At 41.8% G+C, this 72089-nt stretch overlaps 1 protein-coding gene across 2 annotated transcripts; it reads right to left on the minus strand.

The window, feature by feature from the left end:
- Nucleotides 1-6227: 6227 nt before the first annotated feature.
- SLC5A7 (solute carrier family 5 member 7) lies at nt 6228-51021 on the minus strand. 2 transcript variants are annotated; one of them, XM_066592599.1, is made up of 9 exons: nt 50948-51021; nt 49275-49527; nt 48360-48473; nt 46619-46774; nt 27556-27704; nt 25243-25386; nt 11228-11381; nt 7988-8205; nt 6228-6936 (listed from the first exon to the last, which is right to left on the minus strand). In XM_066592599.1, exons 2-9 carry the CDS (start codon nt 49450-49452, stop codon nt 6307-6309), a joined length of 1743 nt encoding a protein of 580 aa, XP_066448696.1. In that variant the 5' UTR covers nt 49453-49527; nt 50948-51021; the 3' UTR covers nt 6228-6306. The 2 variants fall into 2 exon arrangements, with proteins under 2 accessions (XP_066448696.1, XP_066448705.1); XM_066592608.1 differs by lacking the exon at nt 50948-51021 and adding an exon at nt 50356-50377.
- Nucleotides 51022-72089: the final 21068 nt, after the last annotated feature.

The raw sequence follows: 72089 nt of genomic DNA on the forward strand, positions 1-72089 counted from the left end.
TTTTAATCCCCTTTTCATCAGTTAGGTCTGTAGTTATGAAAACAAAAAATAAATGAGCAAAGCCTGCAGCCCTACTGGCTTTGCTAATTTCTTTTTTTTTGTTTTCATCTTCATTTTCTTGGAAGGCAGAGCTATTGAACACTTTACCTCTCAATCTTAGCGAACTTTATTAAGTAATAGGGACACATGAGAGTACCTCTGGGCCTTCTAGGGGCATTGAACTCCTGACTACAGCTTTAGGGATCAGTTATCGGCTTTGACCTGCTCTGTACTCTGGATAACTTTGAGGGTGAACCTAATTGTCCTAACCTAACCCAGTATTCAGAAAAGTGGTTAATTAGCTAGAGCTTTAGTAATCTTTATCTAGTAAACTAGACTACCTACTGGGGATATGTGAGAGCACCCTGGGAAAAGGTTATTTTAATCCTACTTAGAACTTAAGGGATGCGTTAACAGCTCAGAATTGCTCTGTATTACAGATAGTCTCAATGTGGGATTTGGTTGTCTTAACCTATTTCAGTATCTAGGACAATGTTCACTGAATGTGAGCTCTTGTACTCCTTACTTAGCTAGCTAGATGGATCCTTGGTGCCTACAAATCACTTAATACATAGGATTGCATTATCCATCCATTTCGTATATAAAATAGGTTCTCATAACATCAACTAAGTACTTCTATCTAGGTTGAACCTTCCATTTGTACAATAGTTGGGTTCTCACATATTGAGTCGGTATTTCTAATATGAAAGTGTTCTGAAGGTTTCTCATGAACTGCTATTCACAGGGAAACGTGTTGAACCTAGAACCAATTGAATGTATTAGGAATTTATTTGAAAAATCATCAAATCCATAGATGGTATTAAGACTATATTATTGTAGTCAGAATTAAGAACCAACTGAATTATTAGATAGAATCCATTGATAGTATTGAGACCACAGTAGCTAGATCAATCAGAAGTAGAAACCTAACTGACGAATAGGGGATTAGAAGAGGGTTGACCTATTGTATAGATCGAACTTGGAGATTCCGAGGTCACCCAGGGGTCTAATAACAGCCCTGCAATCCCCTCTCTATCACTCCAGGATACATAATTGTCATACAGGTCTTCTCTCTACTCTCATATTAATGATAACCCCATACCCAGACCTATACCTTTTGTCATCCTAATATTGAATAACCAAGTGGGCTTATAACGTTGAGCCAGTCATCCTTCTGGGAACCAATATTGGTGAATTCTGTTTGGGATCATCTAGACCTACTGTGGTATCTCAGAAACGTTTGTGATATATCTGTGTCCATGTATCCACGTTTCTTCTTGGTTGATAACCATATGAGTTGTGGCCCCTTACCAGTAGGATTAACGTGGTATCCATGTTTGTCTTCAGCCCTAATCTTTTAATTTGCTCTAATAAAAGTTGAGTTTTAATACAGTGTTTACACTCTGAAGGGCTATAATTTAAAAAATAGACCCCTATTTCTGCCCCAGTGAAAATTGTACACATTAAAAAGCTGCTAAAAAAATATCGCTGAAAAATGAATATACCAAATAAAAAATTGCCAGCCTTTTGTTAACATGTATGTTTTTAAGGGGCAAAAACACTACAAAAAGTATATATGAAAGAAGACTATTCCGGATTAGGACAATACTATTAAATTATTTTTATAACAATTTGTCAAACGATAAATAGAATTAGTCGGCACAATGTCACAGCAGAAGCATGTAAACATTTGCATATCTTATGTGAAATATATGACAACCCACTTAACTTACACAGCATAGACTTTATGTGTACTGTAAGGCACTAGTTACTTTTCAGCATCTAAAAGGTAAGCATGTTATGTGTTTTCCAGTCGGAGGGGCTTGCAGTTTTGCTAGCTGCATGTATTCAGTGAAGTATCCCATTGGTTTCAATAGCGGGATTTTGGATCTAACTACTGCGTATTAACAGTAACATTCACTGAATACAGGTGCACATTTAATGAGTAATAATTTGTGGCTAATCAGAACATTCTGAGAGCAGAATAGCCCAAATACGCTTGCAGGAAAAAAGCAAGTGAACCCTTCTGAATTACCTGGCTTTCTACATTGGCTACTAATAAAATGTGGTTGGATTGTTATGTAAATAAAAAAAAGACAAAGCATTGTCAACATATCCCTGCTCCAGTTTTATTAAATATCCAAGGAATACAAATTTTACATTGTTTTGGCCACGACTAGCCTTTATCAGGAACACTATCTTTTTTCCTTATGGAGAGTATCTAGAAGGTGAGTGAGTGAGGAGACTTATAAGGTCATTCATGCTCCTTTGGGTAATATGCAAATAAGGGAGATGGAACAATACCTCTGCAGCGCCACCTATTGCAAGGCAGCATTCCTGCAAGTCAATGTTAGACTCTTTATACAAGTCTTGTAACAATGACTGGGAAGTGAAAGCCAAGCCTGAATCCATAAGCAGACAGCTGACTTGCAGGAATGCTGCCTTCCAATAGGTGGCGCTGCAGAGGTATTCTTTCATCTCCCTTATTAGCCTTTATCAAGCATAACGAATGTGGAGTTTCTCCCCTACAATTGTTTATGTGTTTGTATTTTAGTTGGATTGTGGCCCTATAGAGGTTCTTCTACATGGAACATTTATTGTGCAAACTGCTCATTAGATTTAGCGGTTTGCGCGATAATTGCGCAGTGTAAATACATGCAGTGAAAGAATGATCAGCGATAAATTGCTCATCAGATCTTTCATGCAGGCCATAAAATCATGGTTGGTTTGCTGCTACAGTGTGAATGACTATCTGTTTACTGTGAAAGGAGGAGGCTGCTGGAGCAATCTCTGACCTGCTCCACCTCCATTCACTGAGCAATGAGCATTGCTGGGCTGACTGTCGGGTACCGAAAGACGGGCTTAAACGTTATGCTGATAACAATCAGGCCACATTTTATAAGTAATCAATGCAGGAATTTTTCTTCCTACTGTATGCTATGTAATGTAACAGAGCATAGCCATAAATGGGTAGTGGAGGTATGATTGAACTTTCAAAGATTTCAGCTGCTTAGGGGGTAGGTAATGGATTACATCTCAAAAACCTATGGCCCCTGGCGAGCCTCAGTCGAAATGAACATTTTAGAAAAGAGCAATCAGGGACAAATTTTACTAAGCAAACTAAATAATACAATATGCATTGCTGATGTTCATTCTATCAAGGGCTAGTCTGTTTTACAAGAATACATAGTCAATACATATTGCCAACAACTTACAAAATTTACTACTTAGGCCACTCTCAGACATGCGTTCAAAAATGCCGCTTGAAAAAGCTGAATTTTTACCACGATTTTGAGCGCTGTCTGTTCTATTTTCATGTGTTTTAGTGCTTTTTAACGCATCACGTCATTGTGATGGTTGAAGAGGTGCGTTAAAAATCGCTAAAACACATGAAAATAGAACAGACAAAGCTCAAAAAGCATGGCGTTAGTAACTCTGCATTTGAGCACAGGTTTCAGAAGCCCATTTAAATCAATAGGAGCATTTTACCGCGGTTAGTGTGGTGTTTGGGACGGAACTATAATCGCAATAAACAGTGGTATATGTGAGAGTGGCCTTAGGCTCTGTATATACTGCATTTGAACCATACAGTATTTTTAACACCTACACTGAGAAAAATTTTTTATATTAAACCTATTGATAGGTCTTCATTTACCCGAAAGTGGTCCTTTTTAAACAAAATAAATGGTAACCATAGTTATAGGGAATCTGTCAGCTACTTTGAGCCCATAAGCTAAGCTGAAAGTTTTAGACCTACCTCCCCCACCGTTCCCTCGGTGTCATCTGCCAAACCTGCCAATGAACACTTCTGCTGGACTACATGGCATTCGCCTAGAATGAGAAGACTGCATAGCATGTGCCTATGTAATTAGGCCGGAAGCATTTAGCGGCAGGTTTGAGAGCTGACAGCGCGGGAATGGCAGGGAAGGCCAGTATGAAACATTCCCAGACTCTGCTTGTCAGCTACTTTGAACCCATAAGCTATGCTTATTGGGCTCAAAGTAGTTGACAGAGTCTATTTTACTTAGTTGTGTATTATTAGTCTCCAGTCAAAAACAGAAAACCAGTTTAGGCTGGATAGTAGGCTAGACAACTCTGAGACTCCCTTTGTCTTCCTTAACAAGTTCTATAATTTCCAAGATAAGCTTACGAATATATACTGGTAGTTTGTCTGGTCCATTTACTGTACGAGTGCTTTGTATAGTACGCAGCCATTCAACCCTGTGTAGTAACTCCTGCAGTGGTAGTTAAAGGGGACCTGTCACCACCATCACACCTTTAAAACTTCACTGGCTGGCAGGGGAAAAATATTCAATCACTTTTAATTTCCTCTTGTTTCCTAATCACAGCCCCTTTCTCTAGATAGACAAGATTTCCTGTGCAACAGGGGATGCAACAAGTTGTCTATCAAGAGAAAGAGATTTCAAGGAATTAAGAACAACAGCACACCAATACTTTATGTTTGCAACGTTTCAGGTGTATAGCATCCATTTCAGGCATATACTAGTTTCAGAATCTATAGTAGTTTGCATACTGATTCAGGTTCATAAGTCAGTCAGTATGAAGACCTGTAAAGGTTTTGAATTGCGAGTATAGCAGGATGGCACCAAACCGGCTTCTGAGACTAACATATGCCTGAAAAAGGGCGGTACACCCAAAATGTTGCATGGAATTTAAAAAACCCCCCAAAAAACAGCAGTGCAATTATGAATATTAGTAGGTACCCTACAAGCATGAAGCATATTTGGTGTCCTGTTCTATCGTTTTTCTTAGATATTTTGTTTTTGAATAAGTGTCAGCATTCCTTAGTATGTGCAATCGTACATGTGGTATTGATAAGTTGTGCTGTCTGAAACCCCTACATTCTAGTCTCAAGAGAAAGACATGATTAGCTTGGCAGCTCATGAATCTTTGTGACTCTTCTCCGTTGATTTACATGTAGCGCAGGATAACTTTAAAATTAGAGATGAGCGAGTATACTCGCTAAGGCACATTACTCGAGTGAGTAGTGCCTTAGCCGAGTATTTCCCCGCTCATCTCTAAAGATTCGGGGGCCGGCACGGGTGACAGGTGAGTTGCGGGGGAGAGAGAGGGAGCGAGATATCTCCCCTCCGTTCCTCCCCGCTCTCCCCCGCTGCTCCCCGCCACCCCGCCGACCCCCGAATCTTTAGAGACGGGCGGGGAGATACTCGGCTAAGGTACTTCTCGCTCGAGTAATGTGCCTTAGTGAGTATACTCGCTCATCTCTATTTAAAATCTAATTGCTAAGCTACATTTGGAATAATGAGGAGAGTAAAGGTGATTGACTTGTCATTCCCTGTTGTCCAGTGAAGTTAGTTAGGATTGAAATGGTAGTGACAGGTTCCCTTTAATATATATGGACCGTAAACTCCTACTCAATGTCAGAAAACAGATAACCGTGTTCAGAAAGTTTTACTGACTGGAAAGGAGAAAGGTGTTTGCTAGTCGGATCACTTGTGAAAATTAATTGAATTTAGGTGTGCTGTCTACAAGCAACTAGAGAGTTTATTAAATAGTTTCTGTAAAACTAATAATCCTCCATAAATATACTAATAAATATGCCTCTTTTTCATATTCTACACCCATTCCTTGTCGATATAAAAATATCCCATTTTATTTAAACAAGGTGTATGTATATTCACTTAAATAAGTGATTAAACAAAACAATATGTCAGTTATTCTTGGTTACATAAGTAAAAACAGTGCAGAACCGCTGGTGTTATTAAACCATATCATAAAAATAAAATTCTATGTAATATGAAATGTTCTGCAATGTACTCACATCTAATGAATAACATGACAGCCATTGTTATAATATTACCAGATTGTCTATTAGTATTGTCTAATCATTTAGCTTAGAAATAGGACTTCTCAATGAAAAAAACAAAGGCTACAGAAACACACAATAGGCATTTTCGGTGCAATGATTTCATTGAGTTTTGGCAAACTAATTGTATGTGTATGTCATTTTACATGTTTCTTATTGCTGGGTGCTTAAAACAAAATCGACACCAAAAAGTATTACTTCATCATAACATTTTAGTAAAGTTTGACTGAAGAACAAAAATGGATTTATAATATATGTCCCTTCATACAGGGAGGGTGGTATGATGTGTATGTTTAGTTGTGCGATGACATACATATTAAAAACCATAACTGTAGTAAAACACTGCTTACCATCTTTATTTTAGTTTCAAGAGTTTTCATTGCTAATTATGTTGAAACAGCATTCTTATTATGGCTATATCAAAGGTCCTTGTGTTCATGTTCTGGAGACTCCGGGCTTGAGTCCAAGTCACTAATGGCCTCCTTATTTACAAATGTGCTCCCCAATGTTATGCTGTGCCTTGGCTTCACTGGAGCTAACTCAGATAAGTTGATATTATCATCCTTCACAAGAGTTGTCTTGTCCATGTTCTCTTCACTGTATTTAGCCACCACAGCATTTAGGAAGTCAAACTTTGGTGACAATATGCCTTTTTCAAATAGATACTTGACCAAGTAAGAGATGGAAATATTGGCAAAAAATGAAACCAGCATAGAGAGCATTTTAAATGGGAATCTTTGTAAATATATATTATTCTTGTCTACATAGCAGTCCCCATAACAGAAGAGAGCCTGCAGATGTAGATATGGTTCTCCTCCACTTATCCGTAGAAAAAGCCCAAAGACGTAACCTACGATAGAGCCATAAGTGTTGGTTCCTTTGATAAACAAGACACAGAGAAGCTGAGGGAAAATAACGATGTAGACCAAGTCAGAACTCAAATACCAAAGTCCATATACTGACTTTGCCAGTAATGCCATGGCTGTTGCACCCGCTCCAAATATAAAGACAGTGATCTTCATAACCAAGGAAATCTCCCGCTCTGATGCCTGGACAATAAATGATAGATTTGGTTAAAAATGTAATTTTAGACATGTCTACAAGAAACAGCATTTTTCAGTCCTTTGCTATATCATTTGTTTCATTAATTTCATTTCTTTTTTTGTAATGCTGCATTGTTGGAAAAGGTAGCAGGTTGATCTTGCATGGAATATCTTGCTTACCTGTTAGAAATTTCCTTGTTAGAAAAAACTCCCTGAAAATAAGCTAATTATAGAGGGTCCTGCTGGTGGTCCCCAGAAATTACCTGCAACCTGTTGGGAAACCTGTCCGACAATGTTTAATTCTCCTGTGGTAGCTCAGCAGGAGTAAAGGAGCATTAAACAATGTCCATTGAATCAATGGGCTGTCTATGTGATACATTGACATTCCAGGCTCTCTATAGTGAGATACACTCTTTGTCGTAACTGTCTGCTCCGGTATCATGAAGGTCTAAAACTGTTCTCTTCTTAGAATATACAAATGTGCTGTTTTTAAAATACACGGACTGCACACAGATGCAAAATATGCACATGTGAATGCGCCCTAAGGTGTATGCTGAAGTTTGAAGCCCATACCCCTTGTGAACCTGCATTTTTTGAACCATTGAAGACTATTGTTATCTCACAATTTACATATCTGGACTATCTTTACTAACCAAGAAAACTTTAATATGACATTTGAAAATAAGTTTTCCAAACCAAATAACCTCTTTAAGTTACTCTCTATTTTATTTTTAAGTAACTTATAAGCCTTCTTTTGTAGCAGAGGGAATATATCTGACATTCAAAGCACAAGCAATTAATTCAACCTCCTTTTATTCTCATCTGTAACTCTCAGTAATATAAAAAAAATCAAATAATGATTAAATATTGTGCTTAATAGCTACCAAGACTGGAAAAGAAAAAGTCATTGAAATTCAACCTCTTCTAAATGTGACCCATTTCCTTTAATTATAAATTAGCAGTAATGATATCATAGATGTTTAATTATGGTAATTCTTGTCTTATAAATTTGTGACAATACTTGTTTATTAACTGGAATTACTCAAGACTAACTTACATTTTGCCGAAATGAAAGTTGATAGATATTCCTGGCAAACATGGAGCTAGCAGATAAGATTGAAGAGTCTGCAGATGACATCACAGCAGCAGATACCGCACCAAGTCCAAAGAATGAGATATAAGGAGGACATAGATACTGAAGAACAATGGGCAGGATCATATCGGTTTCATTTCTGGTCTGTGGATCAGGTAAACCATAGGCAGTTTGATTCCACTCTGAAAAAGTTTAGAAGCAGAAACTTTGTGTTAGAAGACTACTAATTCTAAATACTACAATAAAAATGTCATGTATCTTACGTTAATAGGTACAATAATAGGTTGTGTGCATTTAAGGACAAGTATCAGTAAGTTGCAGCTTTAACACATTGGTAATATTTTTTTTATTTAGTCTTACAGACAGAATTATTGTCTTACAAGGATGAATATTATATTAGATAACTCAAACACAGTATGTTGAAAAAGTATTTGCCCCTCACCCTAGTTCTTCAATTTTTGTTAATCTGTCACATATAAATGTTCCAGATCATCCAAATAATTTTTATATAAAATAAAGATAACACAAGTAAACACAAAATGCAGCTTTTAAAAGGTTCATTCAATACCTGTATCATCCATGTGAAAAAGTAATTGCTCCTATAAACCTACTAACTGATTGAGCCACTCTTGGCAGTAAGAACTGCAATCAAATATTTGTGATAACTTGTGATGAGTCTTTATATCACTGTTGAAGAATTCTGTTCCACTCTTCTTTGCAGAATTCTTTTGATTTGGGAACGTTGGAGTGTTTTTGAGCACTAACTGGTCATTTAAAGGGGTTGTCCCGCGGCAGCAAGTGGGGTTAAGCACTTCTGTATGGCCATATTAATGCACTTTGTAATATACATCGTGCATTAAATATTGGCCATACAGAAGTTTTACACTTACCCCCTCCGGTGCTGGTGTCCCCGTCTCCATGGAGACGATCAAACTTCTTCTCTGGTTGCACGAACAGTCGGGCTTGCACAGACAGGAATCCCCTTCTGGAAGGTCCTTGCTCACGAGCTGCGTCCCGGCTCCTCCCCCTTCTCGGCGTCATCATGTAGCTCCGCCCCGTCACATTGTGCCGATCAGCCAATGGAGAAGAACATCCACAGTGCACCATGGGAGAAGACCCGCAGTGTACCATGGGAGAAGACCAGCGGTGCACCTTGGGAAATGACGGTGGCCATCTTGGAAGAAGAATTTTTATAACTTCATGAAACGATCTAACTGTGAGTAGAAACTCTCTTTAAAATCGCTTTCCACGGGTAGATTATCATGTTTGCTTTAGGAGGGGGACTGGGCAGAGAAAAAAATTTACAATTTTGCCGCAGGACAACCCCTTTAAGGTCTTACCACGGCATCTCAATGGAATTCAAGTTGGTGCTTTGACTCAGCCATTCCGAAACCTTAATTTTGTTTCTTTTGAACTATTCAGAGGTTGACTTGCTTGTCTGCTTCAGATCATTGTCTTGTCCAAAACCAAACTGAGCTTGAGCTTTATGCAAGGAACTGATGGGCGGACATTCTCTTTCAAGATTTTCTGATAGAGAGCAGAATTCATGGTTCCATCAATTATGGCAAGTTTTCCTGTCTCTGCAAAAGCAAAGCAGCCCCAGACCATCACGCTGCCATCACAAACTTTGACTGCTGGTATGATGTTCTTATTGTGGAAATCAGTATTAGCTTTTTGCCAGATGCAATGGGACTCCAAAAATTTCTACAGAATATTATCCTCAATTTATTGGCGGTCATCTGAATGTTTTTTGTGTGATTTTTGGTCAGCACTGATTTGCACATTGCTCTCTCCCACGGATGCCATTTTTGTCAACGTGTTTCCTATTGTGGAATCATTTACATTGACATTAACTGGGGCAAGTGAAGCCTGCAGTTTTTCAGATGGCTTTTATTACCTCTTGGATGAGTCATTGATGCGCTCTTGGTGAAATTTTGGTAGGCCAGCCACTCTTGGGAAGGTTTACTACTGTTTCAAGCTTTCTCTATTTGTCGTTAATGGCTCTCACTGTGGTTTACTGGAGTGCCATATCCTAAGCAATGACTTTGTAATCCTTTCCAAACTGATAGATTTCAGTTACTTTGTTCTGCATCTGGATCTTTAGGTTATGGCAACAGGTGCTGCATTTAAGATCTTCTCTTCTGCTATATATAACCAGACAGCTTTTATTTAAGTGATGCTTATATTCAACAGAACTGGTATGGCTAGGTGAGGTGACTGAAATTTAACCCAACTGTCAATTGAATTTGGTTATACGGTTGATTAAATTGCTAAGAGGCAACTAATTTTTCACATATGGCCAGGTACCTCTAAACAGCATCTTTCCTTCAATATATGAAATCATCATTTAAAACACCATTTTGTGTTAACTTGCATTTTCTTTGTTTCATATTAAAAATGGTTTGATGATCTGATACATTCAAGTGTAACACATATGTAAGTAAGTAAGGGAAGAGGGTAAATAGATTTTCACAGCACTGTATGTCTGCACACTGTGAGACGGTGACCGGCAAGGTGCTGGAGGGCAGGTATGTGTCGCCTAGGATGCTCTCCTATGCTGCCTTGGGGAGCGCTTGGGCAGATACGTGCCACCGAGCAGCCTGGGCTCGGTGGAGGAAGCCGGCAGTATGGTGTCAGTAACATTAAGTTACTGACACGTTGTAGCAAGTAGGTGGCTCCAAGCCGCATAATCCGGGCCGGCTTTTCCTGGAGTGACCAAAGCGAAGGGTGGGATGGTCACTCCCACGTACCAGGTGGGGCTGGTACCAGGCCATATAAAGCCTGGGCCTACAGGGCCAGGGGGAGAGCTGAGACCTCTGCAGGTCTGAGAGGCCTGGCTGGCTGGGTGCAGGAGCCATTTGTGTTACCAGAGTGTAGACAGGGACGCTACCTGTTTAGTAAGTGCTCGGACGAGCAGGATTTACTTTATGTTTGCCTGATGTTAAGGCCTGTATTTTTGCGTTGTTTGCTTGGAAATAAACCCAGGCAAAGCCTGGACTAAAGACTTTATCACAAGTGTCACTGTCTCTGACTGCTTATGCCCAGGTTGCTACCGATCCTAAACGCTAATCCCTCACAACACATATATATTATGCAAGCTAATGCTTACCATATGAACCAGTTTATCAATTGTACAGATTAAGTAACTGTAAAAATACTGTATGGTCATAATGTAAAAAATGTAAATATTGGTACTTTACATACCTGTAGAAGCTCCTATAGCTCCAATGAGAATTGAGGGAATTGCCATCACTAAACAGCCAAAGGCTGCTAAAATAGAGAGTACTTGAGCATAGGTTGCCGAGGATGCTGATAAGACCCTTTGAAAATATGCCTGCCAAGGGATCCCTCCTAGAATCTGCAAAATTAAAAATTAGAAACTTTTATCAATATTACTTTTACTTGACCAGCAATGTATCATATCTAGAGATGAGCGAGCACCAAAATGCTCGGGTGCTCGTTACTCGGGACGAAAATTTCGCGATGCTCGAGGGTTCGTTTTGAATAACGAACCCCATTGAAGTCAATGGGCGACCCGAGCATTTTTGTATATCGCCGATGCTCGCTAAGCTTTCCATTTGTGAAAATCTGGGCAATTCAAGAAAGTGATGGGAACGACACAGCAACGGATAGGGCAGGCGAGGGGCTACATGTTGGGCTGCATCTCAAGTTCCCAGGTCCCGCTATTAAGCCACAATAGCGGCAAGAGTGGGCCCCCCCCTCCCCACAATTTTTACTTCTGAAAAGCCCTCATTAGCAATGCATACCTTAGCTAAGCACCACACTACCTCCAACAAAGCACAATCACTGCCTGCATGACACTCCGCTGCCACTTCTCCTGGGTTACATGCTGCCCAACCCCCCCCCCCCCCGCGCGACCCAGTGTCCGCAGCACACACCAAAGTGTCCCTGCGCAGCCTTCAGCTGCACTCATACCACGCCACACTCATGTCTATTTATAAGTGCGTCTGCCATGAGGAGGAACCGCAGGCACACACTGCAGAGGGGTTGGCACGGCTAGGCAGCGACCCTCTTTAAAAGGGGCAGGACGATAGCCCACAATGCTGTACAGAAGCAATGAGAAATATAATCCTGTGCCACCGCCATCAGGAGCTGCACACGTGGGCATAGCAATGGGGAACCTATGTGCCACACACTATTCATTCTGTCAAGGTGTCTGCATGCCCCAGTCAGACTGCGTTTTTTTATAAATAGTCACAGGCAGGTACAACTCCGCAATGGGAATTCCGTATGCACCCACAGCATGGGTGCCTCTCTGGAACCCACCCGCTGTACATAAATGTATCCCATTGCAGTGCCCTGGACAGCAGAGCTAACGTCAGATTAAATGCAGGTGGGCTTCGGCCCAAACTGCATGCCCCAGTCAGGCTCGAGTTTTTTATAAGTATACACAGGCACGAACATCTCCCTAATGGGAAGTCCATGTGGACCGACAGCATGGGTGGGTCCCAGGAAGCCACTGGCGGTACATAAATATAAAATAAAATAAATTAATAAATCTTGGTATTTGTATAGCGCCAACTTATTCCGCAGCGCTTTCAGGTAATAATTACTTATTACCCCCCACCAAGCTGGGTTCTCATTTTACCGACCTCGGAAGGATGGAAGGCTGAGTCAACCTTGAGCCGCCTACCTGAATCATGCGGGGATCGAACTTGCAGCCTTCAGGTCGTAGGCGAGAGCTTACACTCTGCGCCACACGTTGCAGTGCCCAGCACATCTGATGTAACGTCAGCTGTAATGCAGGTGGGCTAAAAATTAATTGGATTGCACTGTAGGCGAGGGTCCAAAAAAATTGGTGTACCAACAGTACTAATGTACCTCAGAAAAATTGACCATGCCCAACCAAGAGGGCAAGTGAAACCCATTAATCGCTTTGGTTAATGTGGCTTAATTGGTAACTAGGCCTGGAGGCAGCCCAGTTAAAATAAAAATTGGTTGAGGTGCAAGTTTCAACGCTTTAATGAGCATTGAAACGTATAAAAATTGTTTACAAAAATTATATGACTGAGCCTTGTGGGCCTAAGAAAAATTCCCCATTTGGCGTGATTACGTCAGGTTTCAGGAGGAGGAGCAGGAGGAGGAGGATGAATATTATACACAGATTGATGAAGCTAAAAGGTCCACGTTTTTGATGGTGATAGAGAACAATGCTTCCATCCGCGGTTGCAGCCTACGTATTGCTTAGGTATCGCTGCTGTCCGCTGGTGGAGAAGAGAAGTCTGGGGAAATCCAGGCTTTGTTCATCTTGATGAGTGTAAGCCTGTCGGCACTGTCAGTTGACAGGCGGGTACGCTTATCTGTGACGATTCCCCCAGCCGCACTAAACACCCTCTCTGACAAGACGCTAGCCGCAGGACAAGCAATAACCTCCAGGGCATACAGCGCGAGTTCAGGCCACGTGTCCAGCTTCGACACCCAGTAGTTGTAGGGGGCAGAGGCGTCACGGAGGACAGTCGTGCGATCGGCTACGTACTCCCTCACCATCCTTTTACAGTGCTCCTGCCGACTCAGCCTTGACTGGGGAGCGGTGACACAGTCTTGCTGGGGAGCCAGAAAGCTGTCAAAGGCCTTAGAGAGTGTTCCCCTGCCTGTGCTGTACATGCTGCCTGATTTCTGCGCCTCCCCTGCTACCTGGCCCTCGGAACTGAGCCTTCGGCCACTAGCGCTGTCGGATGGGAATTTTACCATCAGTTTGTCTGCCAGGGTCCTGTGGTATAGCATCACTCTCGAACCCCTTTCCTCTTCGGGTATCAGAGTGGAAAGGTTCTCCTTATACCGTGGGTCGAGCAGTGTGTACACCCAGTAATCCGTAGTGGCCAGAATGCGTGTAACGCGAGGGTCACGAGAAAGGCATCCTAACATGAAGTCAGCCATGTGTGCCAGGGTACCTGTACGCAACACATGGCTGTCCTCACTAGGAAGATCACTTTCAGGATCCTCCTCCTCCTCCTCCTCAGGCCATACACGCTGAAAGGATGACAGGCAAGCAGTATGGGTACCCTCAGCAGTGGGCCAAGCTGTCTCTTCCCTCTCCTCCTCATCCTCCTCATGCTCCTCCTCCTCCTCCTCAACGCGCTGAGATATAGACAGGAGGGTGCTCTGACTATCCAGCGACATACTGTCTTCCCCCGCCTCTGTTTCCGAGCGCAAAGCGTCTGCCTTTATGCTTCGCAGGGAACTTCTCAAGAGGCATAGCAGAGGAATGGTGACGCTAATGATTGCAGCATCGCCGCTCACCATCTGGGTAGACTCCTCAAAGTTTCCAAGGACCTGGCAGATGTCTGCCAACCAGGCCCACTCATCTGTAAAGAATTGAGTAGGCTGACTCCCACTGCACTGCCCATGTTGGAGTTGGTATTCCACTATAGCTCTACGCTGCTCATAGAGCCTGGTCAACATGTGGAGCGTAGAGTTCCACCGTGTGGGCACGTCGCACAGCAGTCGGTGCACTGGCAGATGAAACCGATGTTGCAGGGTGGCAGCGTCCGTGTGGGACTTGCGTAAATGTGCGCAGAGACGGCGCACCTTTCCGAGCAGGTCTGACAAGCGTGGGTAGCTTTTCAGAAAGCGCTGAACCACGAAATTAAAGATGTGGGCCAGGCATGGCACGTGCGTGAGGCTGCCGAGCTGCAGAGCCGCCACCACGTTACAGCCGTTGTCACACGTGACCATGCCCGGTTGGAGGCTCAGCGGCGCAAGCCAGCGGTCGGTCTGCTCTGTCAGACCCTGCAGCAGTTCGTGGGCCGTGTGCCTCTTCTCTCCTAAGCTGAGTAGTTTCAGCACGGTCTGCTGACACTTGCCCACCGCTGTGCTGCCGTGCCGCGCGACACCGACTGCTGGCGACGTGCTGCTACTGACACATCTTGATTGCGAGACAGAGGTTGCGTAGGAGGAGGGGAAGGAGGGTGGTTTAGTGGAGGAAGCATACACCGCCGCAGATACCACCACCGAGCTGGGGCCCGCAATTCTGGGGGTGGGTAGGACGTGAGCGGTCCCAGGCTCTGACTCTGTCCCAGCCTCCACTAAATTCACCCAATGTGCCGTCAGGGAGATATAGTGGCCCTGTCCACGTGTCCGTTGTTAAGTGGACCTTGGCAGTAACCGCGTTGGTGAGGGCGCATACAATGTTGCGGGAGACGTAGTCGTGCAGGGCTGGGACGGCACATCGGGAAAAGTAGTGGCGACTGGGAACTGAGTAGCGCGGGGCCGCCGCCGCCATCATACCTTTGAAAGCCTCCGTTTCCACAACCCTATACGGCAGCATCTCCAGGCTGATAAATTTGGCTTTTTGCACGTTTAACCCTTGAGCGTGCGGGTGCGTGGCCGCGTACTTGCGCTTGCGCTCCAACACTTGCGCTAGCGACGGCTGGACGGTGCGCTGAGAGACATTGGTGGATGGGGCCGAGCACAGCGGAGGTGAGGGTGTGGGTGCAGGCCAGGAGACGGTAGTGCCTGTGTCCTGAGAGGGGGGTTGGATCTCAGTGGCAGGTTGGGGGACAGGGGGAGAGGCAGCGGTGCAAACCGGAGGCGGCCAACGGCCTTCGTCCCACCTTGTGGGGTGCTTGGCCATCATATGTTTGTGCATGCTGATGGTGGTGAGGCTGGTGGTGGTGGCTCCCCGGCTGATCTTGGCGCGACAAAGGTTGCACACCACTGTTCGTCGGTCGTCTGCACTCTCAGTAAAAAACTGCCAGACCTTTGAGCACCTCGGCCTCTGCAGGGTGGCACGGCGCGAGGGGGCGCTTTGGGAAACAGTTGGTGGATTATTCGGTCTGGCCCTGCCTCTACCCCTGGCCACCGCACTGCCTCTTCCAACCTGCCCTGCTGCTGCACTTGCCTCCCCCTCTGAAGACCTCTGAAGGCGTAGCAAACCAGGTGGGGTCAGTCACCTCATCGTCCTGCTGCTCTTCCTCCGAATCCTCTGTGTGCTCCTCCCTCGGACTTACTCCAATTACTACTACCTGAGTGATAGACAACTGTGTCTCATCGTCATCGTCCTCCTCACCCACTGAAAGCTCTTGAGACAGTTGCCGGAAGTCCCCAGCCTCATCCCCCGGACCCCGAGAACTTTCCAAAGGTTGGGCATCGGTCACGACAAACTCCTCCGGTGGGAGAGGAACTATTGCTGGCCTATCTGGGCAGGGGCTCGGGAACAGTTCTTGGGAGTCTGCCTGCTCCTCAGAATGTGTCATTTTAATGGAGTGAGGAGGCTGGGAGGAAGGAGGAGCAGCAGCCAGAGGATTCAGAGTTGCAGCAGTGGACGGCGCAGAACTCTGGGTGGTCGATAGATTGCTGGATGCACTTTCTGCCATCCACGACAGGACCTGCTCACACTGCTAATTTTCTAATAAAGGTCTACCGCGTGGACCCATTAATTGTGAGATGAATGTGGGGACGCCAGAAACGTGCCTCTCTGCTAATCCCGCAGCAGTCGGCTGCGATACACCTGGATCAGGAGCTCGGCCTGTGCCCACACCCTGACTTGGGCCTCCACGTCCTCGCCTGAGTCCACATCCTCTAGGCCTACCCCTACCCTTCAGCATGCTGTATTACCAGTAGTGCAGAAACAGAACGCTGTAATTAAATGTGCCGCTTATTGGCTTGTGGTTGGAGGCTGACTTCCCTTATGGAACGCACAGCAGAGCCAGGAAACAATTTTGCGCACGCCTGTAGTGAGACGTAGGTGCGTATGACTGAGCTACTGGAATTCACAGCGCAGAAGCAGTCAAGTGGCCAAAGGCCTGTAGTAGGCCTTAAGTATTTTACTTCTATTTTTTTAAAATGCTGAGCTGATACAGCAGACAGATACTGTAGGCAGCGTATAATATTATGTATACTGTTTCCCTCTGGCGGGATGACAGCGCTGATGTAACAGAGACAGCAGATCCAGGAAACAATTTTGCGCAACGCTTGCTGTAACGCTTAGCTGCGTATTAATTAGGACTACAACCCCCAGCAGATAGAAACTGTAGGCAGCGTATAATATTATGTATACTGTTTCCCTCTGGCGGGATGACGGCGATCATATAACAGAGACAGCAGATCCAGGAAACAATTTTGCGCAAGCCTGCTGTAATGCTTAGCTGCGTATTAATTAGGACTACAACCCCCAGCAGATAGATACTGTAGGCAGCGTATAATATTATGTATACTGTTTCCCTCTGGCGGGATGACGGCGATCATGTAACAGAGACAGCATATCCAGGAAACAATTTTGCGCAAGCCTGCTGTAACGCTTAGCTGCGTATTAATTAGGACTACAACCCCCAGCAGATAGAAACTGTAGGCAGCGTATAATATTATGTATACTGTTTCCCTCTGGCGGGATGACGGCGATCATGTAACAGAGACAGCAGATCCAGGAAACAATTTTGCGCAAGCCTGCTGTAATGCTTAGCTGCGTATTAATTAGGACTACAACCCCCAGCAGATAGATACTGTAGGCAGCGTATAATATTATGTATACTGTTTCCCTCTGGCGGGATGACAGCGCTGATGTAACAGAGACAGCAGATCCAGGAAACAATTTTGCGCAAGCCTGCTGTAACGCTTAGCTGCGTATTAATTAGGACTACAACCCCCAGCAGATAGATACTGTAGGCAGCGTATAATATTATGTATACTGTTTCCCTCTGGCGGGATGACGGTGATCAATTTTTTGGAAAAAGCCCACTGCGTATATAGCCTGAATATCTCTTTCCCTGCCTCACCAGTACTGCCCCTATACTCTGTACAATGACTGCAGACTGCGGACGCAATGCTCTGCATGGCCGATATACAAAAAAAAAAATTGTGCAACACAAAAGCAGCCTCAACAGTACTGCACACGGTCAGATGTGGCCCTAAGAAGGACCGTTGGGGTTCTTGAAGCCTAAAATAACTCCTAACGCTCTCCCTATAGCAGCAGCACCAGCAGCAGCCCTTTCCCTGAGCTATGTCAGAATGCATCTGTGACGAGCCGCGGGAGGGGCGATTTATATACTCGGGTGACACCTGATCTCGCCAGCCACTCACTGCAGGGGGGTGGTATAGGGCTTGAACGTCGCAGGGGGAAGTTGTAATGCCTTCCCTGTCTTTCTATTGGCCAGAAAAGCGCGCTAACGTCTCAGAGATGAAAGTGAAAGTAACTCGAACATCGCGTGGTACTCGCCTCTAGTAATGAGCATCTCGAACATGCTAATACGCGAACGAGTATCAAGCTCGGACGAGTACGTTCGCTCATCTCTAATCATATCTTAAGGAGAACAGCCTTAGCAATGCTAGATACCAGAAAGTCACCACCGCGTAAAAGGACTAAAGTGTACATTTCATTTGATATTAAACAGTTTAGTTCAAAAGTGCTGATTAATTTAACAATGTTTTCCAATGGTTGGAGCTCTGCTTTGTTATGTAGGTACAAATATCTTTTTTTGTCTTCGCAGAGCTAAAGCACTAACTGATAACATTTAGGTGACACCACCATTACAGGGGCTCACTGAATTAGGATTTTTACAGTTCCCACTGAATTCAACACTAGCTGTATAAAACAAAGTCATCATTCAGCAATTTTATTGTTGTGTGTCTGCTTATCCTGAGATGCCTCACTGATCCTGCTAGTGCGTGGTCCCCACAGCCTTTAGGCCCCATATCAGCTATTATGGCAATAAGAACACCTCCTCATATGCCTCATACTTTGGATTTGAGTAGCCTGCCTAACCTTCTAGGAGAGCAGGGAGGAACAATATAAGGCTGAATTTTCACCTAAAAAAATTATATATATATAATAATCTGAGTTTAACCCAGACTTGTGGAGCCTCTTATCTCATCCCCAACTCTGATCTCTATGGGATTGCCTGAGATAGCCGTGTACTGTACTCGGCTTTCTCCGTCAGTCCCATAGACTTTGAATGGATTGGCAGTGCTTTTGAATGACCACTGCTACATTTAAACTCCTTCAGAGCAGGGAATACAGACCCTTATTCTAGTGATCCTGGGGGTCCTAGTGGAGCCTCCCAGTGATAATACATTGATCTCCAATCCTGTGGCTAGGTGATAATCCTTTTAAACTGGCATGATTTTTTTTCATTCAATGAGACTCATTGTGCATGTGCCACCTGTGAAAGACCCTAATGAGCACATCAAGGACCACACAGTACCCTAAAGCCTGTTTTGGGTGACACAAATAAAGATGGAGGGACAATGAATATTCAGAGCTGCACTGATGATGCAATATATTAATAATTTAGGGACATACAGTAGGAGGTGAGTGAAAAAGTAGATTATTTTAATTAAGCCTTGTGGACTCAGTTCTTCCCTAGTGAAAATGGCTGATACGCTATGATATAACCCTTTGACTTTATTAAGCTGCAATAGGATTTATGCATAATGCAGGAATTTTGCAAAAAGTTAATGCTAGAAGCTGAACCAATTTAAAACTGGAAATAATTTTCTACATCGATATTCTACACCATTTTCTTAGCTTTCCCCTAAAAGAACTCCTGTATAATGCCAAAGACAAAAAAGAACATAGAAGAAAGACGTGTTGTATGTAAGTTTACATGTGACAGATTTATGGCAAAACTATATGTGACTTAGGCCGCATTCACATGGCTGAGAGCGAATTGCGCAGGAACTTCTAGGGAGAAACTCACAACGCCACAACACATGAACACCCTGTTCAGGTGCTGTGCGAGATGTGGGACAATGCACATCACATGTCCCATTCTTGTTTATATGTCCTATTCTCATAGAAGATTTGCACGAAGATAAGACATGCCTCGATTTTTGAAACCCCATCGGTCCAAGTGCAATATCACTCATGTGAATGAACCCATTAACATGAATGGGTGTATTTTCTGTGTGAGTTCTGTCCATTTTAAACATGGCCAGAACTTGTGCGGAAATATCCGTTGTATAGCCTTAAAAATCTATTGCACATATTTGGAAAGAGCTGTTTCTGGGGCAAGTACATAGATATCTGCAAGATTCATTCAGATGTAGTCAACAGTCACAGAAATCCCCAATTCTTTAATACTTTTAATGTAATTTTTTGTATTGACAGAAATAAATGGATAAAAATGCATCAAAACTTCACTGCCTTAGGCCTTAGTCAGACGGGCGTTTTTTCGCGCGATTTGCGCATCGCATGTGCAAATCGTGTGACCGGAGGCGAAAAATCGCCGGAAAAATCTGCACCTAGCCGCGTTAATCGTCGCAGCAAAACGCCCGTCTGACCGGAGAAAAATCGCCGTGCGCATCAAAATGCGCATGAAACTTAGACTGGCCGGCGAAAAAAATGATTTTGGTGCGCACATAAAACGCCGAACGCAGATAGGCGCGATCTGCGAATCGTCGTGCTCTATAATTTATCGCATATCCGCATAAAAAGCGGACATGTGACCGATACCATAGCGAACCATTGGTTCTATATATGCGCGAATCGCATGCGCATGTGCAATTCGCGCGAAATAACGCCTGTCTGACTAAGGCCTTAACAAGTATGTAGCTTATAGACATTTGTAGGAAGGGTTGCCAATGGAGGTCTCACTGCTGAGACCCCTGCTGGTCTGGAGAACTTGACTCCCGTGTCCCACTATCCTATAACTACAGGGGTTACTTCTCCCCCCACAGCGATGTCAGTCTGTATGGAGTGCCCATTGAGCACGTGCGGTCATCACTCTATTCATTGCAATGGGAGTTAAAGAAATACCTGAGCAGGTGTGCCACTCAGGTACAAGGCAGTTCCTTTGAAAATGAATAGACCACTGGTGTGCTCGTGCGACCAGCACTTCATTCAATCTCCTCCTCAGTGCGAGGGTGCAGTAACTCTGCAGTGAAGAGTATGGAGGACACAGAACCCCTGTTTAAAAGACCAATGGTTTGAGACCCACACCGATCAGCAAGTTATAACTTGTTATTCTTGTTCAACCTCTTTAAGGTATTTTGGGGTGAATTTATCAAGGGCTTTTCACCACTAGTGTTTAAGACTGGTGTTTGACTGTCAATATTTAGGAATTCCCCTCCATTGTCCATGACATCATTCCTGACCACCACAGATTGGTAATGCCTGTTTTCCCTTGACTGGAAGCACTCTCTTTAAATATCTAAACTGTTGTCCTATTGCGAAATAAGGTATATTACAGATCTGTAATAACTTGGATATCAGTTTTTTCATTAACTCCTAATATAATAATACAAATGACTAAATTAACTATTTTAAACACATTAATATGATTTCAATATTAGTTTTTTTTCCTATTACGGTATAAGGTTAATTTTTTGCCTCTAATTTATTTTATTATCACTGACAAACTCCATATCAAAAGAAGAAAAACAGCCAAATACACCAAACATAATTAAAACTGGTTAGTAGCCTCAGTTAAATCCCTCCCACCCAGCAGAAGCAGCAAGGAACGAAAATAAAAGAGAAAAATATCATTATTGTCAATAATTTGTAAGAATGGCCGGTTCATTGAAGATGAAAAGTCTGGAAGTTTGTTGACAAAATGAAAAATATAAACCAAAATTCATGTATTGGGGCTTCAAAGATGGTTGAGGGTACAGTTATTGGTAATTAATTATAAGGAGATTAGAGAATATTTTTGTCTTTTCTGTGAAGAGTGATATAAATATGCGTACAGTTACGTCAAGGAATAGCTGGCATCTTAGCTGGACTCTGTTCGGTTTTAAAACTAGTCTACGGAAGCAAGAAAGATGCTTGATGCTCCTCTTACATTAAGGAAAATTAAAAGATGATTTGGGGAAAAATATGTGACAGTATTCCAGCTGAGATACATTAGGCCTCAGAGCTGCTGAGCACTCAAGTCATATGAACTGGGCTTCCTGCCAAAATCTATGTATAGGCCAACTATAGTCCTAAATCATATGGGCCAATCTCATTGCTTAATGCTGATATGAATATTTGAGTAAAGATTTTGGCAAGGAGATTGTTATAGGTGATTCATGACATTTTAGAGGAAGAGCAATGTGACTTTGTGTAAGGATGGACAACACTTCATAATATTTGTAAAATGTACGCCCAAATGGGAACCAAGGCTAAACACAGGGGGGAGAGAATAATTCTCTCTTTAGATAGAACAAAAGTAAATGACAAGGTAGAATTGCCTCTCCTACGGGAAATAATGGAAAAATGTTTAGTTTTTTTTTTTGTTTCAAAATTGATGGGCTAGATAAAGCTAATTTATGACGAATCTCAGTTGTCTATACGTATTAAAAGAGACAGGTCTCCTTTAATTATTTTGTCCCAAGGGACAAGACAGGGTTGTCCCCTTTATTGTGTGCATTGATGATTAAAGGGGTTTTGTCATTAGAAAAAGAAAATTAATACTTACCTATTCCTCCCCAAGCAGTCTTTTTAAGCATCTTCACCTCACTGATCTTCTCCTGACTCCTTGAGCAGAGTCTGCTTATTCTTTTTCCATTTAGCGCAGCTCATCACTTATCACAATGATGGGGTGCGCTAAAACAGTAAGATCACAGCAAAGCGTCACTTTTCAAATCACTGCGCTTTGCTGCTTTCATGTGTGAGAGCAGTCTAATACTAGTCTGTTACTTCCGGATCTGTAGAGAAAAGTTTGCTGCTGTCATCTCACTAGCATGACTGGCAGGATTACACTGAAAGGTAACACCTACATGTAGATAACACAGGATTACACCATTCACAATAGGTATAAGCTCTGACTATCAATTCCCCTCCCTGCAAAATGACCTCTGCACAGGTCACAGGGCATATCTAAAACAGTCTTCCATACAAGTCAATGGGTCCTCTTTTGTCCATTGTGTGAATGGCCCATGAACCTGCTGTAAAGTATTTCTATAAATGCTATTAAATATAGCTCAGGAAAGATGGCAGGCCCATGGTCATGTATAGACAACAAAATAAAAAATCTACAACCAGAAAATGAAAACTGATTAGAAAAATGGAATATGTTTCTAGTTTTAATTAATCAAACATTTTGGTGATATAGTCACTTTAAGTCAAGCAGTTAAACCAAATAACTGTGAGGCTGTACTGCTCACGCAACTGCTATTCTGCAAGTCTGAGCCACTAGGGGGTTTGATCGTAGAGTTTTACAGAGTTAAGATAGTTGTGTAACTTTATGGTTTCTCTTAAGGCCTATTTACACTGGACGATTATCGCTAAAAAAAATTGATAATTGGCTATCGTTTTAGTGATAATCGGTGTTTGTAAAAGTGCGCCCATCGTCTGCTTTTCGGCTGATCTTAAAATCAGTCCAACATAAAAATCGTCACTCACTTTTATTAGTAGTTCTCCATGGGAAGTGCTGATAGCATTGTTTCCCTGGGGAGAACAAAGTATCTGAGCACAGATAATAGGCCCCAGGCTATTAGCTGTGTTCAGTGAAGGCTTCATTTGCATACCTAATTGGTATTTAAGTAGCTGAGTAGCTACTTAAATACCAATTAATTTTTATGCAAAATGATCCCTCAAAGCTGTCACTCAATCTGTCATTTGAGCGATCTTTGAGCGATTATCTGCTCGTGTAAATGGGTCTTTACCCTAGTGGATTTTTTTTCTTAATTCCTATCTGTTCCTCTTGTCAGGACAATGCCCTGAGATGCCTTTTACTGACTGATGTCAAATTCTTCTAGGGGCCTAGGATCTGAGACCATCAATAGAGCTGCCTCTAGCTTATCAATGTTTAGTTGCAAGTCCTGATTATTGCAGAGTTAGGAGAGTTACTGCAGTGGTGTTTAAGACATTTAATTCACAGCTACCATGTTTCCCCCAAAATAAGACCATGTCTTATATTAATTTTTGCCCCAAAAGAGGCACTAGGTCTTATTTTTGGGGGTGTCTTATATTCTCTTAGCAGGCGCAGTTCGGGTCCCTCCTGCTGCTTTCCGGCATTCCTGCAGGCTTCCATAAAGTTGTCAGCGCCGACAGAACATCTATTGCTGGTTAACAGGGTTTGAAAACCCCAACTACAGCAAGAGAATGCTCTGATTGGCTGAGCTACAGTGCTTGAGAACCAATCAGAGCCAGCACTCGATTCACCAATCACAGCCATTCCCCCGATGGCAACTCTGGTCTTCCCACTGACAACATCTTTGCAGGCTGCAGTAAGCCTGAGCTATTTCCAAACCAGCTGCTGCAGCCAATGACAGAGCTGAAGTGGAAGGTTTATAGCCTGTAACCAAAGAACACACAAGTGAGACCCGTTGCTGCTGGAGGGGAATAGATGCGGAACAGAGAGAGGCGAGTAGGGGCTCTTTATTATGTTTAGATACTGGGCGACCCATTTGGAAAAACTTTTTTTTATCTTGAACAATCCCTTTAAGCCACTAAAAAGCTATTGTTACATTAACAGAAGAAAACATACTGAAAAGTTATTGAAAGAACACATAACCTGTGGCACAGAACCTTTTTAGTGCATTAATTGTGCACATTATACCGAATATACGTCTATACTTATATAGCGGTTCTTCAATAAACCAATATTAATTGGTTCTGGGATGACTATAGTATGTTGAAACTTTTATATGTAGAAACCACAACTGTATGGAAAACTGGTAGTTGGTTCTAAAGCCTCCAAAACTTAAAAGAAAATGAAACAGAAAACTAATTACAGATAAAGCAAGTCCTTAAATACACACACAAGTCAGAAGGAGATGCAGTAAGATGTAACTCACTTTCTGTGTAGAGGACAGGAGCTTCTTCAAGGTCCCATACAGTACACAGAGTACCAAAAAATGATGTGGAGTTGTCCTTGCTTGGTCCAAACAATCAGCTCATCCTGGCACAAGTAAACAGCAGTACAGAACATGTAGTACTGAACTGTACCATAGAGAGGCGCTACTAGACAGCCAATAGCAGCAGGCATTTCTCCAGTGACATACCCGTACTGAATGGCTGGATTTTCCAGTAAAGTGCACGTGCCTCAGATCCAGATTGTCTGTGACATTGTACTGTATGTTGAGTCTGATTTCAAGTTACAGTGGTCCAGAAAAGACCGCTGTATGTTAAAAATATGGTATCCTGTGGCCGCCGTAACTTAAGGGACCACTATATATAAACTTTTAAGTTTTCTTCTTTTATTCCCCGCTTTTTTTTTTTTTTTATGAAGGGATTTGATTATTCAAATACAGCAGTCATCCTGAACTACAGGTGATACAGAAATCTTCCCTTTTCACACAAGTCTTAGAAAATAGATTTTTAGAAACGTATTGTTTACCAGAAGCAAAAAGCTGTCAATCCAAGACCAGGCATCTTCCTTCGTTATACTGCCCAGCCAAGGATCCTTGTAGACTCCTTCTACAGCTGTCAGTGTGATGTCTGTGACTGCAGGATGAGTCATTGCAAAAGGTACACTGATCCACTGCAACACAAAGAGCCAGTATGAGAAATGACACTGGTCTTATAAAGTACATTGACATTAGGCACAGTAAAAACAAAAGGTAATGTATTATGTCTGTCATATGACTGGGATATATCTTGCATTGCTAGACAGTTATTGAAAAATAACGAAATGCCATTAATGAATGCTAAGCATTGTAATCAATTAATCAATCAATATGTGGATAGATAGATAGATAGATAGATAGATAGATAGATAGATAGATAGATAGATAGATAGATAGATAGATATGAGATAGATAGATAGATAGATATAGATTATGGACAGATAATGTACCTTTGCAATTTACAGAGTATCCCTTCAGACCCTCTTATCACATTATCATCCATCATCAGACCAATATACACCTACAGATACTATTTAGCAAGTAAGTGAGCTGATGTTTGAGCCTAGCAGCTGGCCTCTTTGCTGTTTTTTTTTCCATAAGGGACTTAAGGAATTACAGGAATCATAGCCATGACTAAATCACCCACTGGAGCTATTCGATTAAAGACAAATCATAATTTTTCTCTCAGAAAGTTAAACTCAATCTGCACACAAGTTGATTTGGCAATTCACCACCATTTTACACTGCAAATATAATTGTATTAAATTTGAATACAGTTCAATAGGACAGTGCTACCCTGTTTCCCCAAAAATAAGACGCGTCTTATATTAATTTTTGCTCCCAAATATGCGCTACGTCTTATTTTCAGGGGGTGTCTTATTTTGCCGCGGCAAATCCGTCTGTGGCCGCTAATCCCTCAATTGGCCAGCTTTGTGGACGAAATTTCTCAGAAATCTCGTCCACATGGGACAGCAAATCTGTCACAGCAAAGCTGGGAGAAGCCGGTGTTGTGGTGCGGATTCACTGGCCACAGAAACGGAAAAGCGTGCAGCCAGGTCGCTTCAAAACAAGCGGCTAAGTGCCATGGGTTTTGAAGCAGTGCTTTCCAGGCGGAAATCTCGCTGTTTATCGCTGTGGTCAAACTGCGAGATTTCCGCTGGAAATATGCTCTGTGAGAACCCAGCCTTAAGAATCACACAGGTTGCCTGACTCACACACAGAGCCATAAAAAAATAAGGGCTGTAAAGTAACGTACCTGTCTGCAGACAGAAGTTCCTGTACCACTTGTAAGCAGGGATGGTATTGCAGCTTCCGGCCACCAGGGGGAGCTCATCACAGCAGACATGTACAGCAGGAACAGAATGTACAGTATGGACTTTTCCAGCCAGCAAGGGGAGCTCATAACAGCACACTCGTACAGCACAGCAGGGACAGGATAACAGCAGACTGTCTGCAGATGTATCTACCTATACATCTGGAGGTAGGAGACAACGGGGATGGCAGCAGGGGACAGGCCTCTTGACTTGCCTGCACACTTTACTATGCCTTACTATCGGGGGGTGCCTTATATTTGGGACTTCTGCTAATTTCAGGGGTGCCTTATTTTCGGGGAACACGGTATATACAATAATGTACTATATGGCCAAAATATGTGGATACTGGAGCATCACACCCAGTGGCATAGCTATAGGGGTAGCAGCGGTCTCAGACTCAAAGGCTTCCCCTCGCTATAGTACCATCCTGGCTGCCATCACTTGGCTCCATTGGACCTGACAGCTAGACAAATGTTCACTTGCTCAGGAACTGCTGTCTGACACAAGAGGGCAATATTACTGTAGGAACGAAGGAGGCATTTTTCTAATAGTGGGGCCAATGGAGGAATTTATTACAGTGTGGGGCACTATTATTTTGTGGGGCACAAAAATCAGGAAAAAACCCTTCAACTAGAGTCACATCTGGTGACAAATGTACCATAAATAAACAATTCAAACCACTATGTTACTGCATAGTTATTGCCTACTAACATTATTATTCAGTAATATACATTAGTGTTATACTTCACTATTGTAGATAATTTAGTCCTATTGGATGATAGTACTCTTTCTTACCTGGTACCAAACCCTAGAAACTAATCAGCATTTAATTTAAGTCTACAAAACAAACTTTTTAGGCACTGTATGATGACTCTATATTGGCTGCATTTCACGTCACATATAACTTCAAAGTTCAGTTGTAATTACAATAATAAAGTTCAAAGTAAAGTGAAAAAGAAAAAAAAAGTAATGCAAAAACGTTTTACTCACCAAACCTAGAAATATGCAGAAGAGTTGTACAACATCAGTGTAGGCAACAGAATACAGTCCACCAACAAGGGTGTAGAAAATGGCAATCAACGCAGACACTACCACTGAAATGTTGATGTCAATATCCACAATAACACTTATGGTGGCACCTTGTGAGACATATGGAGAAAAAAACATATGAATGAATGAATTACATTTGATTCTTTACATTCATGTGATGTTGGTATATCATCTGAAGGTGAATAGACTTCATAGGCCAGCTAATTTTTATTCTGTTGCATATATGTTGCTATTAGAGATGAGCGAGCACACTCGGATAAGTTAGTTACTCAAGCGAGCAATGCTCTTCTCCAGTAACTGCATTCTTGTCCGAGCAGGCTCGAGGGGGCAGCGGGGGTGAGTGGGGGACGGCGGGGAGTAGAGAGAGAGAGAGATCTCTCTCACTCTCTCCCACGCTATCCCCCGCCGCCCCCTCGAGCCTGCTCGGACAAGAATGCAGTCACTCAAGAAGAGCGAGGTTTGCTCAAGTAACTGACTTATCTGAGCGTGCTCGCTCATCTCTAGATGCTATGTATGTATACAGTTATTTCAAGATCTTGTGTTAGTAAAGTGCTAGCTTATATGTCTTAGGCTCTGTTCACACTGTCATTTCTGCTAGTCCATCAACTATTGCAATATTCTTAATGGAAACAACTATGTAGCCTGCAGCATTATTCTTGCTGTTAAAAATTATATCAATGGGTTCATACACATTTTCTGCTTTTGCACAAGCAAAAAAAATAGGACCTGCTATATTTTGTGCACATTTGCGCACAAATAGTCCCCATAGAAGCCTATGGTGGGTGTGCAAATGCACAATTCCATGAAAATAGAACATATCTGGAAACCATTAGGCTAAATAGTTATTTAAATCAGAGTGTATTCGTCTACTGCGCACAAATGAATATGCTCTGCATCAGCAAAAAATACAGGAAGAAGTGCTGATATGTGCGCAAAAAAGCCTTGTGCAAACATATTTGGCTGAGGTGCGTGCAAAATCATAAGCGCCCGTGTGAAGGAACCCTTAGGCTTTATTCACACTAGCGTTTTATCACAGCAAAATTGCTGGCCGAAAATCCCGACCATTTGATGCATTGGATTCCAATGCATTTGTTCAGCTGGAGGATTTTTTTGTGCAAAAAATCAGGCGGCAAGAAAAGATAGTGCTCTCTTTGGCCAGAATACAGTGACCAGTCCCTTAGACTCATATGGGAGCCTGTGGGAGCTATCGTAAAAGGGAGGTAGGAGAGTGTTTAGCAGCAGCACTGCTAGACTCCCTTCCCCTTCCCTCCCTTTCTTCGCCCCTTGCCGGCTGCCGGCAAAGGAAATGTGCGCGACGGAGATTAGCACACTAGCTTCGTGCCCTTCCCATTGTTGGCAGCAGGCAAGGGGCAAGAGTTTAGCACACTAGCTTCCCCCCCATCCTGCCCCCTCCCTTTGCTGACAGCCGAGCTGCGGCGTATATGCGCCGTAGCCCCGACCCCGGAGATGCAGCTGTGACTTGGTCACGGCTACCACTCGTTCATTTGATTTAGTCTGCGCTGTGGCTGTAACAGGGGGCCATAAATCTCAGTGCCCGTGTGAAGGAGCCATTCAATGAATCGCTGTGAAGAACCAGCGCTCGATGAACCTATCACAGCCATTTATTGAATGGCTGTGATTGGTTCATCGAGCGCTGGCTTAGATTGGCATAATGCTCAAGAACCAATCGGAGGCAGCGCTTCCTGTAGGCAGGCTTTTTTTCAGACCCCTGCCTGAAGACTGAAGACAAGTGCCGGGGACCTGCAGAGAAGAAGTGCGGCGGAACTGACAGTGGTTGTTAGGTGGTGTATTTTTTTTAATGCAGCCAGGGCTTATTTTCAGGGCAGGTCATATATTTCAAGACCCCTCCACCCCAAAAAAAAAAAAAATCCCAGCAAAAGAGCACTACTTTGTAGCATCACGTGAGACTTTGTAGCAACACAAAATCGCGAATTGGCACTAGAAAACGCAGCGATATCGCACAGAACACCCAAGCCTTGAAGTGCTTTTACTAGAACTATGCTTTCACATGGGAGTGATAGTCATTCAGTGAATGGAGGCGGAGTGTGCCAGAGATCTCTTCTGGCTGTCCACTTCCACTAAATGTGATCAGGCAGTCATTTATAGAAGAACGATTGGCTGTTAATACTGAATTTCAACAGTCAGCAATGAAGTAGCAGCATCAATGGTGTAGTAAAATAGAAAAAAGATTTATTGCTCCATAAAAATGGTGACGTTTCGACTAGGTGAGTCTTTATCAAGCCTGACTCACCTAGTCGAAACGTCGCCATTTAGTAAAGCTTTCAGTCTTTATTAAACAATCCAGATAGACAAGAAGGAACAAAGAGCATATGCCGTCTCACATATTTCAGGCAAGCATGTTGCCCTTAATCATAGACATCAAGGCACATGTGGGTAATACATATATCACAATAGACAGCCAATGGGTGCTTGAAATAAAGACACATGACACCAGAGGCAAGATACATTAACAACAAGGACACAGAATAAAAGTAAGTAACCAATGGTGAAATAAAATGTCCAGTCGGCGGTTCATAGGTTTGCAAAATATGCATCAAAAATGCCTCTCTATCAAGAAGTTTGCAATGCTGATCTCTACCCTGTAATGGGCGGTTAACTCTTTCAATAGCGCAGACTTGTAGAGAGGAAAAATCTCCTCTATGAACCAAAAATAAATGGGATGAAACAGCCGATACATTTTTCCTTCCAGCACGTTCAATATCTGTTATATGTCTTCTTATCCTAGTTTTTAAACTGCAGACACCCAACATACTGCACTTGGCAGGAAGGACATGTAATGAGATAAACCACAAAAGTAGTATTACAGTTTATCTATTGAGCTATGTTGAAAGTTTTCTTTTGTGACACATGACAAAGTTTTTCGTAGTGTGAACAACAGAGCAACAAATACATCTATTATGACAGCGGAATATTCTGCAGCAGATTCTGGAATATTGCGTATGTATCGTTATCTGTAATTCGCCACCTGTCTCGGTTTGTCAAATGCTTAAAAAAAACAAAAACACAATTTTAGGGCTCTTTTACACGAGCGTATATCGGCTACGTTTTCGCAGCTGGCCGATATACGCTACCCATCTGATGCATTGGTTTCCAGTGTATCAGTTAAGATGGGCATATTTCCGATACGTAAAAAATGTCCGGCTGGCAAAGATAGCGCATACGGTGCTCATTCCGGCTGGACATTTTTACGCCAGCCAGAAAAGATAGATCTGGAATGATCTTCGGCCGGAATACGGTGGCCGCTGCCATAGACGACTATGGGAGCCTATGACAGCTGCCAGAGAAGGGAGGTGGAAGGGAGTTTAGTAGCGTGAGGAGAGGGGGCGGGACGGGGCAGGAGCTAGTGTGCTAAAGTCCTGCCCCCTCCCCCTTGCCGGCAGCTTCCATAGGCTGAAGTGGAGAGGGTGAGGGACTAGCTCTGCTAAGCTCCTGCCCCCTCTTTTTGTCGTAAGCCGGCAAGGGGCAAGAAGGGGGTGGGAGTTTAGCAGATATAAACTCCCACCCCCGGCTGATGCTATCCCGTGGCTGCTGAGTATATGCGGCCGTCTGAACGGGCATTAAAACAGGAGTTGTAACCGTGACTGGGTCATGGCTGCCTCTCGTTCATGCGATTTTCGGCTGTGCTGTGGCCATTAAACGGCCGCCCAAAAATCCCCCTGTGTGAATGAAGCCTTACTGTAGGAAATTTCAAATTTGAAAGTGCTATTTTTGAGCAACTTTGCTGTGATTACTTTGAGTATGCTACGTTTTTTATTTAATCCTGTAATGTCAAAAACAGAATAATTACATCAATTTTACTGTGATAATTGTCACCATAAACAGTCTGAATGTAAACAAGCGCCTTACTGTTTCATCTAATCAGGGCACAGTTGGAAATTAGAGTAAATTATGTTTATTAGAACAAGATAAACTAAGCCTGAAGCAGGAGAAACATACCAGGCAACTTAAGGAAGATCACTTGAATCAAATCTAAGTGGCAGCAACACGGCTACATGACTGCCAATCTGGCTTTCTTACATAGATCGCCAAGTGCCAAGTTATTAGCAGATCGCAGAACCTAAAAGTTTCTTATTTTAAATGTAAATCTGCACTGTTTGATTTATTTCATATGCTTACCTGTGAGATGAAAGCCCAGGCCTTAGACCCCCACTTGTATTCTAGATAAGTGCTTCCCTCTCCCCAGCATGGTGGATGGATTGTCACCTACCCCTTTCATTTCAGCATTTCAAAGGAATATCCTTAATTCATAGCTACATGAAAGAGTGCCCATGTAATGACTATTTATGTATCCACATGAGCGCTACCCATGATCTTATCCATGACTGATGCTGAAATACTGACAGGTCAAACATAGTTACAGTAATGTATTGATTATTTGCAGTTTTGCTATACATGTTCACATGTATTTTATGCATGTACTAGCTGATTACCCAGCGTTGCCACTGTATTTTATTTTTAGACGCAAAAATAATTTAAACATGTGTGTGTGTATATATATATATATATATATATATATATGTGTGTACTAATATATTAGTATATGAGGAGGAAGAGGCCATCTGTGTAATCTATTAGTATATGAGGAGGAAGAGGTCATCTGCGTAATATCTTGGTATATGAAGAGGAGGTTGTCTGTGTAATATATTACTGCATGAGGAGGAGGTCGTCTGTGTAATATTGGTATTTGAGGAGCAGGAAGTTGTCTGTGTAAGATATTATTATCGGAGGAGCAGGAGGTCTTTGTAATAGAATAATTAAAAGTCCCAAACTCACCGACTTCCCCTGTAATTTTTGTTGCCAACAGCAACCAATGACAGCTCAGCTTTCACTTGTTATACTGCTGAGGTAAAATGAAAGCTGCGCTGTAATTGGTTGCTATGGGCAACACAGATTTCCTTTTGGCCAGCTTTCATAAGAATGGGTGCTGGGCTCATTTCTCTGTGGTACATAGATGCTTAGTGCTGGTGGGAAGCTGCGTGGTAGTTGGAGCAGAGGAGGAGGTTGTCTGTGTAAGATATTATTATTTGAGGAGCAGGAGGTCTGTGTAATATATTAGTATTTGAGGAGGAGGAGGTCATCTGTGTAATAGATTAGTGTATGATGATGAGGAGGTAGTCTTTGTTAACTAAGACTGTGAAATAAAAACCATCTGCTCAAGTGCAATTCCCCCCGCCCCAGGGGTAGTTGGGCTATCTTATCCCCATCAAATGTGTCCCCATGGGATGAGATATATATGCACCACGTTTGGTTTAAATTGCTGAAGGCGTTCATAATTTATGATGGCACATACACACACACATACATACTATTTTATATATATACTAGCGTACCCGTCGCGCGTTGCTGCGAAGACAGACATACATACATACATTAGTTTTTATATATCTAGATAGCAGCTTTCAAGTTACCTCAGCGGTATAATATATAACAACCAATCACAGCACAGCAGCTTTCATGTTACCTTAGCAGTATAATATATAGCAACCAATCACAGCACAGCTTTCATGTTACCTCAGCAGTATAAGAAATAGCAACCAATCAGAGCACAGCTTTCATTTTACCTCAGCAGTATAAGAAATTGCAACCAATCACAGCACAGCTTTCATTTTACCTCAGCATTCTCAATATCCAGCAATTGTCTTGCGAAACGTTCGGCGGATGCATCATTTTGTAGTTGAACACGCATCCCGTTGCTCGTAATGCCTTTTGCTTTTGTGCTTGAGATGGAAATCAAACGATCTTTGTCTGGGGGGCATAACTGTCAACGATGCTCGCTGGATAGGTGTACTATGCCAGTAATCTTCCCAGGAGTGTACTCAACAACTTCCCAAAGTTTCATGGCGATTAGATGAATGGTGTAGTAACGCAAAAAGGACAGACAGACAGACATACATTCCTTTTTATATATATAGATGACATCAGGAAGTGAGAGAATTAGATTCCATACGTAAAATTTGGACGCTAATTCTTTGGCGCTTTGAATTGAATAATCGAGTTGGGACCCATTAACTTTTCCTATTTATAACATAATCAATGCTCGTGCCAAATATCAAGTTTCTATTACATTGGGAAGTGAGAGAATTAGATTCCGTACGTAAAATTTGAACGCTAATTCTTTTGCACTTAGAATTGAATAATCGAATTGGGACCCATTAGCTTTTCCTATTTATGACATAATCAATGCTCGTGCCAAATTTCACGTTTCTATGACATTGGGAGGTGAGAAAGTTAGATTCCGTACGTAAAATTTGGACGCTAATTCTTTGGCGCTTAGAATTGAATAATCGAGCTGGGACCCATTAAATTTTCCTATGTATGACATAATCAATGCTAATGCCAAATTTCAAGTTTCTATGACATTGGGAAGCGAGAAAATTAGATTCCGTACGTAAAATTTGGACGCTAATTCTTTGGCGCTTAGAATTGAATAATCTAGTCGGGACCCATTAATTTTTCCTATTTATGACATAATCAATGCTCGTGGCAAATTTCATGTTTCTACAATATCGGGAAGTGAGAGAATTAGTGGCAATGATGGAAATCGAACGACCTACGTGGGGGGGGGGGGGGGGGCGTAACTGTCGACGACGCTCTCCATTTATCATAGCATAAATGTACTATTTCTTCCCAGGAGTGTACTCAATAACTTCCCAAAGTTTCATGGCGATCGGATGAATGGTGTAGTAGCGCATAAAGGACAAACAGACAGACAGACACACACACAGACAGACATACATTCAATTTTATATATATAGATTGATACATCAAGTATTATTATTGTTGCCAGGGCTGGAGTGGAGGCTAAAGTTGTACATTTAGATAAACTAAAATTAGAGGGCTTTGTCTAGGATTAGAGAAAACGGGCTGTTTTTTCTTGTGAGACAGATAGACTCTTGTCCATGGCTTTTGTTTTGTATTGCAGCTCAGCCGTTCTTATCTGAAGAAAGCCAGTCTAGCCTGACTAAGGCCTCAGGAAGACCTACGAGTCAGTGCGGAAATGATTTTTACATGTTTACTGGTGATCACGGCTGAAATTTTTTTTTTTACAGCACAGATGCACTGCGTGCAAGCCCAAATTGACTGCCTTTACCCTCCTCCCTGCTTGGTCTGCAAGCAACCTGAAAGGGATCTGGCTACAGATCTGCAATGTATCTGCAATTGAATTGCGGATACATTGTGGATCGCTCGCTTCCATAGAGATAAATGGAGCCCATCTGCACGGAATGGAGCATGCTGCGATTTCTTTTCCGCATGCAGAATCCGCGAATCAAATCCACATGTGTTAACTGAAGTGCGGACACCAATGCTTTCCTATAGGTGGCTTGAACAGTGTTTTTTCACGCGGGGCAATCCGCAAATCAAATCCGCCCGTGGACATTGGGCCTTAGGCTGTATTCACACGGGACTGATCGGTTGCAATTAAAACTGCACCAAAAGGTGCATTTTGAAAACTGTGTGTTTTTTGCCGTATTTTACTAGGACCCTGGCAAAAACACACAAGGTTTTACCGATGCACTTTTTGGTGCGGTTTTAATTGCTACCGAACTGACCCCTGTGAATGGAGCCTAAGGCTGGGCTTACACGGCCGTATACAGAATCCTCTTGAGCCCAGCTGTGACCTGCGCACGTGTGTAATGTACTGCGCATAACTGTGTGCTCACACAGGCGGTCATGCGCAGTACACCTTTTTTGTGTCTATATTTCCCGAGGCATCGCTTAGCGATGACGCAAGTATCCACCGCACGTACACAATGTAGTTGCGCATGGGCTGCGGGTATATCTATCACTATAGACTCCATGTCGCAGATTCTGCGTTAAAACAGAACATGCTGTGTTCTATTTTCCGCAAGCGGATTACGCAATTCCGACCCACATGTGAATTGACCTACATAATCCAATGCATTTGATTGATCTGCGTATTACCGCGGATCAATCGCTGATGGAATCTGCAATTACAATTCGGCGTAATGCATTTAATATACACTGATTAATGATGGAACTAAAGAAATTCTAACCATAACACTGAAGTTAGGTAACATCTTTATTCACTGCGTATTTTACGCACCCATATATTGGAATAAATGTATTATACACATCAAAATAGGACATGCTACAATTTTTTTCATGCCCTTAAAAAAATCGCATATTTGAGTAGTCCAATGCAAATCAATGGGGTTTCAGCACTGTGTATTACAAGACCAGCTTCAGACCAGCGTATGCACAAATACTCTCAGCTCAGTGCAATGTATTTGCATAGTGAATGACTTGATTTGTGCACGTAAATGCGCATAGTACTAAACATTTTTGCACACGCAGAGCATGTTCATATGCGTGCAATACTCCCCCACCCTGATTTAAAAGGCTATTCAGCCTAATGAAGTCTAGATGTGCTCCTTTCACTAGGGGTCCAGTCACTAAGGGGCCTTAGTTGTAAAAGCATGGCGGCTTAGTCAAAGGCTGGCACAGAAATCCCATGACAGGAAGAGTCAGAGCTCTAAACACAGCCAGGCTCTAATGGCTAGGTTCAGAGGCCTCTCGAATACTGGCTGTTCAGTCCCTATATGTTGCAATCAATAGATGTCACCAGAGGCGTAACTTGAAGCTCCTGGGCCCCAATGCAAAACCTGGAACGGGGCCCCCAACTATAATGCTTTATTCATAGTACTGGGCTCCCTATATGGAGAGGAGAGACATTATGGGCCCCCCAAGGCTCCTGGGCCCGGGTGCAACCGCATCCCCTGCATCCTCTATAGTTACGCTCCTGGATGTCACACTATGTAAGCAGGTTGGCAAGGGAAGGGGGCTCCCCCTGTCATCCATTGACACTCCGCAAAGCGATCACAAGGTGCAAATTAGTTCCCATGGCAGTTGGAGGCTATTCAAGACAACTATGTCTGCCATGCAAGCAAGCACATGGACCCTGCCAGAGGAAAGGTCTTAAAGGAGAGCTGTCAAAAGTGTACTAGACTGCACTACATAAGTTGTGCAGTCTAGTATATTAAACATTGAATTATTACATCCTCAATTCCTCTTGAGGGAGTTGAATAAATAGTTGAATAAAGTTTAATCCTTCCTCCTTGGTTTCCTCCTTTCTCCTCTCTACGTAATCAGAATTACAAATTTTGACACTAATGATGTGGGAAATATTAGTGTTTGTAAACCCTGCTTTCCCCCTACCCTTATCCTTTCTGTACCCTATTCGATTTTATAAACCAAAAATTGATATAAAAAAGTTAAATACCCCAAAACGCATTTATTTTTGCGTTCAAAGCCCCCTTTATTGTTTAAAAACTTTGGCATTGCCACATTTGTAATGACCCGTATTATAAGAAAATTAGGTATTTCCATTGTTCCGCAAGGTAAGCGTCATAAAAAAAATGCCAAAATAGCTATCTTTCAATTATCTGCCTTCCAAAAATGCATTTAAAGCAACCAAAAAGTTGCATGTACCTTAGGATAGTACCAATGGAGACTACAACTCCTCTTGCAATAAACAAGACCTACCAAAACTCATTGGGCGGAAAATTAAAACTGTTATGGATTGTGGAATGCAGTGACGCAAATACAATTATTTTTTTATTTTTATCAAAACGGTTTGTATTGCGCAAAAATAGGAAAAAAATTGAAAATATATAAATTTGGTATTGATGTAATTAGATTGTTCCAAAGATTATAGTTAACATAGCATTTATAGTGTACAGTGAGTGCCATAAAAAAAGGAAAAAACACCAAAATTGTGATAGTGATCAAATAGTCACATGTACTCCAAAATGGTACCAATGGAAAGTGCAACTCATCCCACATCAAGCTCTGACTGCCATGAGAAGCCAGGAGTATAATGGGAAGCAGAACTCCCATTGATTTTAGTGGAGTGAATCCGTCTATTACACTGCCAGCACTGACCAGCAATAATGATGACTGGACCAACTAAATTGACAGTGTGTGGAATGTTTGGTTCATCTGTGAGGATCACAAGTGGTGGGTCACCATTGATCATCTATTGATGACTTATCCTCAGTTCATCAATAAAGTCCTGGAATACCTATTTAAGGTACAAAGCAGGCCAGTCACTGAGGAGTTAAAGGCTATGGACACCTCTGGATGCATGTATCTAAAAATCATGTTTGTCATAGGTTTGATTACAAATGTTGCATTGGTTGGCTTCTGCAGCTTCAACATATCACTGTATACAATAACTGCAGACTAACTTTTCTTTCAGCTCTGTCAGTGTAGCTGGTCTGACGGCTTAATTTCCCTCTCCTCTCTCTGCTGAAATGAAATTTATGCATGTAATGGATACCCTTTGACTTCAAGAAGAGTCACATAATGCTACATATCTTGGCGGGCCCAGGCGCCAGCAAAATAGTAATGGTGGAAGAGCAGGGAACAGGCTGAACAGCTTTTTCACAGATGTTCCCAGTAAACCCGTTTAAGCCCTTAGTGAGCAGTAACATGTTTTTTCACGGCAGTCACTAAGGGGCCTTAGGCTAGGCTACCATAAAAATACAACAGCGCAATAAAGGCCATCATTGAAATTTGCTGCCAGGAAGAGTCAAGGCTCTGCTGCCTACTGACAGCAGTGCTCCCGCTAGAATGGCTAGGTGTGAAGAAACCTCTGATCCCAGCCGTTTAACCCCTTAAATGCTGAGATCAATAGTGATCGCACCATATAAAAGCTATAACAGGGAGAGGGGCCTCCCTCTGTCAACCATTGGCACCCCACAATGCAATTGTGATCTGCCAATTAGTTCCCATGGTAGTCAGAGGCATTATCAACACCTCTGGGTCTGCCAAGGAAGCCACAGATGTAGCCCAGTATAGTATAACTAGTGATTAAATATTCGCATCTTCAAAATGTGAAAAACATTAAATAAAATGTAATAAAAAAAAGGGCGCCTACCCACTTGCGATTTTTTTTCCTGTGATGTTTTACGTTTTTTCTCAAGAGCAATTAGTATAGAATGTGTTCTTGTCCATCTGGGGTTTTTTTCCGTTTCGTGGGGTTTTTTCACATAGGAACTGTCAGTTGCATATGTGTCCTTATTTTTCTCTTAATGCACCCATGATTGTCAATGGAGGGCTGCAAAAAACGCGCAAAAAACGCCACGAAAAACGCGCAAAAAACACGCGAAAATGCAGCGTTTTTCACGCGCGAAAATCGGCAACGCAAGTGGGTAGGCACCCTAAAAAGGTAAAAAAACACGCAAAACCATGTTTATTTAAAATAAATGAAAGAAACACTAAAAAGCTGTATTAATTTGACATCACCATAATTGCATTGAGCCAAGAATAAATGCAACATTTCATTTGTACGTATGGTAAATCTCGTGGCAAAAAAAACTATGGAGGACTTTCTAGGTGAGGTGGGGGAGGGAGGGGGGGGGGTGTTTCATCACCCCTCCCCGCCTAAAAATTTTTATAAAGGTTACAATACATTATAGGTAACTAAAAGTGGTTGTATTAAAAAATAAAACTTGTCCTGCAAAAACAACTAAAAATAAAAATGTTATGGTTCTTGAAAAGCGATAATGTAAAAACAAAAAAAAATGCCTCGTCATTAAGATACAAAATAGGTCAGTCATTAAGGAGTTCATTGAATCATTATCAAATTGACTGTCAACAACAGATCTAAGGGAATAATAATTCATTCATAATTCAAACAGAAGCTGAATAAACTCTAATTCATACAACAATCAGCAGCTACATCGCTCCTTTAAATACCAAACTGAGGGCTCCTTCACATCTGAGCTAAGGGGTTCCTGTTTTCCTGCTTCATTATGAGAGCAAGAAAATGGCACTCAGCTGCCTAATGGATCCATCTTATGACGGAAATGTATGGTGCCAAACACACCCCATTGACTATAATTTGTTTTTTGTCTAGCCGTCTGGCATTTTACAGGAAAAAATAGCAATATTTTGTCTTGCATTTTAACACAATTCAGCAATGCAGGTTCCAAATGGAACTTTTGACACTGATGTGAACAGACCGATATGAAGGGTCCCAGGAACAATATATGGAGTTAAAGGGTAATGCTTTTAGAGCCAGTGCTCGATGAACCAGTCACAGCCATTCAATAAATGAATGGCTGTGATTGGTTCATTGAGCGCTTGCCCTGATTGGATGAGCCACGGGGCTCATGAATCAATCTCGGCCAGCTCTTCCTGGAGGCGGGGATTTTGATCCTCCAATCCAGAAAGGGCTGGCAGAAGACTGAAGACAAGTGTCGGAGGTGAAGAGGAGACTCGCACTGGAGATGACAACGCTTCTTAGGTAGTGTATTAATTTTTTTTGTTTTTCTTACTGCAGCTAGGGCCCCCCGAAAATCCTTGCAGGTGGTGCTATAAAGTTTTGGGACTTTGTAGCACCACTTGCAACTTGTAGCACCACGAAATCGCTGTATTGCTGCGAGAAAACGCAGCGATATCACAAGGACAACTGATGCGGTATTGCTGCGATTTTCTCGCGTTGTTATCGCGTCACCCATGTGAAACAGGTCTAAAGTCTCTGCTCCTGCAATCAAGCAGAAGCAGGTTGGGTCCTTAGCTGTCAGACACAGTTGAGGACCAGGAGGAGAAGGTAGAAGTGTTTTTTAACCGCTTCTGCCTTCTCCTTTCCCAGCTACATAGGGCTAAATAAGAGCTATATACTAAAAAGTGAAAGTGGAAACATTATTTCCACTTTGTAACCTAGGGATCAGGAGACCACTGTGTGTCATATAGCACAGCAGAGATGCAGGGTCCTAGCACTCCCTGATCAGCTCTGTAAGTTACTGATGCCATTGCAGGGGGATGTTTTCCCTGTAATTGGGACTCCGATAGATGTCCCAGTTAGGGTGGCTTCACACGAGCATGTTTTTTGCCTATATAAGTGCGCACCCATGTACGTGCAAAAACACGCGTGAATGCAGGTCCGTGCATTGCCTTCAATGGAACCGCTCCATTAAAGACAATGGTCTGCCAGCAGCCCGTAATTGTTTTTTTTTAGATATAAGCCCTTCCCTGAAAAACCTGAATTTTAGTGTAAACCCCCCCCCAAAAAAAACATACCTGTCCGCCGCTGCGGTGTCCCTGTGAGGAAAAAGAATTCCCTGCTGCACCTGCCACATCTGTGACAGATGCAGCAAGGGAATTGTTCATCCCTGCGGGGAATAAAGAATTCCCTACCACAGCGGTAGGTGATCCAGCTGCCGGCATCCTGTAATTGTTTTTCAGGAAAGGGCTTTAAATATAAGCCCTTCCCTGAAAAACAAAGAAAAGTGGTGTTAAAAAAACCCAAAAAAAACATACCTCCCTTCAGCTGCCGGGGCTCAGCCGCGTCCTCTCAGCACTGTCCCCGACTCTTCAAAGCAGTTCTTTCAGCAGGCGGGATTTAAAATTCCCCTCTGCTCCGCTCAGCTAATCACAGGCAGCCCTTGCCTGTCATTCATTCAGCGAGAGCTGCCTGTGATTGGCTGAGGTGCTCAGCCAATCACAGACAGCAGCTTTTAATTGGCTGAGCACCTCACACAGACATGTGAACACACCATAGAGAATGCATGTGTTGTAATAGATGCGAGTTTTTGTGCGCGTGTATGCACGCACAAAGACACGCTCGTGTGAAGCCTCCCTTAAAGTGGAAAAGGACAAAAAAAAACAACATGAATGACATTGTGACGTCATGGGGGACATAGATGGTAAAATAAATAGTTACAACTATAAATTAAAAAAAAAATTACAAAATAAAATAAAAATATATACCGATCGCCAACGACAAACAAAACGTCGCCCTGTAATCCAAAACTATACAAATTATATATCAAAACATTTGAAAAAAAATGACGAACCCATTCCTTATATACTTTATTTTAGTGTAAATATACTAATTTTAACCCTTCCCGCTATATGACGTACTTTTACGTCATGCAGCATCGGGGTATGTATGAAGAGAGATTGCGGGGCGACCTCTCTTCATACAGCGCGGGTTGTCAGTTGTTTCTTACAGCTGACACCCACGGTCAATAGCTGCAATCAGCCGTGTGGTCGATCGTGGTTATTAACCCTTCAAATGCCACTGTCAATTCTGACAGCAGCATTTAAATCACAGTCTTCCTGAAAGGCCCCAGGGCTGTCTCGGCAGACCATCTATCAAGCCATCCCCGTGGGGTGGCTTGATAGACTGCCTATCAGATTGCAGTATGATGTAATGCTACAGCATTACATCATACTGTAGGAGCGATCAAAGCTTTGCTAGTTGTGGTTCCCAAGGGGGGGGCTAAAAAAAAAAAGTAAAAATCAGATCAAAAAAATAATAAAAGTTTTGTCATAAAAGTTTTGCCATATCTGTAATAAAAAATCTAAATCATAAAACAAAAATACATATGTAGTTTTATTTTCATTTTACTCCACTTGGAATTTTTTTTACGTTTTTCAGTACATTATATGATACATTAAATAGCACCATTGAAAAATACAATTCGTCCCGCAAATAACAAGCCCTCATACAGCGACGGTCGATGGATAAATAAAGGAGTTACGATTTTTTAAAAATGAAAATGGAAAAAAAAAAGGCCGCGTCATTAGGGCTCAGTCAGACGGGCGTTTTAATGTGCAAATTTTTTGTGTGCAGAAGGCAAACACACAAAAATTCGCATTACCAAAGCAGGTGGCATGCAGAAAAAAACGCACTTGGCTGTGTTTTTGTGCACATAAAAAGCGCTGTTACAGCTGCAGCAGGGGATTCCTTGGATGTGAAACCCCTGGATGCTGTCACATCCAGGAGTTTAACCTTTAGTCAATGGAGCTGGTGGTAGCAGCGGCGGCCCCACTGACATACAGAGAACACCGCGATCCTCTGCTACAGCTGTGACAGCTGTGGCAGAGGATTTCTTCATCTCCACAGGGATTCCCCTTGTCACTGAACACTGTGACAGCATTGTCGCTGTCCAGTGACAATGGGACTCCCTACGGAGATGAAGAAATCATCTGTCACAGCTGTCACAGCTGTAGCAGAGGATCGCGATGCCCTCCCATTGAATTCAGTGCAGCCAGCTCCTTTGAAAGCCGGCAAGCCTTGCAGTGATTTTCGGGGAAGGGCTTTAAATATAAGGCCTTCCCTGAAAAATCATCCTTAAAATGTGTAAAAAATAAAAAAATATATATACTCACCTTTCCGCAGCTGCCGAGGATCAGGAGCGTCCAGCCAGCTCTTCTCCTGCACTGTTCTGAAGTGCTTTCAGCAGGCGGGGATTTAAAATCCCCACCTGCTGAAAGGGCTGCCTCTGATTGGCTGAGCACTGTGACCAATCAGAGGCAGCTCTCAGCTATTGAATGACAGCTGAGAGCTGCCTGTGATTGGTTCCTGCACTCAGCCAATCAGAGGCAGCACTCACCCATTCATTGAATTCAATCAATGGCTGAATTCAATGAATGGGTGAGTGCTGCCTCTGATTGGCTGAGCTCTGTGACTAATCAGAGGAAGCTCTCAGCTGTCATTCAATAGCTTAGTGCTGCCTCTGATTGGTCACAATGCTCAGCCAATCAGAGGCAGCCCTTTCAGCAGGCAGGGATTTTAAATCCCCGCCTGCTGAAAGCACTTCATATTAGTGCAGGAGAAGACCCGGCTGGACGCGCCTGAGCCTTGGCAGCTGCAGAGAGGTGAATATATATATATATATATATATATATATATATATTTTTTTTATTTTTTGCACATTTTAGGGATATTTAAACCATGGCATATGCTGAACCACAAAGTGATCAAAAGTCAGCAACGACTGAGCAGATAAATCATCATCAATAAAACAAAAAAACGTGGAAACAAATCAGTGAAAAAATCTAGAAGAAAATAGTCCTTTATGTCATGGAACAAAAATAATTTTGGTATCTGAAGAAAAAAATGAGGGCAGTAAAAAAAACACCACATAGGTAAAATCCCCCCAAAAGGTGCCTGGTCCTTTAGGACCAAAACCCCCTGGTCCTTAGAAGGTTAAGACAAAAATATGATTTATATAATAGATTCATTTTCTGATGACACATTCTCTTTACCTGAATTTTAAGGCTGTCTTTAATAAGTTAAAATACATTTGGGTGAATATAATAAAATGGACCTTGAGGAAAACTGAGCAACAGTGGGAAATTATTGGGGCTGAGGGGGTGTGGCCTCACATTTATGGAGAGTAAAGGCATTGTATATCTAGTGAGTGATCATGATTGATCTCATGAAGCATTGGATGTATACAAAACATTGTAGTTCTGATTATCAAATTGTCACAACATTTGATATATCCCTCTCAATAAATATGTCTTTTACAACACAAGATTTGTAGCCAGACAGTGAAATCGGTTCATTTCCTCCAAAAATCACAACAGATTTAATTTTTGAATATATGAAAATATCTCCAACAATCCCATTTACTCTTAGAGGTGGCAAATTCAGGGAGAAATATCTGACTATAGAAAAAGGACTATAATTGGTAGAATGGGGCAGTGGCATAGCTAGGAGGGTAGGTTGGGGCATGTGCCCTGGGTGCAGTCAGGATTGAGGGAAGGGAGAAGTGCCAGCCCCGTAGTATAAGATATCAGCTGATGTTGCAGCCATCCAGGACTCTTAGGCCTTGGTCACACAGGCGTTTTTTCCTGCGATTTGCGGATCGCATGACGGATGCGCATCCGCAAATCGCGTGACCGGGGCCGAAAAATCGCCCGAAAAATCTGCTTCTAGCCGCGTTTCATTAGAAATGGGCCGGAGCAGTGCAGCGCTGTCCAGCACATAGAATTCAATGGAGCCGGCAATACAGCCGGCTCCATTGAAAGCAATGGGCTGCGGGCAATCTCACGATGAATTTTCGGGAAGGGCTTAAAAATATAAGCCCTTCCCTGAAATTCATCCAGAAATGTGTAAAAAGTAAAAAAAAAAATACTCACCTTGTCCCGGCAGACGGAGTTCAGCAGCGGCCGGCCGGCAGTTCTCCTGAACTGCTGTGAGTAGTATTCAGCAGCCGGGGATTTAAAATCCCCGCCTGCTGAATGAGCTGCCTCTGATTGGTCACAGCCCTCACCAATCAGAGGCAGCTCTCACTCACCCATTCATGAATTCATAAATGGGTGAGTGAGTGCTGCCTCTGATTGGCTCAGCGCAGGGACCAATCAGGGGCAGCTCTCAGCTGTCATTCAGCATGGGCTTCACATACATGCAATTTCTAGCATTGTTACAATGCGAGAAAATCACGCTATTTTGTAGCCCGTGTGAAAGAGGCCTTAATCTCGCACCATACTTCTGCTATTGCCCAGGATTAAAGCCCACGACCAAGTGCCGTATATGTTCCTTGGGTTGAAGAGTACCTGCACTTTAACTTTGGAGTGGTACGGCTCTATCATCCGTTTGCGGCTCGTTTTGATAGATGTCCTAATATTGCGGTATATAAGAGCCATATGGGCTTATGTCGGGCCGTCTTCAGCTACCGGAAGGAGCTGAGAATGGCCGATGGAACAGGAACTCTTTAATCATAATTTTATAGAAATTTCCTGATTTTTTTTTAATATTCTATCACAATCTATATTTTTTTAAAAAGGCTAAAATCCTGCATTTTTCAAACTGACTACAGAACCTAATACTAATCTGTCACTTCCTGGTCTGTAGGGAAATGTTTGCAGCAGTCATCTCACTAACATCACAGCCAAGATTAGGCTGGAGGCACTCGACCAGATTTGAATTGCAGAATCCATGATCATTACCCGCGCGGACAATACGTGGTATTCTGCATCCATTCAAAGAATAGTACATTCTCATGTCGGCTGATGGACAGCGATTGCGGTTTCCGCGTGCGGAAACAAAATAGCAACATATTCTATTTTTGTGCGGATTCCGCACAGACGGCTTCCATTGAATTCAGTGGAAGCCATTCGACCCGCAGTCCATCTGCAATTGACATTGCGTATAGGTTGCGGGTACCCTCGTCTAGCGATGAAGCAGGAAAAAATTTAGAGAAAAACCTGTAGTGGTCATGACTGACAGCGAGCTGCAGCAGTCATCTGCAATACAGAAGAAATCAGGTATGCAGGGTTGCCGGCTGTGCTCAGAGACGGATTCCGCTGCGGACTCTCGCATGTGGAATCCGACCCAATCATGTGCAGCCGACCTTACACTGCAAGGTAAACACCTATATGTATATAACACAGGATTACACAAGTCAACGCGTCCCCTTCTGTCAATTGTGGGAACGGCTGTAAAGCATATCTCTAAGGGCTCCTGCCCACTTGCTTTTTTCTTGCGCGTTTTTTTTACGCGACATCACTGCGTTTGTTTCATGCGATTGTCAATGCATTTTTAACATTAGAAAGTCCCATTGACAATCCCGTGAGAAAAACGCAGCGATATGGCGTGAAAAAAACCCGCAAAAAAAATGCAAGTGTGCAGGAGCCCTAAATGCTATTAAATGTAGCTCTTGAAAGATGTCAGTCCCCATAGACATGTATAGACAGCAAAATAAAAAATTCTACAATCACAAAATAAAAACAGAATAGAAAAATGGAAAATGTTCTCTATAAGGTTTTATTAATAAATTCTTTTATTGGTGACCTAGTCCCTTTAACACAAAGTGTGACTTTAAATGCAACATTATTCCAGCTGTGTATGTGGTTCATTTTACAGAACTTTTATTGACTCTAAGCTGTAACTATTAGAGCTCATATCCACATGCGTTTTTTCACCGTGTATGACGCATACATTGCACGGCCGCGTGATACGCGGTAAATTGAGTCAGTGCAAGTCAATGGACTTTTATTGATCCATGCACATATGCATGTAGACACTGCATGTTGATACGCAGCATACTCTATTTCTCGGCGTACTGCGCAGAGTGACACCCGCCGCATTATACAGATACGGCTGTGGATATGAGGCCTTAGTTGTAGAAGGCTCTTTCAGATACATGAGACACCATATAACGTAGGTCAATGAAAACATACAGTATAAGAGCCTTACCCAAAGCAGAAAGTATTGCGGCAGCCCAGAACATCTCTCCCATTAATGCTGGTATAAAAAGTAATCCTCCCATTCGCTTGCCATAAACCTGCTGGAAAGGGTCTAGCATGGTTACATATCCCTTTGATCGCATGGGCTTAGCAAAGAACAGTCCGCCTAGAGAAAAATGCATAGTATATTTTTATTTATTGGACAAGTTGGTCTAAGAGGTACCGGCTAGCTGCAGCTATGGTGTACTAGCTAATGGGATCAATAACAACTCAAGTGCAATACCCTAAGCTATTAATCTAATGTAAAATCTCTGCACCGATATGTACTATAATTATGCCTACATCTCCACAGTCATTTACAAACAAGACATGTAAGAATGCTTATACTGGCCTGCTGAGCATGCTGTTTGTCAGGATAACAGAATTACTTACCTATAAATGCTATAAAATGACCGAGCCTAATGGGAAACTACAGTTTATTGACTGGTAAAAGGCTGAAGGCAGCACATCTCTAATAAGATGTATGAAGGGACAAAGTCAGTACTGACTGTTGTGCACTTGAACATAACATCATGACCATATGACTCAATATCTATTGCCAAGCATTGTTAGTTCTTTTAGTTTAAGGGGTGCCTCTGAAATAGCTGTTGGATTACAATTACAATTACACATACTGCAAACTCTTTGCGAGCCCAAAATTAATAAAAAATACTTCCTGACCCCGTAATGATGGTTAGACAGATCCCTGGACCGATATTCTAGGTCACTAGTGTCAGCATATATTCATAGACAGAATATTCAGTTGTCCAGCAATGTCTAAAAGTTAATTAGATTCATTTCCAGTATTCAACACTGCTAACTGGAAGAGTGTATTCAACAATTTAATGGTCTTTACGGTATAGTTTGTGAGCTCAAAATGTGATGTTGGCCATAAATTGAACAAACTGTTAATCCATTGTGGTTTTGGCCTTCAATACATATATAATGTTTATATCTTCAGTAAAATGTTAAATTTAAGCTGATATCCCCTGGTTAATAAGTATTATATACTAGATAAGACTATAACAAATTAATACCATTTTATTGCCCATGCTAATGTATTACACTGAACTCATAATGTAACTTAAATACTTTTTGAATTAGATTTTTGTGGACAAAGAAGATGCTGAAAACATACATTTTCTCATGGCAGCTTTTAGGATGCTCCTTATGCAGCTTGCGTTTTAAGGCTGTCATAGGGTTATTCACTTATGGAAAAATCCAGTATTCAGAGACAATGTTAAAGGTGAAGAGACAGTAGTAGCATCAAAGTCTAGCATTACATGAATGATGAAGCGCTGTAAGCCCATAGATGAGTCATTGAAATATTATGTATCTTGATGTTTTGCGCAATAATTATTTACCCAGTATAAAAATGTGTATCATGGATATTCCCTCCCTGGTTTGAATGCAAGATAAGCAGATTTTTAAATTCATTTTCATCATAATGTTCTCCTAATAGGAATACCATTGCATTATCTTTGATATGTCCTGACATAAAACAGCACACTGCATTCAAGGCCTGAAACGTTATTTAAATGCAGCATCTCAGTAGAACATTGATTAGATATGTCTACTTATTGAATTAGCCGTGCATTAACCTCTACATCTCCCTGATATTTGTATTCCTCAACCCTTATTTGATTTGTGGATAACGATAGTTAGTTTTGACTGAAACAAATATCAATACATGTAACTCAATTTTGACTTACCTACAATAAGACTGAGTGAGTAGCCAATGGGTGCCTGAGCCCATGCCAGTCCATACCCTGAGACATACACTGCTTCTGCTGTCCCATTGATGTATCCACCACCAACCCATGTCGCTAATGAATTGCATTAATATTAAAAAACGGAGAAATGATTAGACTACGTTTGAAAATGACATAGAAATAAGAAGTATATATATATATATATATATATATATATATATATATATATATATATATATATACATACACCAATGGTGGTGGTAGGAGAACACATGGTAGTTTTAATTATAATCTTTAGAATTTTACTGTAAATATACTTATTCAATCAAGTTGGTTTAACCCACACATGTGCCTTGGAAATTCGGAAGCAAGTTAAATGAGTCACTATACAGGATATTTGTATAAGGGCACATATTTTAGTGCTTCAGTTAATGTTTAGTTGCAAAGTGACAGTATAACTAGTGTCTATTTAACATTACACAAATCTAGTGGAGTCCTGGCAGAAAAAACATAATTAACATAAATTATGCCACAGCAGATAATGTAGTAATGTATAAAAGGAAGATGGAAGGTAATTAAAAAATACAGAGGAATACAGTAAATTCACAGCCCAGGTAATGCAGCCACAGATAATAGAGGAGTCAGCAAAAGAGAAGAATGAATCTTTAAATGCACTCTTCTTCTGTGACTCTTTGCCCAATTTGCTGTGGATTTCGACCTCACTGCATCATCTTTACCATTTCCATTCAACAACATGACAGGTAGTAAAATCCGTAATCTGTACGTTTATACACCTTATGTGCACCTTCAGTTTGCCAAGTAGTAGGTGATCAATAAAAATGTGCTGTATTTAATTAAAGTAGGCTCTCTATAATGCTCATATATCAAGCATAAAGCAAGACAGTGCTTCCTTACCTGTAGTAGTAAAAGCTCCAACAAGTAGTCCTATATCTCTTCCACCCACAATAATTCCTTCCCGGGGATCTCCATCACCACGTGAGTTTTTAGTTCTCCAGGCAGCCCAGATGCCCACAAACAAGATAGCCAAATAGAAAAGAATTATAGCCACCAGCCCCTCGAGGTGGAAAGCCATCTTCTAGTGCAAAGTCTGACTATTTCATGAATGTCTCTATATGGCTACAGCACTCTTCTTCCCTGTTCATGGGAGCTGTGAATGAGAGAGAGCACACAAATAACCAACTTCACATTCCTCCAGATACACTACCTCTATGTTGAATAATAACCATCTAAGAAGTCACAGGAAAATATCAACAAGTCAGTCACCTGTAAATAGCTGCTCCTTTCTGTCTGCACCGAGCTCCTGCCATCATCAATCACTCCTACCTAACTCACAATGCTATGCATTTCTCTGTATCATTCCACCATAAAAGGCAAGAAATCGTATTTTACTTCGACTGCCTGTATTACTAGATCATAACTGCCAGGAAATATTATTGCAACTTTGTGATTTGTGTTATGTATCTCACATTCACCTAGACTGTTTTATAGATATTAATCTATAAACAGAAACTTGATTTACCTCCCTAATGTTTAACAATATTAGTCATAATAATACTAATATATGATACATATATAATACATACAAAATGTATCAATAATAATAGTCATAATAGTAATGCTAATATACAATACGTACGCAATACATACATAAACATCAAACAAATATTGACAACAGCATCTGCTAACAATGAACCAAGAGCATAGAAAGGACCCTGCCCCTTACAGCTCCTCAAAGGATGCAAGGCTTACAATCTGTTAATAAAGTTACACTGATTGTTGTCACAATGTCTTTTTTAATTATTAAACTAGTCAAGTTCACTATTGGCAGCACTATATAAATATGCCAGGATCAGTCAGAACAATAAACTGTTTTAATTTCTCATTCTCACCACTTTGCTATCAAAGTTGAAGTATATTTAAAGGAGCAAATAACCCATTACAGAGTGCATTGATATTGGCAATGTAGAATACTCACATTATGTATAGGTCAACAAACATTTGTTCAAAGGACTCTCATCATTCGGCAGCAACCTCTAACTCACAGTATATGCCCACTCCCTGCTCTGCTGCTGGCTGCACACACCCTGCTTCATAAGCAGCACAATCCCCCCGCTGCTTCTACGCTCCACAATTCACTTCTCATTGAAGTAAAAAGAAAATCCACCCCCTGAGAGCTGCAGTCTGCTTTCCTCTGTCAAATCATACTGTCAAAAACACAGGGAAAATGTATTCTTTTTGCTCCTGAAGGTGGAGGATGTGCATCATATTCAGTATAAAAATGCAGAGACTGATGTAATTTCCATCAAACTATTGTGGATATGGATACATTGTTACAATGGATCTGTCCTAGGTCCTGATCGTAACTTAAACATTGGAAGCTACTTAATCCAAACAAGTAGTCACTTGAGGAAAGGGGCAACCTTTAGAGTGTTTAGTCATATGACTAACGCTCTAGATAGAGGTGTAGTTCATGCCACCCCATTACATAGCATAATGGTGCTACAGTATGTGTAAAAAGCTCTTTCAAAAATTGGTTCACATTTATAGAAGTAAAGTGTTACTCTTACCTGTAGAGTGCTTGAAACACTTGGCTCTCCAGTACAGGCAATTGCAGTCCTACTGATCTTCTCCACTTCTGCAAATGTCTGCTTTTGCTTTCTACATAGACATTGATAGTAGACACGATTATAACCGTAATAAGTATTTTATTAGGTATGCCTCCAATAAACTGGACTCAACGGAGAACTTCTTGGCTTTATTAAAAGAAAATTCTTATAAAGCTAGAAGGTTGTTCGTCATAGATCAGTTTTCAGACGTCACAGAGCGCTATATGGCTTTGGAGAGGAATAAATTAACAATTATTGGCAAAGAGTTATGGGAGAAAGGGACGTATATAGGAAAGGGACAGTGTGAAAAAATAGTGCAGTGCTAAAAATAGTGATGGGCATAATCGGAAGTTTAAAATAACCAGGGAACACTTTAAGAAGACCACGTCCATTCCTGTATGACTTTTAATGAATCTTCTGGGCATGACGCACTGCAGAATACTTCTCCACCTCTTCTATTTCACTGATTGATGGAGTGAGATCTCTTCCTGCACTTTTCAGGCTCAGCTGCCAAATAGAGTTCAAAGATTGATTAACAAAACAGGTCACCACATTTGTACACCCTATTCTTGTTAATATAATACAAAAAATCAAATGTAGTGAAGTAGGTTACAGAAAAAACAATTGTATCAAAAACTGATTTCCAACTACTGTAAGTTGTTGTTCACTTTTTAGCATATTTCAAGTGAGTTATGTGAGCCGCTTATCTTTAAACCTACAATAATCACCCTATTTTGTCCCAAAAACTGTTTAGTGGGACCACTAGCTTGTAATTATGATTGTACTATATGATATCCTTAGGGTGCTTAACACCTACACTAGGGATTCAGCTTTTCTGCTCTGTTTGCAGAGCAGAAAAAGGGAAATCCCTGGGGCCGAATGGCTCTGTCTCTAGACAGAACTGAACAGCAGCGGGCAGACCCCATTGACTATAATGGGATCCATCCGCTTTTCGCCCAGCTGCTCGGCTTTTGGACGGAAGAAAAGCATGGAATGCGGCGCTTTTTCTTCTGGAATTTTCAGCTGAATCTGTGACAGAACCTACGACCAGAGGCAGATGTGAAACCACCCTTAACCCCTTAGTGATGAAGCCTGTTTGTGCCTTAGTGATGGAGTCAAATTTTGGAAATCTGACATGTGTCACTTAACATAGAATAACTCCATAAAGGTTTTGCATATCCAAGTGATTCTGATATAGTTTTTTCGCCACATATTGTACTTTGTTTAGGTGGTAAAAAAAAACCGATAGAATTTGTGTATATTTATTATAAGCGCCAAAATTGGGAAAAATGTGAAAAAATTATAATTTTTTCACATTTTCAATTGCAATATCTCAAATTTGTGCAAACATGCTGTACACATTTTCAATAAGATATATATTTCCATCTGTTTACCTTATTCTGGAAGCACATTTGAAAAGCTTTCATTTTTTTTTAACCATTTAAGAGACGTAAACATTTAACATTGATTATCAACATTTTGAGAAACACTTTGCTTTCTTGCACCAAGCCAAGATTGCAAAGACTCATAAATGATTGCAAAGACTCAGAATGATGAATACCCCCACAAATGACCCCATTTTAAAAACTAAACCCCTTAGTGTATTCCCTGAGGGGTGTCATGAATATTTTGACCTCATTGTTTTTTTTCAGGAGGTAATGCAATTTCGAGGCAAAAAAATAAAATTTCATATTTTTGCAAATACATCATTTTAAAGGCTGTTTTTTTTATAGTGCACATGAAAATGAGGATTTGCACCCCAGAATGGATAAGCCTGTTTGTTTTGTGTTCAGAAACATACCCATTGTGGCCCTAATATTATATCTGTATGCACAACAGGGCCCAAAATGAAAAGAGCAGCCGGTGGCTTTCAGAACAGAAATTTTGCTTGAAGGCGTTTTAGGCCCCATTGCCCACTTGTAGAGCCCTTGAGCAGCCAAAATGATAGAGAACCCCGACAAATGACCCAATTTTGAAAACTAGGCCCCTAAGCGAATTCATGTGGGGGTCTACTGCGTATTTTGACCCCACAGTTTTTGAATGAATCTAAGCACTGCAGAAGGAAAAAATTACGATTTTCATTTTTTGAAAATTGTATCATTTTAAAAACACTTTTCCTGGTACAGCACATATATGACTGAAGACTTGCACCCCAAAATGGATACCCCTGCTTGTCCTGTATTCAGAAACATACCCATTGTGGCTCCAATATTATGTCTCTATGCACAACGGGGCCCAAACCGAAAGTAACATCCTGTGCCTTTCAGAACAGACATTTTGCTTGAAGGTATTTCAGGCCCCATTGCCCACCTGTAGAGCCCTTGAGCGGCCACAACGATGGAGAACCCCCACAAATGACCCCATTTTGAAAACTATACCCCTTAACAATTTCATCTAGCAATTGTGTCATTTTAAAAACATTTTTTTTTGTACAGCATACATAGGAATGAAGACTTTCACCCCAAAATGGATACCCCTGTTTGTCCTCTGTTCAGAAACATACCCATTGTGGCCCCAATCTACTTATAGGACAAATGGCTTGGCCTATAATGGAGGGAACACCCATTGGTGAACACCTATTGGATTTCAGGGCACAACTGAATAAATTCCAGGCCCCATTGCTCACTTGTGCGGAAAAAAATTGATTCCCTAAAAATAATCCCCCTCTCCCCTTTTTGGCATTCTCTAAATCTAAGACAAAAGTAATAATGTAAACTGTGTGGTATGTGTGGTATGTCCGAAGACAGGGGTAATTACGGGGGCCTGGTTGGGATGGGCACATGGGGCAATAAAACCATATCCCTCCTCCTCCCATGCTTTTTTGGGGTTATTTCTTGACCTTAGTGGCAGGAATGGGGTGTGAAAAGTGGCACTTTGTGAGGCTTCGTAAGCTTTCTGAGCTGCGACGGTCTGACACAGAAGGCACCCAACAAGCTGCTCCTGGAGCTGCAGGAAGGTGAGCATTCCTGGGGTTTCTTGTAAATTACGCCGGGCTCACACGGCCATATGTAGTATTCGCTTGCGGAGGCCCACAGTGCATAACTGCGTACTGACACAGGCGGTCATGCATAAAACACCTTTTTTATTTGTATTTCCAAGGCGATGCCAAGGGTACCAGCTCGTACACAATGTAGTTACGTATGGGCTGCGGGTATATCTGAGACCATGGAGCACAATGGGCTGTATGTCGCGGATATCCGTGGTAAAATAGGACATTCTGCATTCGGTTTTCTCCGAGTGGATTACGTAATTCCAATGTGAGCAGAATTATGTAATCCAATGCATTTGATTGTTCCGTGTATTACCTTGGATCAAATGCATACGGAATCTGAAATTCCTATCTGGTCATGTGAGACCGACCAAAGGTAGATCGCTACTTTTTTATCATGTGACCGGGCACAGCTCATCAAGGCCACCAGTGACTGCTCCAGGCTCTCGGCTGCCTTTGGTAGCCAGGAGTAAGGAGATTTTAAATTTCCCGGGCATTCCCCGGCTCTCGCGCATGCGCCTAGCACTCTGCCGTCAGGCACATGCGCAGAAGCCGGGAAAGGTTTGTGGAGGAGGATCGCATCGGGGTTCAAATACAGAGCCCTCTGGTAAGAAGTTTCATCTCCTCTCACCAATCGCATCAGTGAGGTGAGATGCAACTTCATCTTTTTGTTTTTCCTTTACCTGTTAGCTATTATCCTATCGATAACAGCAATCACGTGACCAAGGACCGCTCACCATGGTCCCTCGTGAAATCTTCATGCTCTCGGCCACCTTTAGTAGGCAGGAGCAGGGAGATTTTACATTTCACAGAAGCCAGGGTAAGGTCCGCAGATAAAGATACCATTCTGGGACAAATCTTGGGACCTCAGTTATGTAATTTCATCTCCCTTTATGGATACGATCCATAAGGGCAGCTAAAACTTTAACTTTTTTTAACTTTTCCATTGGATACCGGCGATCACAAATCCAGAGACCGGTCACTGCAGTCCCCAGGGATATCTCCTGCCTCCCAGAGCTAGGATGTCTCTAATCTCCCAGGCGATCCAGGCTTCTGCACAGGATGTCATACGTCTGGCGTGCATGCTCAGAAGACCGGCATCAGGTCCTGGAGGACTAGATTGCCGCGGGACATCGCGGAGGACAGGGGTCAGTATGCTCAGGTGCCCTCATGGATCTGATCCATGAGGGCAGCTGAATCTTTAACTTTATTTAACTTTTTATTTACTTTATGCGATCAGTGTAATCAATTGGACAGCGCCAATCAAATTGCCAGGGGAGGGGCTCCCCATTGCTCCCCATGACTGCTCCATGTTGTCGGCTACCTCCGGGAACCGACAGCATGAAGCTGTTATGTCCACAACCCATGTGGCTTTAATTCTCAGGGAATGCATGTTTTTACGTCCCTGAGGATTAAAGCCCACTTAGCTAGAACGTAAAAGGCAATGGGGTCATCACTAAGGGGTTAAATGACTTGTTATGCCATAAAGCCTGATTTGTGGAGGGCTCTAGGACCCCCAATCATGCCCAGAACAGGCATGCCCACTTTTCAGTCTTGGCAAAGACGTGGCAACATATACTCATACGCTCACTTGGTTGCTTCCCTATTATCTCATACTGACTTTAATGAAAAGTAACTGCTTGGAAGGAAGAGGTTGATGCTTGAGATTCACAATTGTTTATCCCTATCTATATGTCATAAACATATATGAGAAAAACACTTTGCTAGTCTCTATTTGCCAGATACAGCCAACTAATCAATAAAAATGCCTGTGGAGGTGACAACACATTTATTTACAACCCACAGTGGTACCAAAGTTATGAATTAAGACCAGGAATCCTATAATGTACAGGGTGTTCCACTCAAATTGTCCAAATTTCAGCTAATTAGTATGGTAAAATTATGAGGAATGATGAATGATAAGTAGCACTGGTTGAGAGAAAAACTCAAAGCATTTTGTGATACGTTAATCAAACCTGTCTAGAATAATAAAATCAATAATAAAATTGTCCTTGTTGCCTCAGCATTTATTTTACCAGAGTAGTATAAGAAAAGAGAGTGTGCATTGTGATTGGTTGCTATGGGCAACAAAGACAGTTTTACTGCTAGATAGTTTTGATAAATGAGGCTTTTTGTCTCTTTATTTTTGTGTCAAGAGTTTTTAAAATTCTTTTTAACTATGCAGCGCCAAAGTGGCATGAAGCAATGCTGAAACAAAATCAATAATTTTAGTGCAAAGAAGTTACCACCGAGTATACAGAGATGTTATTACAGACTTTTTTGCCACTGGAAGTGTTCTAAAACAGTCTGTGGGAACTCGTTGAAGTGTTTCCAATTAGAAAGTGGTAGAAATTCCAGTTGTGTTTCAGAGAAGTCAGAGGAAATCAGTTTGTGAAGCATCAACACAATTCAATGTGCCATCAATGACAGAGCACCGTGTACTGCATAAGTGGCTTTGTATATCTATATATATAAAGGCGAAAGCTCTCACTGACTGACTCACCACTAATTCTCTAACTTTTCAGTGTTATACAAACTTTAAATTTGGCAGGAGAATTCTTTAGGTCCTACATAGGAAAAGTAAAAGTGTCACAACTAGAGATGAGCGAACGTACTCCTTAAGGGCGATTTCGCAATCGAGCATCACTATTTTCGAGTACCTGACTACTCGGGTGAAAAGATTCGTGGGGCGCCAGGGGGTGAGCAGGGGGTTGCAGAGGGGAGTGGGGGGGAGAGAGAGAGCTCCCCCTGTTCCCCACTGCTACCCCCCACTCCACCACGCCGCCCCCCCCCTGAATCTTTTCACCCGAGTAGTCAGGTACTCGAAATAGCGATGCTCGATTGTGAAATCGCCCTTAACGAGTACGTTCGCTCATCTCTAGTCACAACTCATTTATTCAATGCTAAGTGCAAAAGTAAGTGCACCCCTATGTAATGTATCTAATCGAATTCTCTAACTTCCCAGCATTGTACAAACATGAAATTTGGCACGACCATTACTTAGATCCTAAATAGGAAAAGGATAGGGGCCACAACTCGATTATTCAATGCTAAGTGGAAAAGTAAGTGCACTCCTATGTAATGTACCTAATCTAATTCTCTAACTTCCCGTTATCGTACAAACGTAATATTTGGCACAACCATTCTTTAGGTCCTGGATGGGAAAAGTAAAGGTGTTGCAATTCTAAGTGCAAGATTAGGTGACCCCCTATGTAATATAAATAATAACACACATCTGTACTGCACAAATGTGAAATTTGGCACGACCATTCTTTAGGTCCTACGTAGGAAACTAATTAACGGCTGTGCAGGGAGAGCCTCCCCTTGGATAAGGCTTTGTTGTAGTGCTGCGGGTATCTACATATTGTTGGAAAGTAAAGGTGTCACAAATTGATTATTCAATGCTAAGTTCAAAAGTAAGCACAACCCCAATGTAATGTACCTAATCTAATTCTCTAAGTTCCCGTGTCATACATTTGGCACAAACATTCTTTAGGTCCTACATGGGAAACGTAAAGGGATCACAATGTGATTATTCAATGCTAAGTGCAAAAGTAAGTGCACCCCCATGTTATGCAGCTTTTTGGTGTTGTACAAACTTGAAATTTGGCCAAGCATTCATTAAGTCCTACATAGGAAAAGTAAAGGGATCACAACTCGATTATTCAATGCTAAGTGCAAAAATAAGTGACCCCCTATGTTATGTTAATTGGCCTGATAACATGCTTGCTGTTCTACTGACTGCAATCCCCAGAGTAAAGGGGTTGTCCCGAGGCAAAACATCAAAATTTTAAATTAGCCCATTCCCCCTGTCACCCCCCGGCATAAAATAGCATTTTAAAGCGGTTTTTAAACCGCTTGCTACTCACCGATGTGATGAAAGATGAACTTATAAAATTCTTCTCCCAAGATGGCCGCCGGTCCTTTCCCAGGGATGCACTGCGTTTTTTTCCCATGGTGCACCGCGGGTCTTTTCCCATGGAGCACCATGGGCTCTGTGCGTTCCATTGCCGATTCCAGCCTCCTGATTGGCTGGAATCGGCACACGTGACGGGGCGGAGCTATGTGATGATGCGTAGAAGGGGGCGGAGCCAGAACGCCGCTCGTGCCCGGACCGTCCAGAAGGGAGAAGACCCTTCTGCGCAAGCGCATCTAATCGGGCGATTAGACACTGAAATTAGACGGAGCCATGGAGACGAGGACGCCAGCAACGGAGTGGGTAAGTGAATAACTTCTGTATAGCTCATATTTAATGCATGATGAATATTACAAAGTGCATTAATATGGCCATACAGAAGTGTATAACCCCACTTGCTTTCGTGAGACAACCCCTTTAAGCTTGACCATCGTTTATGTGTATAGCATCCCTCACAATCCACCTCGCCATACCAGCACATCTCCACCCCTTTCACTTTCTTTATCACCTCATTATTTGTAGTATGTAAGCTCGTTGGAGCAGGACCCTCACCCCTAGTGTTTCCATCAATCGATTACTACATGTAACAGTGATTTTTGTATCTTTGCTTTTTGTATCTGTTCTCCCCTGTTTTGTAAGCGCTGCATTATATGTTGGCGCTATATAAATAAATATTATTATGTAACTTCCTGGTGTTGTACAAATGTGAAATTTGGCACAGCTATTCTTTACACCCTAAATAGGAAGAGTAAGGGTGTCACAACTTGATTATTCAATTCTAAGCAGGAAAGTAAATGACTTCATATCTAATGTAACTAATAACACACATCTGAACTGCACAAACATGAAATTTGGCAGACCATTCTTTACATCTTAAATAGGAAAAGTAAAGGGGTCACAAATTCAATATTCAATTCTAAGAATGAAAATCCTAGATACATGAGATAGTTCTTTTCTCATAAACTATAAAGCCTAGGTAAATGATTTGTATACTGAGGAGAATCTACCTCACCTCTATGTGTATATACTGAGGAGAATCTACCTCACCTCTATGTGTATATACTGAGGAGAATCTACCTCACCTCTATGTGTATATACTGAGGAGAATCTACCTCACCTCTATGTGTATATACTGAGGAGACTCTAACAATCCTCTATGTGTATATACTGAGGAGAATCTACTTCACCTCTATATGTATATACTGAGGAGAATCTACCTCACCTCTATATGTATATACTGAGGACAATCTGACTGTCGTCTCTGTGTATATACTGAGGAGAATCTACCTCACCTCTATGTGTATATACTGAGGAGAATCTATCTCACCTCTATGTGTATATACTGAGGAGAATCTACCTCACCTCTATGTGTATGTACTTGGGAGAATCGACCTCACCTCTATGTGTATATACTGAGGAAAATCTACCTCACCTCTATGTGTATATACTGAGGAGAATCTATCTCACCTCTATGTGTATATACTGAGGAGAATCTATCTCACCTCTATGTGTATATACTGAGGAGAATCTACCTCACCTCTATGTGTATGTACTTGGGAGAATCTACCTCAGCTCTATGTGTATATACTGAGGAGAATCTACCTCACCTCTATGTGTATATACTGAGGAGAATCTACCTCACCTCTATGTGTATATACTGAGGAGAATCTACCTCACCTCTGTGTGTATATACTGAGGAGAATCTACCTCACCTCTCTCTTATATACTGAGGAAAATCTACCTCACCTCTATGTGTATATGCTGAGGAGAATCTATCTCACCTCTATGCGTATATACTGAGGAGAATCCAACTGACTTTTATGTGCATATATGAAAGGCTGTAAAGTACAAAAAGAAGTGGCCTTGGACTGCAGGGATGGAGCATGCCTTTAAGGCAAGTAAGGGGCTGCAACCCTCAGTCTGGGGGTAAATTTTAATAATAAGGCGCATTACCTTTTAAGGGTAAAAAGTGAGGAGAGTGGGAGGGGTGGCACATTCTGCAGACTGGCATCGGTACATGCAACCTGAGGACAATCTAACGCTTTTCTATGTGTATATATATTTTATTCCTCGGTTCCTCTGAAGTAACTCTATCTTCATAAAATTTTCCATGTGAACAACAGGTAAACATCTGTACAAAATTAACTCGGGCGCAGCGAGGTATGTCAGTTAATATCTTTATAAAGTGCAAATTGTCCAACAATTGAAGTCTGACAGCAAGCCATGTAAACAGTGTTTTGCTACTAAAATACTTGATTGTATTAACACTGAAGTCACTTTCTTGGGAACATTTTGTTGTCTGATGAAAGTTGTCATTTCATCTGTCAAGATATGTCAGTTGGCATAATATGCGGATATGGGGAACCAAAGTTCCCCATGTCAACAGACAACATGTTTGGCATAGCCCAGCATTGAATGTTTGTTGTGGAGTAATGAAGGACAGGATTATCGATTTTTAATTTTTTTTTTGGTGAATGTACATTAACTAGCTCTGTATACCTCAACAGTTCCTATATCCATTATCTTGCCGTGAGATGGGCCCCCACCACATTCGAGTATGGCTTTTTGATGTTCCCTCAATAACACCTTTCCAGATTGCTGGACTGGGTATGGCAAACCAAATCTTACTCCGCTGGATTTCTTCCTCTGGGATTTCGTGAAGGACTATGTATTGGCAACTGTAGTGAACGATCTTCCATATTTGCTAGCCTGCATCCATTATACGATTGCTGCCATAATAGTGAATATGATGGAGAGACAATGGCAAGAAATTGAGTACAGACTACATATTGTTCATGCTACCAATATAGAGGTGCACATGTAAAGGTTCACTAGCGTGCGCCAAAAAATATTTGAGGTCTTACATTTTCTGTAGTTCCATTTTCCTGCTATTCATTCTTTCTGCTTAGCAAAATGATCAAATGTGGGAGGTTTGAATGGACCAATGCATTATGAACATATATTGGCATTTTAATTCATTTTTAGCACTCCTATAATACTTTTGACACAAAAGTGGTGTAGCTGGGGGGTGGTTGGAAGAGGCTGGTTTCAGAGGTGCTGTGTACCGAGGGGAAGGGCGTCCAGCAAGTCACTCTACTGTGCCGTGTTGCTCCTGGGATCTGTAGTTCTATAGGGTACCAGGAGCACACTTCCACGGGTGTGTGATGATTGAGCTGGCTGGGTGTGTGGATTAATTCAGCCAGCCAATCACCACAGTTCTGTGCAGATAAGTTTCAGCCTCCTTTGCTAGAGGGGGCTGGGCATTTATCCATTTACATCATTCCTTCTCAGTACTTGGTGTTTTATGTCATGAATGCTGCTTGTTTGAGTAGTTTCCCCCACCTTTCATGAAGATTGTCTGGACACCTGCTCTCGGCCCTTTTATTAGGGTAGGCCTCTAGACATTGGATGTTCTGATGTCCTTTGTTATGTCAGATGGGTGATGCCTGACAGCATGTTCACTGATGCCATCAGAAAGGTGGTGTCTGATGCTCTTGTCCCTTTCTCAGTGTGTGAACACTTAAACTAGCACCTGTTTATGCATGCATGAGGTTCCGAGTGGGGTTTCCATCTGTCTGTGAAGTGAGCAGACTTTAGGTGTGAACAATGACTTGTTCTGTGTATGTCTGAAGGTGTGGCTACACTTGGTGTAAACAAAGTTCTATTCAGTGTATGTCTGAAAGTATGGTTTACATTTGGTGTGAACTATGACTTGTTCAGTGTATGTTTGAAGGTGTGTACTACACTTGTGTGAGCAAGATGCAGTTCAATGTATGTCTAAAGTTGTGGATTGCACTAGGTATGAACTATGACTTGTTCTGTGAGGTGTTTCCTTTATGTTGCAGTCACTTGGTGTGAACAGGGTTGTGTTCTGTGTATGTCTGTAGGTGTGGACTACACTAGATTTGAACTGTCCTGTTCAGTGTGTACTATGCTGTATTTCCCTTGTCTGGTTGTCCTTCTCATTACCATCTTGGATGAGGTAGTTGGCCCCTAGGTCCCTGCTTGAGGCCAGTCCTATCAGGATGATTGCCCCACTTGTAGGCAGGGTCCCCCTTTTTTTTGTTTTAGTTGTCTAGTGTAGGGATACATAAGATGCATAAGACAATGAGGACCCTTGATGTGAGCTCGTGAGCGTACATGTTTTGGCGAAAATACAAACTAATACCTTGTACCTACTTATAGATATTTCCATCTGTCAAGTTGTTTGGTACATTGGTAAGTATGAGGCTATCCAGTGTGGTGTTGGGTCTGATGTCTCTGCTTTTCCTGTGGGTGTTTGTATGCACACCTGGTTTATGCTTGTTTGATGTCGTTGTCCTGTTGTGTATGTACATCCTATCTCCGCTTTCTCCTCTTCAGCCCTTGTTTGGGTTGCGTACATGTAGGCTGTTGGCCCCATCGGCCTGTACGAATGTAACATCTACCTTGACCATGGTTTTCAGATACAGGCCTAGGGCTGCGAGTCTTTGTCCTAGATGCCTAGATATGGCTATACCACTTCTTTAGTATACCATCCTTGAGTGAAAATGCCTGTGTAGGAGTTTATTATTTACAACTAGCAGGCAACAATTGACCTATATTTCTGAGCCTTAAATAAGAGGTAATATTGAAGAAAAGTAATTTTACCAATTGTATACATGAAAATTGGTGCAAGTGAGGATGAAAAAATTAATTTTTGCTAGTCATAGATTGAAGTAGCAGGTCTCTATCCAATTATTGAAAGAAAAAAAATCTGTAGGTGAATCTTTGCATTTCTAGTTTGAAATTGTGAAGTCTAGTGGAAGTACATTGTCATATTTCTATTTTCCTTAGTGTTGCATTGCTTATGGATTAATATATGTTACAACAGATTTCCTTCGGGAGCAGTAATTTCTCTACGTTTTGCCCTTTACACTTCATCAATAAGCATAGTGCTGTGACTCACAGTACTTAGTGAATTAAATCAGACCAGAACAGAAGACATGACAAACCTTAGATCAATAATGTTGAGTGAGCTAAACAGATTATTATAGAAATGTAGTCATACCTATCACATATGTAAAAACATGCTTTTCTTCTAATAAATTAAAAAAAAAAGAAAACAAATTGTATAAAAATACTTAATAATATAATATTCTATAAAAAATAATAGGCCCCATTTACAAAATTTTTATGGATGTTTCTGGTGTAAACAAAAGTGCAACTTTTTGCACAAGTGGGTATTTTGCGCAGAAATTTGTGACTTTTCTTTTTTCTGTGACTGTGAAAAGTGGGTGAGGCTTGTCAGGATGGAGCCTGACACCAGGAACAACAGATTTATGTATAATTTAAGCCAGAAACTGGCACGAATTATACCAGAAATGTAAATCAGGTTGGAGTTGTACATTTCTCTCAAGATGCACGGAGGGGCCAGGGATGCGCTTGATACATGAAGAGGCCTGCGCTTCTTCATGTATTACGCTCACTATGCACTGGGGAAAAATTGTACTAAGCTCAGTGCCAGAAAATTAGTAAATTTCGCCCAATGTTTTTTCTTCCTTATAATCTATAGATAGGGGGTACTGTTATTCATGTAGTGAGGGTGTAGAAAAGAAAACTGAAGCAGAGCCCCTTATACGATAGTATATGGTGACCATGTACATATAGAGAGTTGGTGTATTCTTGCTCACTTATGTTGGTTGTTTGCTGGACGTAACAATCAATTGTGCATGTAATACAGTCATTATGGTGCAGTCAGCATTGCTGCGTCATCAGTCAATCTGTGTGGCCCTCAATAATGGAAGATAGGCAGAGAAAATTCAATGGCCTTACCACTTTCTCGTACTGACAGCAGGACAAATCTAGAAATACTAAGAATGTAATTTTATTAGACTCAAATACAAAGTATTTTAAAGCATAGTGGACTGCCATCAAGTACAGTGAGATATACCCAGATATATCTACCTACCAAATGAAGGAGTGCTGTGTCTTGAGATATGTTGTATTTGAGACCAATGAAATTCAATTCTTCAATACTTCTGGATTTTGCATGCTGTCACTATGAGAGAAGGGTAGCACCAATCCTGCATTTATATTTGCCTATCTTCTTTTATCTATATAGAGTCAAAATATTTTTAGTTTTGCAGACAGAATGTGCAAATAAAAACATAGGAATTCCATGTAGGTCTATCACTAAACTAAGATTGGTGGGAGACTGACCACTGGGACCTCCACAAGTCACTAAAATGGTAGACCCAAGTCCCCCTATCCCACACCAGTACAACTGCAGTGAGCAGGAATTTATATGAAACAGCTTTTGAGCATGCATGCTGTTGCTCCATACTCTGCCCTGGTCTGAGCCCCACTAATTTAATCAGCGGATAGGTGATTAGTGTTATTGACTGGAATAACCTTATAATTGTTATTTGTATATGCTAAAATCACAATATCAAGCATACAATCATGATATAAGTGAATAAAAACACAAATCACAGATGGTCAGAAAAAGTTTTATAGGAGATATATCAACGATCTGGTTTTTATATGGGAGGGCAGAGAGGACGATTTTAAAGGGGTTGTCCCGCGCCGAAACGGGGTTTTTTTTTTTCAACCCCCCCCCCCGTTCGGCGCGAGACAACCCCGATGCAGGGACCTAAAGAAAGCTTACCGGAGCGCTTACCTTAATCCCCGCGCTCCGGTGACTTCTATACTTACCGGTGAAGATGGCCGCCGGGATCCTCTTCCTCCGTGGACCGCAGCTCTTCTGTGCGGTCCATTGCCGATTCCAGCCTCCTGATTGGCTGGAATCGGCACGTGACGGGGCGGAGCTACACGGAGCCGGCATTCTGCACGAGAGGCTCCATAGAAGAAAGCAGAAGACCCGGACTGCGCAAGCGCGGCTAATTTGGCCATCAGAGGCCGAAAATTAGTCGGCACCATGGAGACGAGGACGCCAGCAACGGAGCAGGTAAGTATAAAACTTTTTATAACTTCTGTATGGCTCATAATTAATGCACAATGTATATTACAAAGTGCATTAATATGGCCATACAGAAGTGTATAGACCCACTTGCTGCCGCGGGACAACCCCTTTAATCTTTTCACCACTTATCTTAACAAGAACTCTTTTAAACTTTTCTTTACGGGCAAAAGTTCAAAGACCCACATTGCATACCTGAACCTCGTTCTCTATCATGAGGTTAACATCATCCTAACAGACACAAACAGTTATCTAAACTTCAGAAGTGCACACTACAAAAGTGGAAGGTGAACCTGCCATATGGGTAATTAAAAAGACTAAGACGAAATTACATAAAAACTGAAGACTTCATTATACAAAGCAGTATTGTCAAAACTAGACTGAAAGATAATGGTTACCCAAAAAATCTGATTACAGCATTTTTCAACAGAGCTAAAATAGAAACTCAAGAAAAAGCCCTAGAAAAAAGAATAAATAACAAGTCAGAGGTTCAGAATTTTAACTTAAAATTGATCACAACCTACAACTCTTCACACCCTGTTATCAGATCCATTTTAGAAAAACATTTGCCAATACTCCAACAGGACCCATATCTGGTTAAAATCATTCTCTTCAAACACCTCATCACTTTTAGTTACTATGTGGTTTTTATAAAACAAACTTCACAACTTATTACCTATCTCCTGAGTATGTGCACATATACCCAAAGAGTGGCAAGTCACACCATTTCACAAGTCTTTTTGACTACCTTTCTCCACGTTCACACTGGTCAACCCCCAAGGATTGTACAGTCACTGGCTTGGCAGCATGCAAAATCTGATGCACATATCTTCTTGACCTACTCATCACATGAAAATGACCATTTCAGAAAAAGAACCACTTTGTCGCCTGTTTACTAGATCCTCAGTAGAGTAGCTCCGCTTCCTTTCTTTTTCACACCACACTGTCCATTCCTTCTGCAGAACCTTTTCTTTTTTAGGTGCCGGATAAGATTTTTTTTCTGGGGTTTTTACCCCATTAACTCTTAGGTAGCGTTTGATGGAATATAACAATTGCATTTCCCAAGCTTGGGAATACCTGGCTGCATACAAAATATACCCTCAATTCAATAGATGCGATGGAATTTTTTTCAATAGAGTAGGCAATATTGAAAAAGAAATTCTACATAAAAAACTAAGCATGAAACATAGAGATCATATTGATTATGAGTAAAATAATATCACATTTTGGAAGAGGAGGAGCTGCACCAGTGATAAGTACTATATAAACCTAATAATAGACTGACACACGGTTGCTGGCAAACTGTCCCTGTGCTACACAGGGGATGACAGTGCCCTACCTAAGCGGGGAGATTGCCCCAATAAGGGCAGCCCAGCGGTCTTCGGATCTGGGCCCTAGCTGATCTTAGGAGCCACGCACCAGAGCAGGACGCATTCACATGCCACATGACAGGGACTGAACAACAGGACACACACAGCCAGAATACACAGCATACAGCAGCCACAATGCAAACACTAATAGCAGATAATAAGCTGAATATAAATGCGAGGTGTTAGTTCGTACATTGGCCAATGAACTTAAGCTGCAAACCCCGGCAAGGCCCCTCATGTCTTGCAGTCCCTACACTAGCAAGACACATCTATTAGAGGGCCCTAGGGGCCAACCTAGCGCAGACATAGCAAACAAACTCAGCAGACCAAACTGACACAAAATAAACATACAAACGGACATGAACCGCTAGGCACAGATCACACAGTAAGCTGCAACAGAACAGAGAACAGGTAAAAGGACACATGTCACAGATACATCCAAACAGTACAAGACCAGCTTCAGACTGAGCAGGAGCTGTGTTTATATATGAGCACAAACTCAGGAGATTGGCTAGCAGGAAGTACCACACCCAGCCAGCTCAATCAATTAACCCTGTGAGGGCTGTGCTGCTAGGAAGCTTAGAACTACTGATCCCAGCAGCACACGTAACACACTTCTTGTTCTGTAGAAAGAGAGCTCCTCAGCAGACATATCATTATAATAACAGGCAAGAATGAAAGGTAACATCTCTATAAAGATATCAGGGTGCTAAGTCCAGTTCACAGAAGAACTTGGGAATTCATATCGAACATGGAAAACTGCAAACTGGACTCAGGGACAGACATATCACAAACACAGAGGAGGGGCCCAAATGACACGTATACCTCCCACCTGAAAAGTGTATATTCCTTTACGTCATTCACACTCACGAACTGGTGAAACTATGGTGGAACTCAGAAACAGCAGACATAACTGACGGACAGACATAACCTACTGATTGACAAACACCCAAAACATGACCAAGCATACCTGCATGCATAAACAGATGTAAATAAATACAATGCAAGGTACTGGTTCATATTTAGGCCAAGATACTTAAGCCCGCAAACCCACTTCAAGTGTCCTTGCTGTCTCGCTGGTCCCTACTCTAATGAGACAACTTCCACATGAAACCTGCCTGCATGCGGGGTGATCGTCCCAACAGCAATGGCGCCGCGCTGGGACCTAGGACCTACCTAGACTTTGATGACAAATGAAACACATCCAGTCTGAATGCAGCTCACACCAACAGACCAGGGATTTGCATACAACACTGAACACCATGAACTCATGTTTGGCACCCTACACAGACACACAGGAACATGACACTGTTCCACTAAACACACTGAACAAACAGAGGAAAACTCAGAAGCCTCTAGCAGAGGATGAGGTCTCATCGCCACACAATTAAACAGAAAAAGACTGAATTCCCTGTGACAGAGCACTTTTCTAGTTATGAACACAACTTGGAAGACATGAAAGTTATTATATTGAAAAGCAATTTCAAATCACAGCAGAACTGAAGAATTTGGGAATACAAATTTATAACAACTTTTGACTCTTTAAACAGAGGGTTATATTCTTCAAAAGGATTTATGTGGGGCTGGGAAGTATGAGACATCTATAACACAGATAACACTGCTGACCTGGTGATCCCTTAACACTAATTCAGATACCATAAAACCTTCACATCTATGCTTGTATTTCTGTTGTAGTATTCTTTTAAGTACAAATTAATGTTAAACACCATGTTTGTGCCTTGTCATAAGTATGTATGTATATATATGCATGCTTCTTTGGACCCATTTCATTAGGCCTTGATGAAGGATCATGTGAGGTCTGAAAGCTTGCATTAATATCATGTATTTTTGTTAGCCATTAAACGACATCATATCTACAAGATTACTTGATTTCTGTTACTGAGAACAATCACACTTTGCTCTACTGGCTAACACCGTACCAAACCTATTTTTTTGCTTTATCTAGTAATGAAATATAGGTGATACATTTCCAATAAATAAATTCTTAATACCAAAATATTGTAATTTGAAATCTTTCAACTGTTAGGAAACTTATTTCAGCATGTTTTAAACTTTTGATTAATCATTAATCTTAACTGTGTAAGTGGGATGTACAAACTTGCAATCTGACAAGTTTTAAATGATTGTTTACCATGAGCACATTGATCATTGGTTGTGGAACTTTAATGGATGATAAATCATGTACAAAATCCATTTAATCATTGCAGTTAATTGAGTTATTTTTAGGATAATTAGCTTGTGTGAAACAATGCTGCATTGATCAGATGTTTTTAGCTTGTTGTTTTCCATAAAATATTTAATCATGCCAGTTATAGGTCCGGGCATTATACAAAAATCTGTACAACATATACATATCATGATTACGATGCATGAGAAAAAGAAAAATAACACTGGCAAAAAATGAAATAGAATATTTTTTTACTAAAACTAGCCTCATTATGAAAAAGTATACATTGAAAGGGGTTTTCTGGTTGTATGTAAAGAAAGCTAAATGGTGTAATTTGGTTACATAAAGTTACTGTCAAATGCGTTCTAATCAAATGTTATTACAGGTTACAGTGTGGTTCTGCTTTGGATTTTTTATGTGTAGCTCTAAAAACTTATACCTTCTCCTTGCATTTCAGAAGTGTTTATTCACAGATTGCCTTGGATATGACCTGTAGGCATTCAAGCGTTACAGGTCGGGCTTACTCAGTTGGAACAACCAGGGATGGCTTTTTTGTATTCAGCTTCGGGGACCAGATTACTGACCAATCGCAGGGGAGCACTTTGAGGGTACGAACACAGGAATAAAGTACACTGTGGGGAGTTGTGCAAAATGTAGTTTCTAGCTGAATATCAGCAGGGATGCAACGGCCATCTTGAAAAATAGTGATGCAGGGAAACATTGTAAATGGAAAGCAGGATGAGAAGGCAATGGCTGCTCGATTTATACCCCAAACCAGCTGTGTATGAACATATTGCAAACACCTTTCATATCTTGTACTAGTTATTAGTATTATTTATAGTACCAGTGTTTCTGGTGGCGCAATACACCACTTTCTAATATAATAATATATAGTGAAAAGGATTGTTTTAACACTGAGCTATGGTTTATGATTAGATGAAGGCTCGACTGGTGTTGGCAGCATTAGCAGTTGAAATGACATGATATCTCGTTCAAGAGATGTCAAGATAGTGGCGAAGGACTATGCTTTAATGTTGTTGGTCGATATGCTCCACCAGCTATGTATGTGGATATTTGTGAGGTGTAATTTATTGGAGTCTCCACACATGTGTGCAGCTGTCTCACAACCAGCTACAAACTGCCAGAATGAGTACTGCTGCTTCCATAGCAACTGAGGCTGCAGGGTTTTGTGGGGGATGTAATCCACCCATAATTCATCATTACGTCCACAAGGACAAAGGACCTGTGATGACGTCACTGTCGTGTTATCAAGGGGTGGAGCTAAGAGTCGGTAAGTGATTACATGATGGTGACATCATCACAAGTGCTGTCAGCACATGGCTGCTATCAGGCTCTGCATGAAACTCACGGATGTGTGGTCGTTAGCACTTTGGTGTTTGAAATTCGCTTAACAACTGGAATACCCCTTTAATCTTTGTATAATGACAACTTTCGCAACTGTCTCACTGTTTTTACGTTCTATGCTTTCTAACTGTTATTGACAACATTCTTGTTTATATTTAGAGACTTAAAACAGATCCAAGTACCTGGGCATTCACCTAACCACAGACACAAAAGATCTTAATCAGCTAATAATCCAGGTCTCCTAGGTGAGATTAGGTGAGACTTGAACAGTTGGACAAAAGGGTTATTCTCATGGTTTGGTAGGTGTTCAATCATTAAAATGAATATCCTTCCAACACTTCTTTATGTATTCTAGGCCCTTCCAATCACTATCCCATCACATCTTAATTCCATACTGAACAAATTTATCTGGGCTGACAAACCTACTCGCATAGCTCATTCCACACTTGTGAGGCCTAAATCGGATGCAGAATTGGGACAGCATGATTTGAAAGCATACCACCAAGCATCTCATTTACTTAGGGTGGTCAATTGGCATAGGCACGGGGACATCAAGCAGTGGGTGTTCATGGAATGGATGTCCATGTCTGTGCCCTTAACAGCACTGCCCTGGCTACAGAGTGACCCTCTCCTCGAGATTAAAGACCATCCAACAATCGACCCTACTATAAAGATGACCTTTAGTGTCTTGCAGAGACCGGACATATCTTCTACCCCCTCCCTCTACTTGGAAATCCCATTTTCCCACCTTCTATAGATGAATAGCCAACCAAAAAAGTTAGGGCCTGTCACTTTTTTTTTTTTTTTAAATCAAGTTTTATTGAAGTTTTTCATAGTAAGTAATACATAACAGTCTTGCATCTCAAAACAAGAATAAACTGTACAGCGAGGGGTATGCAGTTGTTCACTGTAGGTCTGATGAGGGTTAAGGGAGGGGGGTCTTGGAATTATTTCCGAGGCCCCCCAGGCCGCTGTGGGTTGCGTCCAGAATGGCCCCAAGCTCCTTACATGTGAGAGTTGCAAGCAAAGTAAATCGTAACAGTAATGTGAGGGTAGGGGGGGGGGGGGGGAGAGCTAAAGGGGAGGAGTGTGGGGAGAGGGTAGGGCATAGAGGAAATGGAGTGCAGGTGAGACGGTGTGTCTAAGTAAAACATAGAGAGGGGTTACCTAACTGTTCCATCAAAGGGTCCGAGGGACAGAGAGACAGAGCCGCTTCGTGCAATGTCTCTCTGTAATGTAGCCCGGGGGTCGCTTCACCACTCTGGTTGAATGTAGCAGGAGTCCGTGGGGGGGGGTCCTCCAACGTCTGAGGCCCGAGTCTCAGGGTCATGGGCATGAAATTGGGTGTATGGGGCAGTGGAACGGCTCCAGTGACCATACTCTGGGCCTGTCACTTTAAACAGGATTTTTCTTGGATATCAGCAGAGGTTCTGGTGAACTCCATGGATTGGTCTCCTCTGTCTTTGTGACAGATATTTCATCTTCAACACTTCTTTACATCCCTACCCCATCCCAGAGGATTTACCCAAGCAAAAACTCCTTTTGAACAGTTATGCATAGAAGGGGGTCCCTCTAGACACACTCTTTCATGCCTCTATAATCTAATGAACTCCCATCCAGATGTACCAGTTCCCTCATACCTTCAAAACTACGAGAGCGACCTGTCGATGTCGCTCACGTTGGAACTGAGACGCAAGATTTTTACATTTACACACAAATCTTTTATTTCAAGCAAAATTCAAGAATCAGGGTTTAAGATACTCACTTACTGATATAGGGTCCCTTCTCGCCTACATGTGATGTTCCCTTCAGTTTCTCCTTTGTGTTGATGCTGCAGAGGAGAACAAGGCACAATGTTACGTATATTCTGGCATTGTCCAATACTGACCAGCTTCTGGTCTGAAGTGTGGTGAATTACTTCGCAATTTACAGATTTCATACTGCCCTGATCATCCACGCTGTTCTCGTTGCATCTCAGTGATATGCCCTTAGCCACATACAAGCGCTCTGTAGTGCGCCATCTGGTTAACGCAGCAAGAGCTTGTGTCTCTAGCCTTTGGTGACAGAATACATCTCCTAACTTGTCAATGTGGTTTAATACTATACAGGAGATGATGGTGATGGAGGATCTGACTGCAGCTCTTAGAGTTACGCAAGATAAATTTAGGAAAACATGGTACTATTGGATAGAATTTCAGGATTCCTCAGAATTCTGTGAGAACTACAACTCCTAAATATACAAGGGTTCTAAATTATGTTCCCCTTAGAATCAGATACAACAGTTTCAGTCTCTCATGGGTCTGTTCTTTTCTGACCTGTCTGCATATAATGTTCT

This window comes from Eleutherodactylus coqui, chromosome 1, assembly GCF_035609145.1.
Source record: "Eleutherodactylus coqui strain aEleCoq1 chromosome 1, aEleCoq1.hap1, whole genome shotgun sequence".
Lineage (NCBI taxonomy): Eukaryota > Metazoa > Chordata > Amphibia > Anura > Eleutherodactylidae > Eleutherodactylus > Eleutherodactylus coqui.

What these genes read in the sequence shown, in the direction of transcription:
- SLC5A7 (XM_066592599.1), bottom strand. Translation starts at nt 49,452, where the DNA reads ATGGCTTTCCACCTCGAGGGGCTGGTGGCTATAATTCTTTTCTATTTG. An exon ending in TGGAGCTTTTACTACTACAG is followed by an intron (nt 48,474 to 49,274) that starts GTAAGGAAGCAC and finishes GCAATTCATTAG; the next exon opens with CGACATGGGTTGGTGGTGGA. An exon ending in AGCTATAGGAGCTTCTACAG is followed by an intron (nt 8,206 to 11,227) that starts GTATGTAAAGTA and finishes AAACTTTTTCAG; the next exon opens with AGTGGAATCAAACTGCCTAT.